The sequence below is a fragment of the Vicugna pacos genome, chromosome 2 (genome assembly GCF_048564905.1).
Source record: "Vicugna pacos chromosome 2, VicPac4, whole genome shotgun sequence".
Classification (NCBI taxonomy): domain Eukaryota; kingdom Metazoa; phylum Chordata; class Mammalia; order Artiodactyla; family Camelidae; genus Vicugna; species Vicugna pacos.
The window spans coordinates 9,102,510-9,174,598 of record NC_132988.1 but is presented as its reverse complement, the minus strand read 5'-3'; positions in this window follow the sequence as shown (position 1 = coordinate 9,174,598).

Below are 72,089 nucleotides of genomic sequence, written 5' to 3'. Positions count from 1 at the left end.
TAGTGTTTGTGGGCTGGATAATTTCATATCTAACAAGTGGGAGGATTATCCCCATTGTTTTGGGGAAGGGGCAGGGATTTCCCAGAATTGGGCCCCTCCCACTTTTTGACCTTTTATGCCAACCTGAGAACTGTCCTGGTGCCTGTGGCTGTGTCAGTTAGCAGCTAATGTGTTACAATGAGCCTATAATGAGGCTCAGGGTGTACTGGAAGTTGAATCTGCCGCCATCTTGGACCTAGTAGGTTCTAACCTGTTTTTGTTGTATCCTCAATGGCTGTGTCATTCTTTTAAAGGTGGTGCCCTGTCCGCTTCCCTCCTGTTTCAATACCCCAGGCATTCAATTTTGTCCTATTTTTCTTTCAAGCCTTCTACCTGAAACCATTTTAAAGTGAGAAATAATAGAGATGGACAGATCTGCGAAGACCAGGAATGTTTTTACGGATTCTCTAGAGACTAATAATGGCTCTTCTCACTCAGCAGGGGGCCAGACGTATGAGAAGTCTTTCTGTCCCCGGAAGTACCTCAAGTGGCCACCTGCCGTGTTAAACAAAGTGCAAAACTTGGGGAAAAACAGATTGTTTTCCCCATCAGATAAAGCGGGTGGCTTTTATCTTGTAAGGTAAAGCCAGTGGGAGGAGAGCCAGGGGCTCTGCGGAATCTCGAAGTCTCCATTGTGATGCTCCTGTGAATGACTACAAGGGACCATTAATGGGTTGGGTTGGGGCAGACGTTGCTGCCATAGGGACCTGGTACCTGCCCGGCATGCTGGTGTGGCTGGTCCTGGGGGCCCTGCTCACACTGGCTGCTAAAATATAACACTTTCTGCAATAATGGCCACGTTTAATTAAAAAAAAAAATCTTTGTCCATGGTGCTCAATTTTGGTGTGAATCATAAGCACCTGGAGAACTGCTCAAGCTCCAGATCTCTGGGCTCTCCTCCCAGGGATTCTGACATTTGGAGTGAGAACCTCCACCATCTGACATTTTCCCAGCAGCCTGTGTCTCCCAGGAAGGTGGACTTACAGGTGGTAGCTACAATGTAAGCGCTTGGCATAGCATCATTTATACTTGTGCAACTATTTTTTTTACAAAAATAGACATTGTTACAGCAAAAAACTCACTATAAGAAGAAAGATGAAGCTCTAGAGGGTGCCTTATTTATTTCATAGCACAGCTAGTATGTTGAAATTGCAGCATAAATAATTTGAATTTTCTGTTGTGGGTGCAGTTGGCTAAACTGTACATTCACTGTGCGTAGAATCCAGACTGTGGGCTTCCGTGATTTATTCACAGTGCACCAGGAATAAGGACTTTGATTAGTCTAATGGGGCATCGTACCCTTTAGAAAATGTTTCTTCTCTACAGAAGCAGCGGCTAGGGGACCTGCCTTGGTGTGTAGCAGAAAGAGTAGCTTGATTGAAGGGTTTTGCTTCAGACCTGCTGAAGTTCGATTAGAGCTTTTAAATGCATCCGGCAAGATTTAAACAGTCAGCAAATGAGGGAAAGAGTGAATTCCTCCCCAGATGTCACTTCTGACTCTGAGAAGCGAGCACACACATCGCTGGAGTTAATAGAATGCTTAAAGGTGGGATGCAGACGACCACGTCTTCCAAACGTTCTGCAGCAGCGGGTGCAAAGGAATGAAATTGTCTTTCTTTTAAATACACCTCTACTGCTCTCACTGTGTTCACTCTGAATCCCCAGAAGAAAACAAAAACCTTTGTTATTTAAGGTTAGCTTTTATAAAGTAGTTAAACTCCTTTCTTAAATGGACTGTGATACCAGCAGACACGAACATATCTTCCTCCAAGTATTTTAAAGAAAAATGCTCTTGCTATGAAAGTACATGGAAGAAGATTAAATGAACTTTGGAGCTTCTTTTTACATTTCTGTTTTTTTTTTAATGTCCAGTTGCTGAATGTCCAACAGTATCAATACTTAGAAAAAGCCAGTTCTTAAAACAACAAATATTACTAAGTATTTTCTATTTCATAATCTATGCTGAACTTTGTTTACTAGCTAGAAAATAGGTTTACTTTTCTCAGGATAATAATAATAATAGTAATCTAATTACAACGTGCTCTAAAACCAGATGATTGTGTTCACTGACTTCCTTCCTTGAAGATATCTGCTGAAATGATAAACTGCTTAAATTAGCCAGGTCTTCCAATCCTCATTCACCACGAGTCCTATCCATGGACACTTCCTTTGCACTCTTTTTATGTCCCCAAAGCAAAAATCATGTTGAAAATGTCGTTTATTTTTGTCACATTAATTTCAGATATTCTGTTTAGTACATCTCATTTTGAAATTCTTGCTGCTCTATTTCCGATCTCAGTTTTTTCTTAAACCAAGCCCAGGTTTATTTTATCTTCTAATTCTTTCTCTAGTGCAAAGGAGTACACATATGTAGTGTTACGTTTCCAGTGACTTTCTTAGCCCCTACGCCTCTCAGTCCCGTTGGCTATCTTGAGGCTATATCCACTTAGGACCTCTGCCTATTTGTAGTCATGCCAGGAGCTCCTGGCACCCATCGAAGCCTCCCCTCCCCACCGGTCTCCCAGTCCCAGGAGCAGATGTTCCCCAGCACAGGATGCTCCACAGTCTGTTCTGAGTCATACCTTGGGCTCTAGTTATAAGCTGTGGACTGACTATTGTCATCTCAGTGTTGTGGTGGAGGAGGTTTTCGAGCCTTCCTGGGGAGTGAGTCCTATTCTATTTATTAGGAAAATACAGCCACAGTGTATCATTTCTGCAGTCTTTCCCTCTCTATCTTGTGAGTCTCACCTTGCCCGTGTCTCCTGAGCACCGGGAATTTACAGAATCTGTGGGAGAACCTGAAACTCTTCCTGAGGCCATAAGCCCTTTCAGAAAAGGGATGTTGCCTTTTTCTTTTGAGATTTTGGGGAAAAAATTGTTTCTCAAGTATCTTTTTTGTACGAACTTAATACATAGCCAGAAGTCTTATTTTGTCAATTTTGGGGAGGACAGAAAAAAATTGAGTCCAGTTTTTATAATCACAAGATATTTGCCAGTTGACCCTCAATACTTAGAAAAAATCATAACTCGACATTCATTTTTACAATGCCTCTTTCACTATAAAATTCAGACTTTCTCCCATATTGAAGGTGAATTGATCTAGAATCAGAATTATTTTCTTACGTGTATTTTATTCCATTATCATTTGCAATTTCTTTTTTCTTTTTTAGGTTTTTTTTTGGGGGGATTTAATTAGGTTTACTTATTTATTTATTTTTAGAGGAGGTACTAGGAATTCAACCCAGGACCTCTTGCATACTAAGCATGCACTCTACCACTTGAGCTATATCCTCCCCTCCATTGTCATTTTTTTTTAAATTGACATTTCTTATGCATCTTACATGGGTGTGGCCATGGAATAATGGCTCCCTGCCCCCAAATCTCCATTTCCTAATTCCTGGAGCCTGTGAGTGTTACTTTATCTGGCAAGAGAAAGTTTGTGGATGTAACTAAGCTAAGGATCTCGAGAAGGAGATATTACCCTGGACTATATGGGTCAGCCAGATGTAATTGCAACAGTCTTATGAGAGGGAGACCAAGGAATCAGAGAAAGAGTTGTGATGACTGACAAGCAGAGAATGGAGCGAGGTGCTCGGAAGATGCAAGAAGAGGCAGCTAGCCAAGGAATAGAGGCGGCCCCTCAAAGCTGAAAAAGGCAAGGAAACGGATTCTGTCCTCAGAGTCTCCAGAATGAGCCAGCCCTGCCTCTATAACCCCTCAGCTATAGCCCCTGGGGAAACTGAGTTTGGATTTCCCACCTCCACGACTGTAAGATAATAAATTTGGGTTATTTTGGGCTGCTAAATTTGTGGTAAATATTTGGAGCAGCAATAGGGAACTAACACAGTCAGCTTAAGTATGTAGGAGGGTATGAGATTTGCCTCTCTCTGATGATGAGAGACAATATCTTACTGTACTTGGGTTTTATATGAAACTAGATTGACTCACGTGACTTTTAAACACAGCCTCTTTGCACATGGGAGGCGGTTTGGATATTTACAGTCTCAGGGTAATACAATAGTAACTTTTTCTTTTCTAGTATTATTGAAAATGTGTGTATATATGTTTGCTTAAATATGTGTGTGCTTATCATGGAACATTAATAGGTTTTAAATGCATTACAAAGATGATAATTTAATCCTCACAGCTCTGTGAAATAGATGCTGTCATCCCAATTTTATAATAAAGAAACCAAGGGTTAGTTGACCCAAGTGATAGACTTGAAATCCCAGCTATGATGTTTCTGGTATTTCAAAAGCCAAATATTCATTTTACCACCATGTTACCTTGTCTTCTGCGTTTTTGACATTTCTTGAAACCTTTTGAGCAATACAAGATGATACATTTGAAATGCATCATTACATGTGACTTTACTGGTTCACTTCAAATGCAAAAGAAATATTTTTTTCCTTCTTCCTCCTTGTTTCTTCCTTTATATTATATTTTATTTTACAGGTAACTACTGTGTACTGATAAAACATCTCTATAAGCATAGTGACTCTGATTATGATATTTGAGTTCCATAAATTATAGAGTATTTGAAGGCTTATGAAAACTCTTACTGTCTTAAAGTGCATTAATCTCAGATGTATTCCTATAAAAAGGATATAAAACCTCTAATATCAGACCAACACTGGAAAATAAATACTGTGCACTAAAAAGGATATACTAGAAAAAAATACCACCAGAATTTCTTATATCAAGATTGGTTGTTTGAATAAGATTGTTAAAGGAAAAAGGGTACTTTAAAATGGGGAGATGTTGAGTGGTTGGTGGTTTGATATTATTAACTTTGTGCTTTATTTTCATAATACTGTCAGAGATGAGAAAGAATGGAAATACAGAGGCATTGTGACTTCCATCAAATTTTACTTCTGTTCAGGAGTTGGACCAGAACATATTCTTACAGGTCATAGTCTATTGCATTTTGAGAAGTACAGATAATTCTTTCAAGTCACCAGTATTGTTTTTAGAGGACATACACGATATGCCGTAAAGTTAAAAATAAACTTGTGAATTGGCGGAGTGCAGATTAGGTTCGTTGGTTAGTTGGTTGGTAACTACGGCTAGTTGGTTAGTAAGTATGACTAGTTGGTAACTAATTGCATATTGATCTCCAGAATGAATGCAAGAACTCTGGCAGGGAGAGGGTTTTCACCTTCTCCGCCAGTGTTCCACCCTGTGCTGTGTGCGTTGGTACTGCCCAGACCGTCAGGAAGAGTTCAATTTCCAGGTCGAAGATCTTCAGGTGTACAAAAGCTTTGCCTACCGTACAAAAGGTTTGTTGGTCATAAACTGACTGTCCTCACTGGAGTGAAAGATGCTCTAAGACAGAGAGCTTGTCTGGCGTATTCTTTGTTGTGATATCTTCATTCAGGATCTGGAAAAGTGCATGGAATATATTAGCATCTCAATAAATAATGTCTGAATGTATGAATGAATTGACCAAACCTCCCCTTCCATGGTCACATATACACCTACAGACCAGGAGATCATATATATATGTTTAGGTAAGAATCATGTCTCATTTAAAAAAAATTTTTGCTTTGTTTCATGATGCTTGCTTGTTATCAGTTCATTCTCTGAGCACAGTCTTGTTTCTGCGTGGCAATAATCTTGCTATTCACCCCCGTGGAGTTTAGAGCTTCGTGGCTCTCAGATCAGGCTCTGTGTTTCTCAGAAGGGTATGTTCTCTACTATTTGGGTTCTTTCATGAGGATCTGAGAACAGCAATGTCTCCTTATAGGCAAGCTGTCATGTATCTGTGTCTTGGGCCCCCCTAGATCATGGAAGCACCATCATACTCAGAAGAAGTTGGAATTAGACAAATCCCAACTTCAACATTGGACGTAGAAGAGTCTTGTTCTTATAAGTAAGTATTTTAATTAAATGAGTAGTATCCCTCTCTTCCTCATTTCTTACTGCAACTGATCAGTGTGGACTCCCCGTTCCTCCCCCTTCCCTCCAAGTAAAGGCAGTTTATGAATCAACGCGGCCTGAAGTGCTGTCTCACTGCTGAGCAAGCTGTATATATGTAAGGCTGATCTTCTACAAAGAACGTCAAACAAATTCTCTTGATGCCAACTATTGGGTAAAATGTCTACATTTTTCTCTCTCCCTCTTCTACCTACTCCTAGAAAATTTCAGGAATATCAGATTACCATTCCTCACGTCCCCTGCCCCCAACACAGGCAAGTGATCGAGTCTCTCTCATTTGATTTAATTTATTAGTTCATCTCAACTGCTCTCCTTTTTAAAAACAAAATTTTAGAGTCTAATAGGATTAGGGATAAGGCTAACTTCTTAAATACTGTGTACTGACAAAACACGTGTATAGAATACATTGTGTGAGATGTCATGAGCAAACATTTTCTATTCATTTTAATTAGCTCTAAAATAGATTCTTTTCATTTTGGTCCTCTGAGCATCTTGATTCTGGCTTCCGGTTTACCCTACTATCTCCAAATTAATGTCCACAAAGTACAGAAACTCCTCGGTGACTGCAGAACTCATAATTAACAATTTTCCTTAGCACTGTTCTCTGTTCAACAGCTGTTAAGACTTTCTTCGTATGTTTCATTTTGGGGACTAAGATTAGGAATATGTTTCCATTCTTCTAAGAAAAAAAAAAAGCAGCCTAGTGCAGACACAAGAACTAAATAATTTACCCACTTTAGGAAATGGGATAAGCTGTCTTTTATCAGTGTGATGAATGAAAAGGAAATAAAAATAGCTAAGAACAGGCCAAGGAAATCAATTCCACATCATTCATTAACATGACACAGGAGGTTCAGGGGGGCCCTGGGAAGAGAGGGGTGATTGAGAGCAACATCTGTCCTCTTTGCTAAAAGAGAGGCTTGTTTCTGGCAAAGAAAAGCACTTCCCCAGTTCTCCACTGCCCCAGTTCTGCAGGCCAGTCCTCAGCTGGGAAGTCACTAGGGGCCGTTCCCGCTCAGCTGCGTTTGGAAGGACACAGAGCAATGAGGTGTGGAATCTCTGCCAATGCCAAGTGAACGATTAAATAAAAATGAGCATATTTGAAAGGGGTTTTCTAGAACCTCTTTTTTTTTTTTGAAGGTCGCGGTTTTTCTTCATATATACAAGACACATTAATCCATTAAATTTGAGGACACGGTACGAAAAAAAAAAACCACTTTAAATAACTCATGTGACAACGCTGTTCATAGTCATGATGCCATTTTGTTGCTGTTTTGTTTCCTAACAATAAAGGAGGAGACTTGGGGCTCCCACCTCCCCCACCAAACCCCGACACCACCAGAATGAACAGTAGGAGGAGCAGGAAGGGAAGGGCCCACAGCAAAGTTCTATAATCTTGAGTGCAAGGGTAGAGGAGGAGAGGAAAGGAAGAAAAGGAAAAGAATATGAATCCTATAACACATCACTTCTTCATTCATCTTTGTGCAAAATCAAGCTGTTTCCCACAATGTATGTGGTTTTCATTTATTCATTCAACAAACTCTGGGCACAGAGGTGGGGCTGGACTCAGTTCGAGGAACCGGGGAAACATCAGTAAATAAACAAAGCTCCCCTGCACCCAGCTCCCCCTCACCCACTCCCTGGGGGGTAATCCCAGCTGTGAATGCCAGGACGAAATGAGCTTAAAAACATCCAGAAATGTGAATGCTGGTCTATGAGCCTAAAACAAAAACAAAAACAAAAATAAAAAACTGGAAATCTCTTTAAAGAATTAAATTATTTTACTTCCATTTACATTATTTACATTATTTTCTTAAGGACACAGAAAGAAGGATGGTCTGGACTCATTTAGGCAGTATGAAAGTCACTAGAATGTACACAGCTCTTTGTAAATCTGCATTCATTCCCTCACTCATTTATTCAACTAGTTATTAACCCTGGTGCCAGGCATTGGCGCTACGTGCTGCATGATTAAAGCATCTTTTAAAACGACGCATCAACACATCTCTGAAGTGAGAAAACTAAGCACTCGGACTCTATATTTAAGTTCACACACATACACAGACAGGTTTGGGGACATCCTCATTTGACAGTCTTGTTCAGTACTGCACATGGTGCCAGAGATGCCGAGAGGGCCTTTGGGTTTAGCCATTAGATGTGGTCTTTAAAGACTAAGTGTGTGTGAACAAGTCAACTTAGATCTATTGTCTCTTCAAAAGACAATGGATTGTAGAGAATCATGAAGTATATTTGCTTTTTAAAAGTATGGGGAATTTTTATTTTATGGTGATGAGTCTACCTGTTCAATACCAATATTCCTTTTGCCTCGTTATTACTTGAGCCCAATACCTAGGGGACTCCTTTTCTATATCCTCATGCTGCCGAGGCCTTGTATGCTTACGTCTGCTTAACTCGTGTTCACAACTAATGAGAACAGAGTCTCAGCTCTAACCTTCCCTGCCTGCTCCTCACACCTGGGGGTGTGAGGTCATGGGCTGTACACTCGCCAGATTAGCTCTTAACCATAATGTGACTTTGTCTCAGCAGCAATAAATCGTTGGCCTGACAGAATTCCTGTTATTGTTAAAAATACTTTTCTAGAAATACCCGATCTTATTTACATAATTACAATTAAGAACATTATGAATGATTTTTATTATTATGAGAATCATGAAAACAGGTTTTTTTATTTCACAATTTTTCATCGATGGCATTTATCTCATGGTTAACATGTTAGTTATACTGTAATAATTATGCTTCAGAGAACTTTCTGCTTTTGCAATGTATTATCAGCTTCTGGAGTTCTGGAATACTGTAGTGTTGGCAAAAGTGAGGAAATAAACAACTTGGAAAGAAATGGCAGCAGATGATAAAAATAACCAAAGTTGCATTTAATAGGGAAGCCAAGTCATAACGTTAATATTTGCAGCTGACCACAGCATGTCATACAGTAGTAAGCTGTCCCATCTGTGGGATGGAACTACAGGAAGAATTTAAAGTTGTGGCCTGTTGATTATAGATTTAGTACCTAGCAGGGTGCTTGGCACCTGAAAACTGTTTAAGTGCTGTTTGCCAAAGGGAGAAGTTAACTAGTGAGTCCATGAATTGCTTTTGGTTATGCAGAGTCGAACTTTTTAAATACAGAGAGCCAAAGATTTCTTTAGTTTAATAAGCTGTTTCCTTAACTTGTAGGCCTAAGTGGTGGGTTCAGGATGGGTGTGTTCCTTTGTTGGAGGTTAACAAACTCAAGTTCAGCTGCTCACCACTCAAAACCCAGTAATTTAGGAGGCAAGTGTCAGTAGAAAGAAAAGGTGCTTTAATCGGAAAAGCCAGCAATATGGGGAGAAGGTGGACTCATGTCCAGAGACCATCTCTGAAGATTCTGCTCAGCTGTGACAGTTTTTATTTTTATTTTTTTTTACTTTTTTTTTTATTGAGTGATAGTCATTTTATAATTTTGTGTCAAAGCCGTGACAGTTTTTAAAGGGAAAAGGTGGGGGGGGGGAAATCTCAGTGAATCATCAAGGCAGGAGGTTGTGTTCTGCATCATCTCTGTTGTGTGCAGACTGGCAGACTCTTTCTTTGGATGTTATCTTGCCCTCGTGATCTGCCTGCAGGATTGCTGAGGGGGCTGTTGTAAGTAAGATCTAATAATTCTTTAACTGCTTAATTCTTCCTTCTTCTTTTCATCTAGGAAAAGAATCAGTGGGTTAGGCAAGGCATGGTTGGCATTCAGGAGAGCCTAAGTCAGGAATTAGTTTCAATTGCTTAGTGATATCGTTCCTATAATAAGGTTAAGGTTAGAGGGTGACAGAAATGGGCGAACAGGAAAGGGCAATGAGCTTTCAGTTCCCCACTGTCAAACATCATTCTGCTTTTATGGATTAGGGGTGAAACTCTGTCTCCTGTGACTTCTTCATGCTGACCTGGGGCACCGTGTTCTCAGAGTAGAGGATGTTGATGTGGGTCCGTAGCACCTCTTTGCTGACAATTACATATATAGGTAGAGCAAGCTACAATTATTTTGATGCCCACAAAGATATAGATTATTATGAACTGAAGCGTCAACCCCATTCTCTCAAGGCCAGTTCTTGGACTTGTGCTAAACATAGACTCAGTGCTGCTCAAGACGGAGCAGCCTGTGCCATGGCTGCAGCCTGGGCTTCATATGGTTGGTTTCTCCTCTAGGAAACTGCTCTGTGAAACAGCTCGGAGCGTGCATCAGACACTGAGTCTGTGACTCCCCTGTCCTAATTGTTAACTGCTCAGTTTTGTACTGAGTGGGGAGGGCTGCACAGTTCTACTCCGTTTCAGTCAGTGAGAGGACATGTCTGCAGACTGATCTGCAAGCTCCAGGCTCCCTGCTTCCCACGCCCACTTCCCCTGTTCTTAGAATGTATGTTCCACACACCATTCCCTCAGTGGGAGCTGTTTGCAAGGATGCAGCCTGGAGAGAGCAGTGTGTTGCTGAGACAGAATATGGGACTGAGCCCTGTTAAGATCTCTGTACAGACTTGTAAGATTCTGGCGGATGAGTGCAGAGATCTGCTGTCTTCTGCACCCAAGACAAGCCTCCTGTGTAAGATTCCTTGCTCATTGAAAGCTGCCATCTGCCAGTCTGGAGTGGTGCCTCTTCTGTCCATCTCTCTTTGCCCTTTGTGGCCAGGGCCAGTTCCAAGTTTCACTCTCTCAAGATTGCAAATAAACACAGTTGCTATGTTTAGACCTATTTTGTAGGTGTGCACATGGATGGATAGAGAAGTTAGGTTTTGCCAGAATTTATAGTTAAGTAGTGGCAACAGGAAAAGAAATGGCTCTTAGGCTCCAAACTTATTTCATTATACTAGCCCATTAAAGCTAGTTGCCTTTCTAGATCTTTTTTTCCTCCTCCCTCCCTCCCTTTCTTCCTTCCTTTTTTAGGAAATTCTTTCATTCTCATTGTGTGGTGAAAAATGGATGGGCAGAATTTTCCTGAGCCATTAAAAAGCCAGTTAATATAAATCATCACTAACTTGCCTGAGAGCAAGTTTTCTGTCTGAAGCCAGCCCAATTTGAACCCCTTTCTGGTGATGAGACACATCCTTTGCTCTTAGTCCCAGCAAAGCAGAAGAACAGAGCAACCTGGGGGTTAGCTTTGAGAGGTCACCTGCCACACCTGCAGGCAGAGGTGGGAAGAGAGTGGACTTCCTACTGACAACACTTGCAGACTTTCTCCGAGGTTCAAATGTAACCTTAATACAAGTATAAGCAACTCTTACTGTGAAAGAAAATGATCTTGCAGTAAGTTGGTTGCAGTTTCCAAGATGTATTATTTTAAAATATGAATGTTTGCTTTAAAAGGAAAGAAAAAATAATTTTTCCTATAACCCCTGCTACATATTACAAAATAAATGGAGTAAGGAAACTGATTTGCATGAAAAAATGATGGTAAGGGGCCTCTGGGACCTTTGAAGCTGCTAGTTTATTTTACAATGGGCATTGTATATTCCGTCTGTAGCCCGGAAAACAAAATCCTTTCTGGTTAATATTTCTGTTCTCTTTGCCTTGAATTAATACCAGTATTACCTCTGTGCTTTAACACCACTCCCTGCTGTTTACTGAACATCCCTACCTGATACCTTCAAGAACACTGGCAATTCTCCTTCAAGAACACTGGCAATTCTCAGAATAGTCAGTTTGGTGGTTTAGTCTCTCATCTGTCAAGAAGACAGCACTTGCTTTCTCTTGGTGGTCTGGGTAGCAAATCCTCCCTTTTCCAGCTGTGAACCTTCTGCCTCAGCGTTTTGTATTCATGAGGTTGATACTAATGCTGTCTCTCAGTACAGCAAATGCAAGTTCATTAACTCCCATTGAACAAGTAACTCTGTTCTTTCCTCAACTACTTGTTTTTAAGTAGAAAAAGGAAGAGGTTGCTGTTGAAAATATTATATAGTATAGTAAGCCTACCAGATTGGTGATTGGAAGAGAGAATGTATACATGTGCATATGTATATATGCATAATTTTATAATACAAGATTTACATTGCATCTTATCTTTCTTATGTAAAATCTGAAGCACATACAATGTCAGAGAGGACAATAGAATGAACACCCACATTTCTACTGCCCAGCCTCAACGATGATCAACTCGTAGCCAGTCTTTTTTGGTCTTCCTTCCACATTCCTCCCATCCCCCCAGATTATACTGAAGCAAATCCCAGACATTTCATTTTGCTTGTATATTTCAGTATATATTTTTAAGACACAAGGACTCTCCCATAAAAATTGGCACCGTTGGAAGCATAGTTAATAGAGACAGCTCCTAACCAACTAATTATATTGAAGTGTTTCCTCTTTCCAAGTCAATTTGCAGAACCTCTCACTCAAAACTACAATCTGATGATGCTGAGTTGGCATCCAGACTGTATCACAGATGCCCAGTTAATCAAGACGCAGTTCAAGTGTGGCACAAATTGCACTGAGTTCTAGGTGCTGAAATCAAGGCTTTTCTTTCCTGTGCTCAAGGCCAGTCCTAAAGTCTAAAGCTCATCTTTTCTGCATCTGGGAAGCCAGCTCTGGTCTGCAGATCACCCGCCCCACCCGCTCTGCTGCCCCCACTCCAGGGCTCCCAGTCTCTTCGACCCTCCACATTGCTGCCTGCTGGCACCGCCTCACTTACTCCCAACCCCAGAGCGATGTCTGCTTCTCTCAGAGTCCCATTTCCAGAGTGAACTTTGCTAGAAAGGCAACCTGCATTCACATACACTAAGATGCATGAATTAGAAATAATAATTTTTCTAAATGCATCCTCTTCCTTGTTATTTTTGATCACAGTCTTTGACAAGTAAGACAGGAATATCAGAGATCGAAGCTGGCACAGCAGACATCTGTGTGTCTGGGTCACAACGTGTGCACTCCGGGCTTCCTGAAAGTGACAAATAGAGAAGGCACAGCAGAGGCACGTTCTGGCCCATTATTCTGTCTTCTCTTCCTGTTTGCACACCTGGAGTTTTTCTTTGTCATAGCTCAGTAGGAATAACCAGAATAAGAGAAAGAATAAGTTGGAAGGAGAAGAATAAAAGGTAGAAAAGCAAGACAGAGGTGAGGGAAATCCAGGAAGGAGATGGGCGCTCTATGGGACGTTGAATTATGTGGGGTCCTGGTAGATTTCTCACAAACGAAAATGCATTCATTAAATGATTTTTTTTCATGATCAGAACACGAGAGTTTATTTTATTTCCTTCTCTGCTATTGTATATGTTTGAAATGTTTCATAATACAGATAAAGATAAGCTAGCATATAAATATAATGTAAAAGAGGTCATGTTGTGGGGAGGGATAGCTCAGTGGTGCTTAGCATGCAGAGGTCCTGGGTTCAATCCCCAGTACTTCCACTTAAAAAAAAGAAAAATGAATTCTCAAAAAAAAGAAAAAAAAAAGAGGTGATGTTGCGATTGAGAAGAGTGAATGAGGTATTGAGATTTTCTCCTTACCAGTGTGCATAAGATTTATCCTGAAAATTATAAATTATAGATGGATGCAAATAGGTAGATATATGCGTGCACGCATTCTCATAACTCTAGATGTGTGTGTGACCAAAAGAGAAGGAACATGGGGTCAATAGGAGTGGTCTTTCAAATCTTTACAAAGTGATCAATTAAGGCCCATGATTTTTAAGAGAACTTGGAAGAGCACTCCTCTGGAATTATAATGGCCTGGTAATAATACCTAAAAATTACATGCATATATGCATGTCAAACAGAAAAGACTGAACAAAAGAGATGGAAGCACTAAAATCCAGGTGTACAAGCAAGGAGTCCAGGATCACAGAGGCGTGCGTTTTCCCTCTTTCTCTTCCACATCTTGTGTTTTAAAAAGTTGTGTGGTGAAGCCTTTGAAAGAAGGCTTTAACTCACCCCATTTTCCTTTTCTCTTTCACAGGCCCTTAATTATTCACCATTGTAATTAAATCTTGTGTTTATACTATTTTTTAATTTTACTTATTTTGAATGGCTTACTATTTACTTTTCTGTTACTTTGCCATCAGTAAAATCTCTAAGATTATAACAAAAGATGAAGTGATTCACTTGGAAACATATATTAAATAAAAAGGGATAAAAGAAATATTAACTAGTGTTATATAAAAAACCAAAAATTATTTGAAAAATGTTTCATCAGAGAAGTGTCAATGATTAAATATCTCAGGCTTTCAAGCAGCCTGATTGTCGACTGACAAAAAATGCAAAGTTTGATTCAGGAATGTATGTACTTCTATGTGTCTGCAGGTAACATGCGAACTTGCTTTTATCATCATCGTTTTATTTGGGCTACTTCTAGTAAAAATGTGAGTTACGTTTTCAGCAAATGTAGGTATAGTTTGAATGCTGGGGAACTGCTTTATTTCTCAAGTTGAGGGAAAACCCTGAGTGCCATTGAATAAGCCTTAAGGCAAGAGCTCTATTGCCAGGTAGGATGGCGGGGTTTTGGCTCCTGGAATCCTACTCTGTATCAGTTAGGGTTGCATCTTTGGAGACCCTCTTAATGCTTCCATGTGAGAAACCAACCATGTGTATGTTTTTCACCCGCATTTTTGTAGTAGTTTTTACTGTATCTTCACATTTGAACAGTCTGTTCCGTGTATTTGTAAGGGAAGCTATCAGCTTCATTTTCTAACTGACAGATTTTATGATTCTGAATTTCACAACTTGCACCGTCTGAAGCCCCCTGGGCTTTCGCTGTGGGACGGGGTAGTGGTTGGGCCCTAGTTTGCGCTGCCCGGCCTAGAGCAAGAGGAGGCGTGGTGGTGGGCGTGGTGGTGGGCGTGGTGGGGGCGGCGCTTGGTGGAGGTCGCAGGACAAGCACCCCCCCCCCCCCCCCCCGCCTCCTTGTGGAGCGGGCTTGTTCCTACGCTGGGGATGAGACAACCACCCAGTCAGCTGTTCTGGAAAGACTCTGTGGACTCTGAGCAGACACACCACTGCTGTGAAGTTCAGGTGACAAGAAAGATGTGCAGGTGAAAAGGCCCTTTCTTCTCACACCTCCCACTGAGCCAGCCAGCCAGGTGGTTTCAGAAGCAGAAGGAGACCGCCCCTGGCTTGGGCTTGGCATTTTCACCAGGAGGCTTTCTCTGTGTTCACCCCAGTGGAGGTGCTGGAGCAAAAGAGGAGAACAGAGCAGGTGCTGTTACTGCAGCTGGCAGACTGCTGTGTGAGCGGACGGTCCTATCAGAACCCCAAGGAACACCGGGGACCCTCGGAGGAGGCGGTGGAGATGTTATGTGAATAGAGGAGGGCTCGGAGACTGGAATTTGGACATTGATATAAATATGACTTCTTTTCCTTCTTCTCTCCCCACCTCCCTGCCTCTCTGCCTCCCTCCCTCACTCCCTCCCTTCCTTCCTTCCCTCTCTCAAGTGGCTAAAACCAGGAGCAGATTTACTACTATTCTTATATTTTAATTGAAATATACACTATGTTCACACTTTTGGCAGGAGAAGCTTATAACTCTGAAAAGATTTGGCAGTCACAATTTCCATAGGTAAAAGATCACCATGGAGGTCAAGAACAGTTTACTTTTGACAAAGCACATTTGATACTGATAAGGATATTATTTGTTTCCAGCAGTTTTTAAGCTTCTTCCAGGAATCCAGTGACAAAGTTCTGTGGAAAGCCTCCTTCCTTCCTTACTGGAGGTAAAGATGCAGAATGTTGAGGGAATCAGGAAAGGATGTTCAAGTTCTAAACATATGATGCATGACATGTGCTTAGGTTGCTAAGGTGTTTGAAATACTTAGTAATCCAGCCAGGAAAAAACAAAAATCTTAATTGGAAGTTTGTTCTGTGTGAGGGATGCTGAAACTAGGGATCTTTTGTGATTTCCTGTGCTCCTCCTGAGGGTTACCATGTGAATGACGTAAATTAACATTTAATTTAAAAAATAGCTATTTGGTTTGTCTAACTACATGGCCCATGAGCTGACACACTGACTCAGCTATACTCTGGCTCTTTGTTCCTCACTTGCCATATTATGGTTAGTATTTGGCTGCTTTAAGAAATGAGTAAAGGCTGATACTGAAATAATTTTTTCACACCTGACTGGGTAAAAACACTCTTTTCTTTAATCATTGTAAAGTTTTAAAATACCTCCTTGCATTTGACATATAGTTGTGGAACGCATACATCTAAATATTACTCTGGAGTTTTATGCATAAATACCTGAGGGTTGTTACCATTTCGTTATCTTTCAGAACACGTCTGATTTGTGGGGTCATTTTTCCTTATTTAAATATGAGAAAATATGCCTTGTGAGTTACTGTAAATTTGTTTCCCCCAAATTCCTCTATCAGATTAGAATCCTGATGTTAAAGATTGGTTTCCTTTGTTGCTGTTTTTTTTTTTTTCCTCTACTGACACTGCTTTAGCATAACGGTTCTCAATTCTCCCTCAGTTACTGATGTGACATTCGAAGTGGCCCCTGCTTCCAGTGTCACCGTCTCCAGCCCATCTTGGACCCTGAACGCACGGGTTTTGGAGCTTGTCACTCTTTGACTTAACAGCCTTTCAAAATGAGGTTCAAATTTCCCAACTTGGCCCTGCTCTTTTCACCCACCGCCTTTAGCCCAAACATTGCCCACCTTCCTCACTCTTGCCCCCATCTTCCCTCCTGCTGTTACAGAAATACTTGAGATCCCCTCTTTAATTCTGTGATGCCTCATTCTGTCTCTGCGTGCACAGACTCTGCCCTCCAGTGTCGCTCCGTTCTTGCGGACTTTAAGAGTCACATCTAGAAAGGAGTTTGTTGACTGTCACTGAGCTCTGCCTCTGTTTTCTCAGACGACCCTGCATGGACCCAACAGAGGATTTATAACTCTGGTTGCTTGTACCTCTCCTCATGAGATCACTCGAGGTTAAGGCTGTATTTCTTATTACTTTTGTATTTCCAGTGCTAACATAGCATCCGGCACGTACTAGACACTCAAATATACTGTGGCCGGCTGAATACGAGATGATGATACTTCATTAGTAACCTATGGTTGTGAAGGATTGTTCTAAGCCCTACACATGTTTTCACATTTACTCCCTCACCACAAACCTGTGCAGTAGATACTGTTATCCACCCTACTTAACTGATGCGGAAACTGAGACACAATGAAGTTAAATAAAATACCCAGGGTATCAGCAAGTCAGCAGAGAATCTGAGATTAAACTACAGGCAATCTATTTCCCAGCTGTTTGGTATGTTTCTTCTTAAATTGGTTTTGTGAGTTTTCTTTAACTCCACAATCTGTGCTCTTATATGTAGAAATAAGTGAACTTTGTGGTTTGGTTCAAAACTTGGAGTTACTTTAGAAAATTTGTAGTTACCTTATAGCCAGATCTAGTTTGTAGAAATAAAACTGTACAAACAGCACTTTGAATTTGTCAGACAGGTATTGCTCTGCTCTGTGTGTCCTCATATACTAGCTTCCTGTAGTCACTTTGCTGTGCTCGCGGTTTCTGTCCTACCAACCAATTCCTGGGCCCTTGTCAGTTCCCGGGCCCTTGCCAGTTTCTCCAGTATAGTTTCCTCTCCAGGAGCCACGATTTTCCTGTCAAATACCTGATAGAGTCACATGTTGTGTTATTTTTATTATTACCTTCATCTCTCCAGGTATCACATTAATCCCTGTTTTTAAAAAAATAGTGTCTTTGCTATAAGAACTTTCCTTTCTTCAACATTTAAGTTCCTTTTGAATGTGATGGAGACCTGCTGGATGTCTGTGTAGGTCAGAAGAGGGTCTGGATGAAAAGATCAGGGCACTTTGCATCTCATTGTGCTGTGACTATAACCACGCCCAGGTTGTTTACATGTTGTGTTTAACCCTGTTAAAGAACTTGCTATTTCCATCATGGTATCCGCAAAGGAAGTCTCTCATCCTAGTGAAGCCAAGAATTAAAATATAGATGTATATAAAAAGAAGAGAGATCTGAGAAGTAAAAAATGTAGTTTAAAACTTAAAATAGTAGCAGCTTTATTTTGCTGCCTGATGAGACAATATAATGGTTTGGGAATTTGGAATGAAAAGCATTGTGGGTTTTCTCACTATTAAGACTAGCACAGGGAACTGTATTCCATATCTTGTAGTAACCTATGGTGAAAGAGACTATGAAAACGAATATATGTATGTTCATGTATGACTGAAGCATTGTGCTGTGCAACAGAAATTGACAGAACATTGTAAACTGACTATACTTCAATAAAAAAATATATTTAAGAGGTAGAAAAAGAAAAATTTTAAAGCACTTATAACTGAGAGTTTTAGAAAAGAAATAAAAATGTAAAATGATGAACTGTGGCTTTACTCACTGTTCCATATAATGTGTTTTTAAATCCTAATGAAAAATGTTTTTATCTTTGCTTTTATTTTTCTCTTGCTACTAGATAGCAGGGACTTTGTGTGTTGTTATCTTTTGCCATATTATAAATTTTTTATAAAGTGAATGTTTCTATCACATTTTTATACATCCTAGGATGCCTATTTTAGTCAAGGTCTGATTTGTACATGTAATCTCTCAGCTATTTGGTACGTTTCTTCTTAAACTGATTTTGCAAGTAAGTTTTCCTTAACTCAAAACTTTTTTTTATTAAAATTAAACTTAAAAATTTTTAATTTAAATTTTAAACCATCTGAAATTAATTTTTGTATATGAAGTCTCGAATTTAACATTTTTAAGTGTGTAGCTAGTTAAGCCAATAATTTATATGCAATCTATCATTTAAAAACCCCTGTAAACAAGATTATACTGTATAGCACAGGGAAATATATACAAGATCTTATGGTAGCTCACAGAGAAAAAAATGTGACAATGAATATATATATGTTCGTGTATAACTGAAAAATTGTGCTCTACGCTGGAATTTGACACAGCATTGTAAAATGATTATAAATCAATAAAAAATGTTAAACAAACAAACAAACAAAACCCTGTATTCAACTACAACTTTTGCCATAAACTTTTGTGTGTATATATATACATACACATATATAAACACATCCATATAATATGAATTTATTTCTATTTATTTCTTTGTCTATTCCTATGCTAGTAACATATCAGTATGATTATCCTGTAATATCTTATAAGGAAAATATCTTCCTTTTTATACATATAGATATATATTGTATATATTATATGTAACAAATATATTTGGTACTCTTCTTGGATATTCTTGAAAATTTATTTTTCCATATTAGCTCCAATATCATTTTATTTAATTACAATGTATTGATTTTTTTACTTTGAGTTGCTGTAAACTTATATATTAATTTTTTGAAAATTTATTTATTGTTATATGTCATCCAAAAAATCACAATACATCTTCATTTCATTGCATCTTTTTTTGAGTCCTTCAAAATGATTTTATATTGTCTTCTTATAGATCCTGTGACTTTCTTGTTAAATTTATTACTAAAGATTTTATACTTTTGTTGCTCTTGTAAATGTTTTTTCTCATTTTCTTTCTAATTATTTATGGCTAAATAGAGAATATTGGTTTTTTCAAGCTATTCATATATGAAGAAATTTATCAAATTATCGTATTAAGTATAACGATTTTTAAGCCTAGAATTTCTTGAGTTTTCAAAGTATAAAATTGTGTCATTCATTTTTTACACAAACTTTCATATATTCTTTTCCATTACTTACACAGGGATTACACAAGAAAATTTCATTTTCTTGTCTAATTATTTACTACACTTCCGAGTTAATGATGAATGATACTGTGATTCCCTATGCAATCTCCAATTATAATTGCAATTGTTTTAATATTCCAATATTTGGGATCATATTAGCTGTTGATTTTTGTTAGATAGTTGTCATTCTGTGTCGGTTGTGTTCTGCTATTTCTGTGTCACTTAGGATTCCTTTCAGGGATATATGAAACGTATCAAATGCCTTTCCTACCTCTAATGATATGATTATATGATTTTCTTTCTCTGTTTATTGGTAAAATTGATGATGTTATCAGATTTCCTGAAGTATTTTTTGCATATGAGTGATTCAACTTAAGGAAATCTGATAACACAATAACTTGTAATAATTTATATTCTTCGCATAAACCCCTACGTGGGGCATGGGATATTAATCCCTTCATACAGGATTGGGTTCTAATTATTAATATTTCATTTAAAATTTTTCATTGAAATCATTTAAAATGCTTTTTTTGTGATCTTTATTAAGTTTTGGCATTAAAGTTTGCTGTCTTAAAATCAACTGAAGAATTTTCCATGTGCTCTCACGTTGTTGAATATTTTAAATAACTGAAAATATTTGTTCTTTAAAGACTAGAGATTAGGTTGAATTTGCTATGAGTTGATCTAATCCAGATTCTTTTATAATAGATTTTTCATTACTTTCCAGTCTTTTTATAGGTAATCCGTATGTTCCAAAATTTCTACTTCTTTTTAGATCCTGCTTGGAAATTTAAACTTTGCTATGAAATGTTTTATTTCCTGTTTAATTGAAAATTTATTGCCATAGTTTCAATTATAATTTTTTTATTCATATAATGTCTTCAGTTGCTGATTATGTCTATTTTTTCATCCTTAATCCTGTATATCTTTGCTGTCCAACCACTCCTTAATCAAAGGTTTTATATGTTTCATTGGTATGTTCATAGAAGTTTTTAATTTATTTATTTTCTCTAATTTTAATTAATTTCTGCTTTGATTTATGTTAATTTCCCTTTCCAACTTTTTTGGTAACTTTTATTAACACTATCTCTGTTTCTTGTAAGTTCTGTGTTTATGTGCTTTCATCTTTAATAATGATAAAGGCACTAAAAGCAGTATGTTTTTCTACACATAGCTTTTGCTATGTTGAGTGTATTCTCAGATAGTGTTTCCTCATTTATATGCTTTCCATATAATTTATATTCAGTTTTGCTTTCCTCTTTTATTCAGGGATTATTTTAGGAGTATGTCTATTAATTTGAAATTATTTAAGATTGTTTAACATTCTCTAATTTTATTAGAATATGGTCAGTATATCTAATCCCTAAGATTTTCATAAGGAAAAACCCCACAAACTTTCCTCGTGGCCAAGTATATGATTTATTTTTGTTAGTTACCCATGAAAACACTAAAAAGCATAAGTTTTCTAATTGAAGAATGTAAGTTTCAATTTATAGCTATTGAATCAATTTTCTCAATGTTTAAAAGTAAATTCTTCTTTGTATGTATGATTTCCATTTACATTTTTTCCTGTTTTTAATATCAGTTGATCTTTTCATTTCTTTTTTTTTTAATGCCTTTTATTTTGGTGATGGCTTTATTGAAATATAATTCACATACCATACAGTTTCACAAATTTAGAGTGTATGACCCAATAGTTTTTAGTGTATTCAGAGAGTTGGTCAATCGGCACATGAAAAGATATCTCTTGTTTTGCATATTTTGCTAGTATGTTTTGGTATCTTCAGGTTTATGGGTGTCATGTCTCCTACAGTTACATAATATTCCCCTTTTTACCCGTGTGGCTATTTGAACCTTGAGTGCCACTGATCTGATAATATTACTGCCATCCTTACATTATTTTCTTTGCATTTATACCTGTTTTATTTTCCCAATTCTTTCATGTTAAGTCTTTGTTTATCACTTTGATTTTAGTGAGTCTTTTACAAATAGCCTGTAGCTGAGTTTTGGCTTATAACTCAATTTCTATCTTTTAAGCGGAGAGTCCAGTATATGAGTAATACATATGATTTTATTTTTTTCGTGGATAACAACTATTTTCCCTGAAAAGAAATTGCCCTTCCCTCAACTGTCTCCCTGCACCACTGCACACATCAGAAGAAAATATAGAACATTTTTCCTTCTCCTCTGCCTACTTCCTCTAGGCTGAGACATTTTACGTCATTTTCCTCCACCCACAACTCCTCGTTTTGAAGTCACTGTAACAAAAGTTATGGGTTGTTGTGAGAATTAAATGAAAAATAAATGCTGAATACATTGCTTTTGATACATAAGCAGTCAGTAAGTGTTGTTTGCTATAATTTAAGACCATTCATTCTGGCATTTTCCACTTGGATTTATCTGTTAATAATCATGTTACAGGGCATTGGTCACCATGATTGACTGTCCTCTTCACTTTCCCATCTTAGGTGCCTTGTGCTGTCTGTTCTTCTTTCACTTGGAGGGTGGGGGTAAGACACTTGCAGATTCCTTGCACGGCCTCAGCAATCCTCCTTTAATGCTAACAGATGAATGGGAGTGATTCTTGGGTCACTGGCCTTGATTTTCAGTCTCATGTTTTTCCAATACCTTCCTGCTTCTGATGCTGCAGGTGAGAAATCAGATGAAAATCTGATCACTTTTTCCTTTGCAGATAACTTAGTCTTTGTGTCTGGGATAGTGGGATATTTTTTCTTTCTATCCTTGGTGTTCAGACATTTTACCAGATTGTAGCATGATTTTTATCCCCTTGTATTTTTTCTCCATTACTAAAATATTCCTTTGATCTGATTTTTCAAGCCACTAAGGCAGGTTGTAACAGGATCTGTGCACTCTTTACATTTGTCTACTGAATTCTTTCCTCTGGAAATCTTAATTTTAAAAATTATTTTGTTAAGTATTGCTTTCTCCAGTGAGACTTTTCTTTGTATTGTATTTGTATCTCCTTGGGTATTCTGATTATAATTTTTGTTGGAGTCATCTGCTGCCTTCTCCAGTAGTTCTCTATCACCAGCATGTGTTTGTTTGTTTTTAGTCTCTCTGTCTTGGTAATTAGGTCCCTTTAAATTTAAATATACTGTTAGGTTACTTTAAAATCAATCATCTTTGTTGAGCATCCCACGGGGTAATTGCCTCCCCTGTATCAGATCCCCAATGTTCACCAGGTCCTCACCCTGGCACTCAGGCTGGTCTTCAGGCTGTCACTCAATCTGAAACTGAGAAAACCCAGATCTGTTCTTTATCTTGAGACTCTAATCGGCACCTCACACTTGACTGGCCTTTGGCTCAGGAGAGGCTGTGAGGCTGGAGCTGGGAATGGAGGAGCAGGAAGCCATGTCTGGAGGCCATCCCCGACCCCCAAACATTGAGCTCCCCACCATTTTTTAATAAATCTTATTCACCTGATCATATTTTAAGGACATGACTATCATTTTACCTATGGGAACCTTTTATCACTCTGGGGTCACCAGTTCCAAGGGCCTGGATTTTTTTTTTAAGGATCTGAATCCCTTAATCTTTACCGTGTCATGGTTAATTTATGCATTTTCAGTTTCCAGTCTTCTCTCTGCTTATGCCTGTAATGTTAATGTATAACTAGGATGGCAAAGGGTGTAGATTTTATAAGTTTCATAAAGGAAACCCATATTAGGCCAGAAACCTGTATTTGCTTACTGGTGGCTCTCAGCTTGTGGGTGGAGAGTGGGGCTTGAGGAAAGCCTTACCCTTTCCTTTCAAAGCTGTGTAACTTCTGTGACTTCACTCTTTGAGAAGGAATTCATCTTGTCCACTCTATCTCATCAGTTTAGCAGGAATTACTTTTTTCTCCTGCTTCTAGTGTTCTCCTAGGCCTTTCCACTCACTGGAGATTTTGGGAAGTATCCTCTGGCAGACACCTCTAGAATTAATCCCTTAATGAGCAAATTCTAGCTCATTAGAAAAATTTCATGATTCCTACACAAACTAAGTAGAACAGAAACTCCATGAAGTTAGGAACATTATTTTTGTCTCCATTTTTTTCCCCAGCATCTAAGTTGATGTCTGGCATAAAGTAGATGCCAATAAATATTTATTGTATATAAAGTTGGATTCAGTAATTCAATAAAAAACAATGCATTTTATTTTGTTATTTTCATCCTGGGATGCAAATATGACCCAGAAAATAAAATGGACAAACTAGAAGAAATGGACAAGTTGTTAGAAAGATACAATCTCTGAAAAATGAACCAGGAAGAAATAGAAAATGTGAACAAACCAACTACCAGTACTGAAATTGAATCATTAATTTAAAAACTCCCAACAAACAAAAGTCCAGGACCAGATGGTTTCATAGGCAAATTCTACCAAACATTTAGAGAAGAGTTAAAACCTGTCCTTAAATTATTCCAGCAAATTTCAGAAGAAAGTATACTTCTGAACTCATTCTTTGAGGCCAGCATTACCCAGATACCAAAACAAGACAAAGATATTACAAGAAAAGAAAATTACAGGCCAATATGAATGATTCAAAAATTCTCAACAAAATACTAGCAAACCAACTCCAGTAATACATCAAAAGGATCACACACCACGATCAAGTGGGATTTATCCCAGGGATGCAAGGATTTTTCAATATCTGCAAATCAGTCGATGTGATACAACACATTAACAAGTTGAAGAATAAAAACAATGAAGAATGATCACCTCAATAGATGCAGAAAAAGCTTTTGATAAAATTCAGCATCCATTTATGATAAAATCTCTCCAGAAAGTGGTTATAGAGGTAATACATCTTAACATAAAAAAGGCCATATATGCAAACCCACAGCTAACATCATACTCAACAGTGAAAATTTGAAATCATTTCCTCCAAGATGAATAACAGGATAAGGATACCCTCTCTCACCACTTCTATTCAACACAGATTTGGAAGTCCAAGCCACAACAATCAGAGAAGAAAAAGAAATAAAAGAAATCCAAATTGGGAAAGAAGTAAAACTGTCACTGTTTGCAGATGATGTAATACTATACATAGAAAATCCTAAAGATGCTACCAGAAAACTACTAGGGCTCATCAGTGAATTTGGCAAGGTTACAGAATACGAAGTTAACATACAGAAATCTGTTGCACTTCTATACATTAACAATGAAATAACAGAAAAAGAAATTATGGAAACAACCCCATTTAACGTTGCATCAGGAAGAATAAAATCCCTAGGAATAAATCTACCTAAGGAGGCAAAAGAGCTGTACTCCAAAAACTATTAAGTTGCTGATGAAGGAAACTGATGATGTCACAAACAGGTAGAAAGACATACCATGTGTACTTAAATTGGAAGAATCAATATTGTTAAAATGATGATGCTCCCTTAGGCAATCTGCAGATTCAGTGAAATCCCTTTCAAGTTACCAATGTTATTTTTCACAGAACCAGAACAAAATAATGTTAGCTTTGTATGGAAACACAAAAGACCCAAAATAGGCAAAATAGTCTTTGAGAAAGAAGACAGATCTGGAGGAATCACGCTCCCTGACTTCAGACTGTGCTGCAAAGCTCCCGCAATCAAACAGCATGATACCAGCACTGAAACAGACACATAGATCAACAGGATAGAAAGCTCAAAAATAAACTCACTCAGTTATAGTCAGTCTTCAATAAAGAAGGCAAGAATGCGCAATAAAGAAAAAAGACAATCTCTTCAGTAAGTGATCCTGGGAAAGTTGGACAGCTACAAGTAAAAGAATGAAACTACAACATTATTTAACACCATATACAAAAGTGAACTCAAAATGGAGTAAAGACCTAAATGTAAGACCAGATACTCTAAAAGTCTTAGAGGAAAACATAGACAGAAAGATCACTCTTTGACATAAATCACTGCAATATTTTTTGGATTTGTTTCGTACAGTAAAGGAAATAAAAACAAAAATAAACAAATGAGACCTAATTGAACTTAAGAGATTTTGCACAGCAAAGAAAGCAATAAAAAATGAAAAGGCAACCTACAGAATGGGAGAAAATATTTGCAAATGATGCCCCTGACAAGGGATTAATTTCCAAAATATACAAACAGGTCATACAGCTCAATGTAAAAAAAAAACTAAATAACCCAATTAGAAATGGCCAGAAGACCTAAATAGACTTTTGTCCAAAGAAGACATACAGATGGCCAGTAGGCACATGAAAAGATGCCCAACATAGCTAATTATCAGAAAAATGGCAATCAAAACTACAATGAGGTATCACCTCACATCAGTCAGAATTGCCATCGTTAAAAAGTCCAACAAATGCTGGAGAGGGTGTGGAGAAAAGGGAACCTTCCTACACTGTTGGTGGGAATGTAAAGTGGTGCAGCCACTATGGAAAACAGTATGGAGGTTTCTTAAAAACTAAAAATATGCACTCCTTTGCATATAAAGCTCTTAACTCAAGAAGACACATGTACTCCAATGTTCATAGCAGCACTGTTTGTAATAATGAAGACATGGATGCAACCTAAATGTCCATCAAGAGATGAATGGATAAAGAAGATGTGGTATATTTATATATACAATGGGGTGTTACCGTGCCATAAAAAAGAATGAAATAATGCTGTTTGTAACAGCATGGATGGACCTAGAGATTATTATATTAAGTGAAGTAAGACAGAGAAAGACAAATACATGATATCACTTATATGTGGAATCTAAAAAAAAAATGGTACAAATGAACTTATTTACAAAACAGAAGAAGACTCACAGACATGAAACAAACTTGTAGTTACCAAAGGGGAAAGGGTGGGGTGAGAGATAAATTAGAAGTTTAGGATTAACAGATACACACTACTATGTATAAAATAGATCAACAGGGACCTATAGTTCCAATAGGGAACTATATTCAGTATCTTGTAATAACCTATAATGGAAAAGAATCTGAAAAAGAATATATATATGTATATATGTGTATATATATGAGTATATACATATGAATGTGTGTGTGTGTGTATATAAAAACTGAATCATTTTGCTGTAGACCTGGAACTAACATGACATTGTAAATCAACTCTACACTAATAAAAAACAAATTAAAAAAGAAATATGACCCAGGCATGGTCCCAATCTGTGTATAAAAATGCCTATTATCTCATTTATGTCTGTTTTCCTCTGCAAATAAATTATCTGAACTAAAAAGTAATTCTTTAAGATACGAAGTCGAACTTCAAGAATAAAACATTTTTTGTGTTCTTTCCTTACATCATGACAATTTAAAAGATATATATACCGCACATGGGTATATTAAAATCAGTCTTTTTTTATTAGAATAATTTTCTCACTTTGTGGAGGAACTATTGCATGTAGCACAGTTGAGGGGCGTCAGCCGGTGGAATGTACCTTCTGTCTGAGATGCTGGCTGTTTTGTTTGCTCCCTGTGGCAAAGAGTAATTGTCTTTGGGAGTCCACTCAATTCAGACCCGGACAACACGTGAAGAGGTGCTTTAACTCCATGCTTTGTAATGACAAGCAAACACAAAGAGTATTATCAGGTCACAGGATGAGCTGAAGATTATATAATCAATGTAAGAAGACAAACGTGTGTTCTTATATGGACATGTATTACAAAGGAAATAGATGAGAGTTCTGGTATTGGATTTCAGTTTCTCCTCTAAAAAGTACTTTGGTGGCCAAGTCAAACGTAAGAGCAGTGCTTTGTAATGCAGGTTCCGCGGGGTCGGCCCACCTCGTGTTTGTCACAGCACACACCTATCCCACCCTGCTTCAGGGCACTCAGTCTCAGCCGCCTAGACTCTGCAGTCAGTGAAAGGACTCAAGGTTCTACTTTGCAGGTCGCCACTCAAATGCGTTCTCCAGACCAACTCTCCTAACTCCTCACTGTTTGCAACTCAAAGCAGTTCCTTCTGTATTTACCATGTTCTTAAGTGCCTGCCACTCCTGTCCTCTGACGTGTTTTCTCTCTTTGTAGGGTGCTGTTCTCTCTGACACCTAGGTCCATGTCCTTCTACATAACATCCAGTCATTTTCACATCACTCTTTCTGAGTCATGGTGCAGCAGTCTGAAGATTTTGTGGTGTCTCCCACTTTAGAAGGGAGAATCAGTTTCAGATGGAGTATGACAAAACCAGAATCTCCTCCACCAACATCAAATACTTCTTCTGGCTGTGGTTTTTACTTTTTAGCCATTACCTGTATGATGGCAGGTTACACTGCCCTGTCTTTTTCCAGAATACAAGCCAGCAGTTGATAAGAGCTAACATTTCTTTTTGAAACAGTCGCCATGTGCAGAGACCTGCTATAAATGCTCTACATCTATAAATTCGTTTAACTCTTACGCCAACTCTATCAAGTAGATTTTATTATTCCCATTTTTGTAGATGAGGAACCTGGGGGTAGAGAGAGATTCCTCATCTGCAAAATTTAGTAACTTGCCCTACTCACACTTTTAGTAATAAGAGGAAGTGAGGTGGAAATTCAAGCAATCAGCCTCCCCAGTTTGCACTTGTAATTGTTACACTATGCTGCCTCTCAAGACCTTGGATTTTCACTCTTCCTGGAGTTAATAGCAAACTGCAGTGTCTGTCCTGTCAATAGCCGCTATATATTTAGACGAAGAACATGGAATCAGGTTGGAGTCCTCAATTCTAAGTGAAAATGATCCCAAATTGCACAGAGCTGGGTCCGAACGTGTTATCACCTTACAAGGAAGGTACAAGTGAGCAGAGAATCAATACACAGTCCACCGAAGCCACATCTCCCACCTACTCAAGCCTGTGCAGAGCTACGCATCCTTTGGTCCCCGGCTGCTGCTAGCCAGTCAGTACAACTGCGCTGCCCTCCTGCAACAGGCTCGTCTCTTCTGCATTGTTTGATTTCCTTCCTGAGGCAGAGTCTCCTGGTTGTCTCCCGTTATCCACTCTCCCTTCCTGAGCAAAAGAGCGACTCAGCCGAGATAGTTTCCAGCTCCATTGTTTCACGGGGGCGACCAGGTGACCAGGTTCCCGTCACTGAGATGCGAACAGATGTGTATGGGGTATGTAAGGAGGCTAGTCTTCTCAGTCATCCTCTCGCCTAGGTGCTGGCTGTTAGGGCTGCAGGTCTGGCAGTCAGCCTGGACTGTGAAAAGGGGCATCCTCCACGAATGGCTGTGAGGTGAGCTGGAGGGAGGCGGGGTCTGAGTACAGCCTTGAGGGACCCCTCTGCTGGCCATGGGCACCATGTGTCCAGGTGTTTTGATATAGAAAAGAAAGAAACTTCTGTCTTGTTTAAGCAACTCTTATTTCGGGCTTCATTGCATCGTACTGCTGAACTGAATGGATACATTCTTTAAGTAGATGCCGTAAGTTTTGAGCAATGGACAAAAAAGGACAATAGAAAATCAGGTAAACAGGATGACAGTAATTTGCACATGAAGTAGTTTAGAGTTAGTTGCTTTTCTTGGAATAGAAATTTATTTATTCTACTGGTACTGCTTTTCACAGAAAATAGTATTCATCAGAAAAATGTCTTCAGGATATTATCCACGAGAAAGAAAATAGAGTGATCAAAGCAATATTAGAATAACTCAGCATAAAAGAAGTGTTTTTTCCAACAAAAAGATATTCTTTGGTAATCTTACAGATGATATCTTTCCCTTTTCTTAACAACTTTTTTTTATTGTTGCAATTATTATTGTGTGTGATTGGAAGTGTAGAACTTGGATATTTTAAAATATTTTAGGCATGTGTTTTATTGTTTTTTTTCCTTTATTTTTAAAAACACAATGTTGGTACTAATATTTAAACAAAGCTTTCCTTCCTTTCTCATCTCTTGCTCCTAAACCCTCTGTGAATTTGTTGTCCCCTAAAAATGAGTCATCTGAGATCTGAATACTAACTAGTGAACAGAAGTCTTTTGTTGCTCTAAAGATTAGTTGCTCCTGTGACCCATTCATCCTCATTTTTACCAACACCCCCGCCCCCAAACACTCAGGTCATTGTCGCCTTTGGCATGACTCGCTAGCTGGGACGCTGGTAGGTCCAGGAGTCTACAGGACTTTCAGTCCTGACTCTACCACTGAGGACTTGAGTGACCTTGAGTCATAATACCTGCTAATATGTTGAGCATCAGTCCATGGCAGGCACTTGTCTGATCTTTCTGCATGTTTTAGCTCATTCAGTCCACACGACAACACACTGAGATGAGCATCATTACTTGAGGATTACGTAGTAGGAACTTGAGACAGAGAGTAAATACTTTGCTCAAACTTTTACAGTTAGGAAGTGAAGGAGCTGGACTTCAACTCAGCCCAGATGGTGATGGATCCTGCATTCATAGCCTCTACCTGGGAAGTTCTATAACCACTACAGAACCCTGTACTCATCTCTTACATAAGGATACCTCTTAGCCAATGGTTTTGATAGCTTCTGTTTCAGAGTTTGTTATTAACATAGTGTCAATAGATTATAATTGGGCATGACCTAGTCATGAGTCACAGAGATCTCATGTAACTGACAGTCTCCCAATACCCTCCAGTGCACCAGCCAGATACCTTGTGAAAAATAAAATTTCCGGAGGCCACCAAAAACCTTTAGTTTTCTGATACAGGTCAGTAGCTGGCCTGGAATAGCTACAGCAAGTTCTAAATCATCTGCAAAATGGACTGTTAATTCAGACACTAGCCAGTTTTGTCCCCATATGCTTTCTTACTTGCTGTAATCTGACAATGACACGTGGGCATGTCTCCCTCGCTTCCTTATGATCCTGTGGTTGGCTGGATCCTGATGGTACGGAACATAGTTTTGTGGAGTGATTTTTACCTGGCAGAATTAGACAGCTTGGATCTAAACATTGCCTACTGGTATGCGAAGTTCTCACGTATCTACCATTATTTCCACAGTGGTTTGCAAACTGCTGTATCAAGAAGTTAATGAGTCTTTTGCATTGCTTCAATATTTTCCACAAGATCGTACTGTAATTGAAAGTTAAAGGTCTGTGGATTTTTTTTTTGGTTGAATTAACCTAAAATAGAAGAAAGCTAAAGTGGCCTTATTGGTCAGTTAAGAGATGTGTTTATTGGCATTGTTCACTTGGTTTTAATGAGGCCTGCAGTGTTTTATGGAGCGTGGACAGTCTTGGTGCTTAGCGCATAAAATGTTGCTTGGCCAACTCCTTCAACATCCTGCCATACTTCAGTAAACTCCACAGGAGTTTTCTTCATGTGCCCCATTTGATATTTACTTGGCAAGTGACTTCTAAAACCATTTCTGCAAGTTGTTGTATTGGCACTGTTACAGAAAAGGGTGTTTGGTGAAAGTAATCAAAACATATAAATGTTCCAACATTCCCTTGCTTAAGCCAAGAGAAAAGGACCCGGGAGACTTCATTTTACTTAGCACAGTAGAATAAAAGCCATTACATGATAAATGTAGTGAAGATCGCGTTTGTCATACTGTAACGATTCAAGATATGTTAAATATGTGAATAAGACGTAACAGGAGATGGTAAGTAACACATGATGGCAAGGACCACATTCATAAATTACTAAGAAAAACTAACAAATTTTTACATAAAATTTTTTCATGACTTAAAAATTGCATAACACCATGTAGCACTATGTCTCGAGAACATGGTAAATTTTCTAACACATATTCTTATTAATTGTATTTTAGTTTGGTTGGATTTCTCCACGGTTAAAATCTCATCTATCCCAGTGGATGCGTATCTAAGTATTGATTGTCAGAACTTCTGTTGCCTGCAGTAAAAAGATGCTTCTAAGAATAGCAAAGGGGATTCTTTAGAGTCAATGACTTACATACAGTTGAAAAAAATTTTTAGGTCAAATAAACAGTGAAGTCCTTCACTGTAGCCCTTGGGTGATGTGGAGAGAACACTTATTTCCAGGTCGCTTTCCCTAGAGAAGTGTGATGCACAAGTTGGTCCAGTGGGTTCTGTCATTGTAGGTCAAATAAAGGTCAAAGCTGATTAACCCAATGACAAGTTGTGATGAATATTCCATCTTAACACCTGAATTTGACAGAAAGTGTATTTTTTTCTCTAGTCTTTACCGAAGTCATGATGAAAGAAATTATCCATTCTGATACAGACCAGAGAATGCCAGGGAGCAATCTGGGAAAGACGACAGTCACAGAGCAGGCTGACTGAGAGTAAGTGAAGGAGCCTCTATAGAAGTAGAAGGGTATTAACTTTATCTCCGAAGCACTGAAGGATTTTAAGCAGAAGCCTGTTGGGATTTGATTGGTTGGTTGAAGCCCTTCCTCTGGCATCTAAAAAGAGAATGGATTCAAATGGATGCAGTTGAAACTGAGGAAGATGTTTTCTTCCAGGCGGAAGATCATGCAGATGGGAGCTAGGGCAGATTAGTAGGTATATGGGAGAGGTAGTAAATTTGAGAATCATTTATAAGAAAAAAAGTGTGTCAGGGCTTGATAATTGATTGAATGTGAGAGGGAGGGGGCTGATTCTGACTCTCAGGTTGCTGGAATGGGGAACTGGGTAGGCTTAATTTTCAGTCACTGAGTTAGGCAATCTAGGGATAGGGATGTTTTTGGGAAGATGATGCGTTCAGTTATTCATGGCTTTTGTTCGCTTTGAAATATGGATGATTTTGGAGATGAAACTCATTAAGTGGAGGAGCTATTTAAAGCTGGTGATATTGTCATTCTGGATCTTAGTTGAAACTTGGGGATCAAAGGGAAGCAAGATGGAAAATAATTAGTCCAGAATAAAAGACAAGAGAATCATTATTCAGAACATTAATGAGGAAGCCATAAAGCTCTTCTCCATCCCAGGAAGAACTTCAGGACACATTTCATCATATTATTCAGCGTCTTTATTATTTGATGCATAAACATTGTTACAATCTAATTCCTAGTCTCTGGTGTAAATATATATTTCTGATATGAAACACATCTGCACCACAAATTCTTTAGAAGTAGATGTAATCCAGATGGGATTGCAAATTCTTGACAAATTTCATCTAATCAGATTATGAAAAAAAATGTTCAGACACGCACAAAATCACCAAGACTAATGTGACTCAAAATGATATTTGGAACCATAGTTTTTTCCCCCTTAGTTCCATAGCAACTGGGAGCTAACAACACTGATCTCTTTTTAAATGTTTCAGAATTTAAACACATGGTTTGGACAGATGGTCAGTGGAAAGGTTTCTTGAAAAATTGCTCAATGAATAGTAATCTTTAAGAAAATGTTATTTTTCCTTAAAATATGCAGAGTAGAGGCATCAGTAAATTCTATGTATCCTGTTCCAAAATGTTCCAAAACATTTAACTTTGGTTACTTTCATATTGAGTCATAAAGCTAAAGAAGCTGTTTCTGTAACTGAGATTCATAGTCCCCCCCCCTTTTTTTCTGCCCTAGGATTACCTTTAGAGAGTGACTGAGAGCTTATTTAGAGAATCTTGGGTGTTAGGAATAGTAATCCTCATGATAACTTCGTACATGTCTGTCTGCAATACAGTATAGAGCACAGTCAACTAAAAAGGGTAACTCTTTCAAGAACACTCACCTTTTAGCATGATAAATATATGATAAATAGTAACTCTTTTTGTCTCTGGAGGCAAATGCAGCATGTACAATGCTTTTGGAGTGGTTCCAATTTTTCCTTTCTCTGGAATTCTTTAAAATGAATTCTAAGGCACAGCCTTGTAAGAAAGAAAACGTTCACAGGGGAAAGTTTGGACACACAATCTTAGAACTAGGTTTTTAAAACTGAAATCTATTTCAGGTTTTAATGTAGACCCATACATTGCTAAATGAAGAAAAGAATCAATATTTATCTTCCACTGTCATTATTAGAAAAATTTCTAAACTCTGTGTGATAAATATATTTTTATATTTTTTCAGTGATCTCATTTGCTTTGTTCTCTAAGTTTCCTTATGAAATTATATTTCTACCGTTTTATTTAATGATTTAAAATTAAGGAGCTATGACTAGTAGCTTTAAGCAATGAAGTAATTTCTTTCAGAACCAATTGCTACACATGGTAAAGAATTAAACACCACGAGATAATAATAATATGTTGTCTACCATTGTAAATAAATTTTAAGTTTCTAATAAAGATAAAAACACATTTTCGTAAACAGAATGGTTTTAATGGTTTCTTAAATCAACATGTTCTTTATAAAAATGCTTTCTTCCCCTAGTAGTTCAATAAAACTCCAATTCTATTTTTCCTAATGGCTTGGAAAATAATTTAAAAGGAACATCATTTTATGTGTTCGTTTTTTTGAATAAGAACAAAAACAGGATTTGGTGTTTTTGCAGAGAATTCCTGCATCACATGAGTTTGGTTTTACACATCTTCTTGATGAGGGAGTTGTCAGGCATCAGAAAAAGAGTAAGTGATGTAATTGCTGTCTGTGATTGACCATTCAGTTATTAAACAAAGCACAGGGTTACCACTGCCTGGCTTGCCCAGAAGTCCCTCCTACATATCCAATTTCTGGTTTAGTTCTTTTTCCCCTTTGTATCTTTGGGAATGCCATAAAATGGATCTTATTCTGTTGAACTTTGATTCAATTCCACAACTAGTTATTGGTTGCTTACTATGTCCTTGAACTATGCTAAGCCTAGAAAATAGAAATAGGAAAGAACGGGAAGACGTGAATTGCTTCTGTCCTCAAGGTGCTTATAATTATGTTAAGAAGGCAAGTCATAGTTTATCAATTTGTAACGGTTGTGACGTCTACCACCATAGCCGCTTCTTCCAAATTATACTGCCTTGCCCCAGCCCCCTGCCTTAGGAATCCCAGGCTACACGTTCTTGACCCAGAGGTGAGTGTTTGACCCATCTGTGTACCATCTGTGGACTTGCCAGCAACTCTCGGGTCCACTGGAAGGGTTCTGCCAACAAGGTGTCATTATCATTGACTTTTTAGGAAATGCAGAGCATAAAACAGGGCAGACACACAGAGAGAGCAGAATGATACAGACACACACATACACACAAAGTGCTATATTTATATTCACATACATAGTAGTATGTGCATATATAGAGATTATATATGTATATATACTATGTGTATATGTATGTGTGTGTGTGTAAATATAAATATGGGCTATGAATTAACCAGCACTTGGCAGCTTCCCAGAATTATAGAGCTGAATAGGATTAAAAATGTTTTTGCCACATACACCAATGATAAAGTAGACTGTTAGGAATATCCAGGGCAGGTGATTCTATAATTACATTTCTATCCTCTTTTCAAGTTTATGTATTTTCCCTGCTTAAATTTTCTTAATGCCTAGGTTGATACTCTCTTGGTACAATATAGATTTTTATTATCTACCTATCTGTCCATCTATTTTTACTAATATGACATTTTATATAACACCGAGATAACCCTCTTTTTCTGTTTCTTATTCTATGAGATCATTTTATGACTTCATACACCTTTAAAAAATTGCACTTTATTTTTCTTAAATAATAGCATTTGTGATCATCTTGCATAATGAGTTGGTCTCTTCCGGAGCTTGGGTAAACTGAGAAGTATGAGGAGGGCAAAGTGAGTTGATTTTCTAAGAAGATGGTCATGCTCACCGATCTGTGTCTTTAGAGAGTGACTTGAAATCAATAAATTCCAGCAGTGATATCATTACAATTTTCTACTGATTTCTTTGTCCTGGAATCCAGACAGGAAAATAGCAGAGAATTTATTCCCCACATCTGCTCTGTAGCTCAGTGTAAGTATAAGCTTGAAGTTAATGTTCACTGATGTATCTTATAGTCAATGTCACGATACTCTGTGGATACGTCAAGTCATAGCATCATGGTGATTCTATTCTATTTAGAATTAACTATATCATGTTAAGCCTTGTGATCTTTGAAAGGATGCTTGGTTTAAGTTCTCTAGGTAGAGAGACACATTTTCAAGTCCTGTCACTCCAGCTTTGCTTATACATTACTCTGTATTCATTAGTGTAAGTTACTCCATCTGGCAGATGTAAAAGAGACAGCGTAGCTGTGAGACAACTTGAAAATTTGGCATGTTTTAGTAGGCTCAAGGGGCCAATAATGTGAATGAAGACACATGATTTGAAAGCATTTACAGCACAATAGTTTTGAAGACTTGCATGTGAAGCTCACATATTCTTCCTGAAAAGAGGCAGATTAGGAAGTTGCAACCATCTTAGTGCTTCTTGGTCTTGTTACATTGCACTAGTTTCTTTACATTTTTGTTTACTTTTGATCTGCCTATACTCTGTCTCCTAACTGTAGCATCAATTTAAGGGCATCAACTGTTTTTAAAAATTAATCTGTATCTTCAGCATTTAGCAGAGTCCCATGTAGAAGGTGACCGTCCCAATCCATAAACAATATTTCTGTGATTGTTGTTGAATTCAGTTTCGAGTTGGGGGTCTTCATTCTTTGAAGTAGCAGAAAGGAATTGGCATTGGATTCAAGCTTTCCCTTCCTTTTGCCCAGGGGGTTGGGGGTCGGAGATAGGAGACAGTGAGACAGGACCAGGGTGACACAAGGTTGGGACTGGATACATAATCCACTCAACTACTAACACTTTCACCATTTATCTCAGAGTTAGAGGAGTGAACTGGTTGCTGCTAAATTTCCCTTCCATGGCTGTGCTCAAAGCCCCTTCAGATCCATCCCCTTTAGATGTTTCAGAGTTAATTTGGTTACACCCTTAACATGCTGGGCTGTAAGGAACTCTGTGAGGCTTTGTCGACCTAAATACTGTTTTTTTCTTTTCCTTCTTCTTCTTCAAATCTTTGTTTTTCCCTGTTCCATAGATTCATAAATTCATTCAAGGGTTCTGTCCTCAGTTCAGAAAATCTAGAAAAGCTATATCCTGCTGGGCAGGAGATGAGTTGTCCATTGTGAGGGAGTCTGGTTTCTATTCCTTTTGTGTTCACCAAAATTTTTTAGATCTTTTTGTTTTAGCAAGAGATTTTCCTATTCCTCCAGACCTAAGGGCTTAAAATTTAAAAGTCAGAAAGAAATAATTTGATTAGCGGGCCACAGTGTAAGAAAACATAGAAAATGAACATGCAACGTCTCTAAATATTAGCCCTCGATCCCCCAACATTGAAAATTTCTCATTGAGTAAATGTTATCACTGATGATGATTTGTTTATGGCACACTGACTGCCTAACTTAACATCTTTTGTATAAATGGCTAAACTAATATTTTCTCTTTTTATTTTATTAAATATGGTCCCTCTTTTCCAGATGGGTGATAGCTGGGCACAAAAGGACTAATTGTTTTGTTTTAACTTGCACATTTTCTGGATGTGCACTGGATTATATTATGATACTCATTTCTCTTTTAACCATTATTTTTCCCACCTTGGTTTTAGGAGGAGTGTCTTTACCTTTGTCACAGTAAAGATTATAATCTAAGTTTAAGGAATAGTAGAGAAAGGCCTAGGAGATAACTTGAAATCAAGTGACTATTACTGATTTCCTGAAACAAAATAATGTTGCTGCCCTGAGGAGACAATTGTGGAAAGTTGGACGATGTGCAGGGAGGGGATGCGACCAAGGAGGTGAGGGAACAGGGGAGTGAGTTGAGCAACAATGGCAAAGCAAGGCTTGATTTCTGACTTGGACTGTGACCTTGGACTAGTTACCTTTTCTGTCTGGAACACAGGTTCTTCTCTAAAAAGTGAGATTCGTTGCTTGAGAAATGAGCTGATTTCTCAAGATTCTGTAGACTTCTATAATTCGAATAAAAAGTAAAGAATTTCATCTGAATAAAAATGCTACTGATACTGTCGAGATTAATTGACCTATTTTTTTCTTTGATGATTACAATCTTCTTAACATGTTAAGGAAAGGTGAACAAATCTGGAGACTACAATCTTTGAGAATGAACTTTTCTGGGGGAGAGTATGGTGCAGTGGTAGAGTGCCTGCCTAGCATGTGCAAGTTCCTGGGTTCAATTCCCAGTACCTCCATTAAAAGTAAATAAATAAACCTAATTAACCCCCTAAACAAATAAAAATTAAAAAAATATCATAAAGAGAATGAAGTCTGCTGACAGTGATACATTACAAGAAATGTTACAATTAAATGTATTAAAATTATTTAAATTAAAATTCCTGGCTACGTTTAGTTTTCTCTTCTAATTGCATTTTTATTTCACATACCATGACAGTAACATGGTTTCACCTTAATCTAATTGTTTGTGAATGAGACATATGTTCATTAATAACAGTTGGGAACATCTCAAAGGTTCAAAGCATTATTAAATATTTGAAGTCAATCTGTTATTTATCATGCTGTAATATATTCTTTTGTATGTAATTTTAAAATTGCTACATGAAAAATATACAGAAGTTTCCATTGTTAGTTCTTGGTTAATATTAAATGTGGTTATACAAAATAAATACTTTAGATAAATAAGATAATTTCATTTTCTGTGATACATCAATTTACCAATCTTTGGGGTAAAGACTAGTCATGAAAGCTTGGGGTTTAAGAGTTGGGAGAAACGTGCCTTTTTCTCAGCCTCCACATTTGCTCATGCTCTTAAATTATTGGAGCCACTGGAATGGGATCCCAGTGCTCTGATTTCATTGCAGTGCTGTCTTGATCATATACTAATTCATATAACTATTCACATAACTAAGGCCTTCTACTTCTTTCTGACATCTGGTCTATTCCCCATCTGAGTGTTCTCTCCTTGCTTTGGACCCTTGCTCCTACTTAACTAAATGCCTGTCATCCTGAACCTGCCACTCAACACTAACTAGTCATTCTCAAAATAGTCTGTCCTTTCCCTTCATAGTAGTTACTCGTAATTTGTAATTTTTATATCTGTGTATATATATTTATTTGGTTAGTATCTATCCTCCCAACTAGAGTGCAGTCCACTTAAGGGTAAGGAATCTGCTTTTTTTGGACAACAGTTGTTTGCCATTTCCTAAGACAGTGTCTGGCGTGTATAGCGAACATTAAATTTGCAATGAGTAAACCAACATGTGAATTGATGAATGAAGGGGGTTGATCAAAGCAATGTATTTGGGGATTTTACAAATGATGTTGGAAACTCAGACTATGTTTACATTCATAAATCTGTTTGATGAAAACATTTGGATTCATCAAACATCTAAAAATCTAAACATACCTTTTCTTAAAAAAGAAAGTGGTTTATGTGTTAAATTTAACTTTCTTCTTCCCACAAGCAAAATGAAGCAAACAAAAGTCCTCCTGTGGCTGCAGCAGCCACAGACGCAGTCTTGCTGTTCGAGGACTTTTATAAAGATCTAACACGTAAGCATAATGGATGCATCAGGAACATAACATTTTGAAGTATTTATGTTATTAAGAAGCATTCATAAGTTCTAGAGTCACAGGTGTTTCACTGGACTTTGAGGAAATTCACTTATCTTGTTATGTGCCTTGCCACAACCCATTTCAATATAAGGTATTTCCATCAGAGTTACTTAACACTTGAAATCCAGAACAGACGACACTTTAAGAATTCATATAAATTCTCAGAAATTATCCTTAAAGAACTCTGAGCCGTGTTTGACCACTGCTGCTCCAAACAGTTCAAAAATGAGTAAAGACATGAAGAAGTGGCGGAGGACACACTGGAAGTTGCACATGACTTCCCATTTATTCCCTAATGCACTTGCAGCATGTGTAGAGGCTCTTAGCTTACACGTAGTAACACGTACTCTACATTTCTGGGCTTTATTTGCCTCTGGGGAATGTAATCTACCGAGTGTGTGTTCTTCCCCTTGTAACTTGCTCTGAGTTCAGGGATTATCTTGAGGGATGTCTCCTACGTATGATCCTCATTGCAAGCTTCTGTACTACTGTGTGGCTTGCATTCTTCCAGTCTTTAGGGATTAACTTATAATTTGATTGTCTTTAAGAATGGGTTTTAGGATGAAGTAGCTCGCAGTAGTCCATTTGGAAGGGCTTCAGTAACACGTCTGCTGGACATCTTAGATGCCAGCGGTGGTTAGGGGTGGGGGGGCTTTACTAAGACTCATGACTCACTCAGGGTGTTGATTGTCCCAGTAATGCCCGGCGGGGGGGGGGGGGGCTGCAACTTTCTTCTTTCCTAATAGCAACTAAGAAAATAAAATTCCCTTTGCTTGTCTCATGGTTTCCCTTAACATCCCAGACTTGAAATGTGTGCACGTCTGTGTTGGTGGTGTGGTTCGGAAGAATGGGGCGTGGGTACTTGGTGAAGTGAAGTCAAACTCCACCAGCCATGTATTTAATTAACATTACTCGTGGGGTACAAGAGCACGTGAAAGGGCATGACAATTCCAAATAGGGATGAAGGATGGTGATTTGTGGAGTGCCTGCTCTCTGCCAGGCATGCTGGCAGGTGGTCCATACACGATCCCATTGATCCCTCATTTAATCCTGTGAGGTACCAAAGATGAGGAGGAGGATGCCAAGTTACATCACCTGCCCAAGCTGGCCCCTTTCCTCTTGGTGTTTCCAGAAATTGTTCTTTCTCACCACAAAGACATTCTTCATTTCTTGGAAGAGAAATATGTGCTTTTAGTAGAAGATTGTATTTTTTAGGAATATCGTACAGAAACAAATCATAAAGTCTGGTTGCAAATCATAAAGCAGAGAGGGGCCTGCCAAGTTCCGGGGGCCCTTTGTTGAAAGAAGGAAAGATAGATGAACTGGACAGCAGACACCATGCACGTCCACAGGTGAATGTCCTGGATTCCAAGCCAGAGAGAGAACGCGGCTCAGCTCACATGGCAGAGATAAAATGACAGACCCCAGCGTGGAATGAATCATGTCCAACCACCCCTCCTCCAGAAAGATAAACACCCATTAAGTGATTTTAAAGTTCTCTTTTGGAAGTCTTCTATTTGTAAACATGAAGATATACTTGTAATTATGTCTACCTGAACTGCATTTTGCAGATAGATTCTTTTTCCTGGCCTTAATTGAATATTCTTAAAGAATATTCTTAAAAGAATATTGAGGCCTAATTAGAATATTCTCTATAATAGAACTCATGCACATAAAAAGTGTTACTAGACTTTCTCCCAGCCTTATCTTTTGTAACTGAAATTCTCAATTTTTTAGGAGTTGCAGTTTTGTCTTTCATACTTCGTTTTCACTCCTCTGTCAAAATCAGCCAAATTCATGACCCCTGTCAACCTTCAACGCTTCTGCAATGTTTTCCCATCCACTTGGGGACGTTTTCATTCTTTTTGCCATCTATGATATTGAACATTTGGCACTCTTCCTTTGTTTCATTGATTTTTTTTTCTGTTGGCTTTCTTCTTTGATTCTTTGTGTACTCACTCACTAAATATATGTTCCTTAACTTTCTGACACTGGCCTTCTCTATTGGCCCAGTGTTTTCTCTTTGCGTGATGCACCGACTACCAGGGCTGAGCTATCGGCATTGTGCTTGTAAGTTCCTGATGCAAATCCAGTCCTGCCCACTTTCCTCAGCTCCAGAGGGAATGTTCTTTCTGTCGCATGGACTTATCCCCTCTTTGTTCTATAGAATTCAGCACGGTTAGATCTAAATCTAATTTAAGACAGCCTTACAGTTATTCTGTGTCTTGTAGCTATTTTTCACCCAAGCTAGAAAATAAATACGTAGTGTTCCACTTTCTTTTCCTCATTTGTCGTGTCCTGGCAATTACAGCTTCAAAATGCTTCTCTTTTCCATCCCATCTTTCATTTCCATCGCCATTGCCATCAGTCAGCATATCCAGTTCTCCAGTCTCTAATGCCTTTTCCCCTCTAACATTTTCTCATAGTCCTGTTCCTCTGTGAAACTTATGTCTCCATTGTCAACACATTAAATGCTGAATTATGTGATTGGCCATTTTAAGATCTGGTCTCGTCTTAATTTTTAGTGTCTTTGTTATTTATATCTCTCCAAATTAGGTAAATCAGGTAGGCTCGTATGCACATTTGTGTGGATTAGCTTTTTCTTTTGTTTTCCCATCTTCTCTTTCCCTTCCTACTCATACCTTCCTTATCCTTTAATGTACAGTTTAAATGCCACCTCTTTTTTTGTCAAAAAATGAGTAAATCTCCATCTTTTATCATTTTGCATGCAGGTATGTGATCACTGGTGCATTTATTACATTGAAACTATCATCACTGTTAATTTCATGCATATTGTCCTCTACCAATTTCATAAAAATATTAGTTCAAGAAGTGGAAACTATCAGCAGCTGGGAAGTCTCCAGAGAGAAGATTTGGAGCCTTGGGGAAAAATGCCATTTTTGGAATTTCAAGTTATATTGAGACCTCCATGGACAGAGAGAAGGCTAGACATGGGTTTTAGGATTTGTAGGTATCTCAAAAGCTCATTATGGACAGCAATAAATTCCCATAAGGGTATACCAGTTGGTTCTAATCAGCCAGCTGAATAATTCATTGCTGGAAATATTTCTTTTCAGCCAGAGAATTTTGAAGAGCTAAGAGCCATGAAGGCAGACTCTTGGCAATACTGAAAGTGACACTAATGATAATGATATTCTGTGGCGGGGAAGGAGGCAGCAGGGGAAGAAGAGACATTTGGAACTGAATTGAATGCCTAGTCCTTTATAAGTGTTCTGGTCCTGGAGAGTAGGCTTAGGTATCTGAAGTTTTGATTTTTATTTCTGATATTTATAAGTTCCAAGGCTACAAGTGTGTGCCATATTTGTTTGATTTTTAGGTATTTTTCTTCCACTGAACACATTCACTCAGAGAATTTTGGTAGCTAATATGAGAATTCTGTTACAAATTGAGGCATTTTACTTTGAATAAGACATCTGTTGAAAATCGGCCCAGTAGCCAAACAACTCAACTGCTGTCCAACCTCAGAAAATCATGAAAGATGGACTGGAAGAGTGTTTGGGGTATAGACGCTTTTCACCAGTTGTACCAAATAGGAAATCTCTCCTTTGTACACCTAGGGCCCGTGCAGCCGTGGCTGGAATGCCTAGACGGAAGGCCAACAAATTGCGCCTTATATACTTTTGGTTACTTGACTTGTTTGCCTTCAGCTAATACTGCATTTCAATAATAAAGGCAATTTCTAAATTTCCCTTTTATTACCTAAGACTTGCTGCTTTCAGATGCAGTGATTTCTTTCCATTACATTATTTCTAAGATTTCCATTTAACTTGTCAAAGATGTCAGGACTTTTAGTGCTAGTTTTTTTTTCCCTTCATTAAAATGTAGATTTGTGAACTATAAATTATTACGGACAGTGAAGGGATTTGGTTTAGGAAGCTCTGGAAGGAACACAGCTCTAATGGAAAGAAAATAATGCTCCCTTCTTGTGCAAAGCTTAGCACATAGTGTACACCCAATACATAGTTGTTGGATGAGTGCGTGCTTAATACATATTTTTTAACTGGTAATGTTGGAGCAGGTATGTGATTAATATGTCTGTGTCAGGAGGAATATCTATGGGATAGGATGAGTGCCTCCTTTAAGATGTATTTTGTTTAACATGTGAAGATGTTAAAATCCACCTGAAACCCATGTTTTCTATGCCTTACTTTACTTTGAACTTTTTTATCCTGAAACAAAATCTATCATTTTCCTCTGTAGAGTACACCTGAAAGGAAAGCAGATTTTCTCTTCTCACTTAACTCCCTCTGACCACAGCAGAGTACCTCACTTTGCTTCAATCTTGGTGTCAGTTTAACTTGGGAAAGAATAAAGTATAACCTCTTTCTAGAGATGCTCTCAGAAGATCAAGTCTTTCCAGTAACAAGAGCATCATTTGTCCACAGAGACAATAGTATATTACCCATTACCTTAGCGAGGTAATGTCTTTGTAAGCATCCTGAAAGAAAAAGCCTCTTTTAAGCTCTGGTGGGAGTTGAGCGTAACTTTGTAGAAAAGAAACCTGAAAGGCCTTTAGAGAAACACACTCATAATGTTTCAGGGATAACTGTAAATCCATGCAAAGGTATTGTATCACATCCTGTTATGTGAAACAAAATATAAAAATGGTTTAAAATTTACAGAAGGGAATCGTCCGTATTCTGGGCTGTAAATCAGGTGGTAATGGGTTACTTCCTGTGGGTATTCACTGCTCAAACTTTGAAGAAAGTTATCTGTTATGGAAAGATTTCAGGGTACTAGGGTTTCTGTTTTTGTTTTCTCTTGTACTTAGAGAAGTGCTACTTCATTAATCTGTTCAATATATTCATCCTCTCTTTGCAATGTGAAACAATGTTGGAGGGGCCTTTATTTTATTTTCCTCCCATTTTTAATTGAAATATAGTTGATTTACAATATTGTATTAGTTTCTAGTATACAGCGTAGTGATTCATATATATATATATATATATTATATATATATATATTCTTTTTCATTACAGGTTATTACAAGCCATCGAATATAGATCCTTGTGCTATATATTAGGACCTTGTTTATCTATTCTGTACATGGTAGTGTGTATCTGCTAATGCCAAACTCCCAATTTATCCCTCCCTTCCCACTTCCACCTCTGGTAACAGTAAGTTTATTTTATATGTCTGTGGGGGCTTTTATTTTTAATCTATTTCTATTTAGCATTTTAACTTCTTTTTGTGTACTTCTTCCATATTTGAATTTTCTAGAAAAATACTACTTGGTAGTGGGCAGTTTATATAAAAAAATGCGTTTATGCTGAAACCTGAAACATCCAAGTTCTTTCACTTATAAGAGTAAAAATTGTTAATATGTTTGGAGTCTTTTTAAACTCTATTTGGGTCTTGTGTTTTAACCCCTATCACTTGGCATTGTATTAAGATGTTTTCCTAGATCAGATAGGTGTGGATTAAGACCTGACTTGTGAAGTTATCAGAATTCAAAATTATAAGGTCTCAAATTGAGGAGATTCATGGTGTCTATTTAATATTTAAGTAAGCATGCTTCAGGTAAATTGAGTCATGTGGTTTCCATATTTTATGGCTTCTCCACCACTGCCTTTTAATTTAAATTTTTGTTTGTTTGTTTTTTGAGGGGAAGGTTTATTTGTGTATTTATTTTAAGGGAGGCACAGGGGATTGAACCCAGGACCTTATGCATGCTAAGTGCACACTCTACCATTGAGCTATACCTCCCCACTGCCTTTTTAATAGATTTTTTATTTTGAAATAATGTAAAATTTAGATTTACAGAGAAGTTGCCAAGATATTATAGACAATTCCTATACACTTCTCCTCCATTTCTCCAGCTTTTAACATCTTTACATCACCATGGCCCATTTATCAAAACTAAGAAATCATTAGCTTCTACTGCAGGACTATTAACTAAACTCCAGGCTTTATTGGGACTTTACTGGCTTTTCCACTAACCTCCACTTTCTAGTCCACAGTCCCAGTCAGGACACGACATTGTGTTTAGTCATCGTGTCTCCTCAGCCTCCTCTGGTTTGTTACAGTTTCTCAATCTTTCCTCATTTTCATAAACTTAGCAGTTTTGAGGACAACTAACCAGCTCTCTCTAGGATGCCTCTCAATTTAGGTCTGACGATTTTCTCACGAAAGACGCGGTAGAACACTGCAGAGGTGAGGTGCTCTTCCCGCCCCGTCCCCTCAGGGGTGCATGCGATCTATATGATGCATCACTGCTCATGTGCATCCTGGTCACCTGGAAAGGGACATGATCACCAGATCTCTCCACCCTCCAGCTGCCTTCCCTGCCCTTCCTGTACTCTGTTCTTTGGAAGTAAGTGTTAAATTTCAACTGGCACTCAAGGCTCCAGACCCATTTTTAATGACTCAGGGAATCTGCAGAGGAAGTTTCCTTATTGCTTGCATGGCAGAAAATTTTAATAATACCTGCCTTTTCTTTTGTGCTTTCTATATTCAATCCACTGTGCTAAACACGATCTATCAATTGCTTCTCTTAGTACTACAAACCTATAAGATAGAGGTTATTATTTCATTTTACAAATGTGGAAACTAGAGTGAGAGAAAAGCAATTGGACAACGTCACATAGAGTAAGGGCATGAACCCAGGTCTGCTGGAGCTACAGCACTTATGTTAACCACTGGGCTATACTGCCTCCCGGGTGGACATCCCAAACCTTACCAAATCTGGCCATGAGAAATTGCACACACAGTCTTTGGCTTCTTGGGTCCCTCTACATTAAAAGAGTCATATTTGGGGCAAGTATATGTGTATTAAAAAGTTTACATAACTTGAAATTTCACCTCTTCTAGATACTGTATTTCTGTGACAACTGCTGTGCAATCATATGTACAACTTACGTGTGGGATCTGGGTATGCAGAGTGTCTGCATTCAAGTGTATGGATATTTAATTATAGAAGTTGAAGCTCTTCCATCAGTTAAAACTTCTGTAACCAACAATGGAATATTTGTGTTATTGGTTAGAAAAGTCAACAACTATGACAGACATGGAAGAAATGTGACTCATCTTCACAAAGAAATGTGAGGTGGGGTGGGGCTTAAGCATCAGTGATTGATTTTGCGACACTGGTCTTGAGTCATAAATCGATAGCAACTACATCAAAACTAGTGTTATGGCTAATTACTTTTTAAATTAAGACGTATTTTTTTTAATTTGAGAACTTCAAAATGCTTCTTGAGATGATTATAGTCTAATTATTTATTTTTTATTTTTTAAACTTTTTTATTGAGTTATAGTCATTTTACAATGTTGTGTCAAATTCTAGTGTAGAGCACAATTTTTCAGTTATACATGAACATACATACATTCATTGTCACATTCTCTTTCACTGTGAACCACCACAAGATCCTGTATATATTTCCCTGGGCTACACAGTACAATCTTGTTTATCTATTCTACATTTTGAAATCCCAAGAAACAGGGCTGGAAATTTCTGTTTAAGGGATTTCTACTTTGTATTAAAGTGTCTGATTTCTCTCCTTTAATTGATGGGGGAAGTGTGTGTATGAGAGAGAGAGAGATAGTTGTTTTGCTTTCTGATTCATCCTTAATTATTCTTCATTCCACACATTGTATTGAAAATCAGTTATCAAGTGTAATTGATTGTAACTCTCAAAAATACTCTCCCTCCTTCACCTCTGTTGCATTAATTTAGGTTCTCTTCTTCCATTTCCTCAGCAAAGGTTGAAGCTCACCACCTGGTCTTCCTACTACTACTCTTTCTCTTTCTTATGAGAACTATCTCGATCATAGAACACTTCTTCTTACAAATTCCAGTGCCTCTATTTTATGTGAAATCAATATTCAAAGGTATCTGCACAAGCTTAAAAACTTGAAACCTATCCAGTGGTTCTGCATTAATTGCACCAATTGCTCTGTTGGAATCTTATACTCCTACCATATTGAATCCAGTTTAGTTCAAATAAAATCTTGTTTTATTCTTCTGTGACTTTTCAGATACTGTTTTCTTGTATGAAATGTCCTTTAGTTTTCTCTATGACTTAATCGGTATTTAAGTTGTGTGTTTAAATTGTCACGTCTTTAACTATTCCGATTATTTGTATGTATACATGCCTCCCCTTTCAGTCTGTCAATTTCTTGAGACCAGGAGTAATGAAATATTTTATTTGTGTCCACAATTTCTGTGACAGTGCTGGGGGTGTCATGTAGATGTTTGATAAATATTAAATTGAGTTGAAATGTATAATATGTGCAATGGATATATTTTAATTATGTGAACCTGCTTCATAGAGAAGGCAGAAGAAGAGGATTCTAAAGGAAAGGAAAAAAGAAATGAAGAAAACCTTAGAAACTAGGTGGTTTGTGTAGCATATGAAAAATACATAGTCTAAAGTTGGGACGGCTAATAGATTCTCCCTGTAGTATTGACTCAGGTGAATCCATTGTGGCTGAGTCATGTGTGAGAAGCATGGCAAGTCTATGGCAGGATTCAGGAGGAGAGGGAGATACAGCTGATCTGTAATGCTGCCAGGGGTGCAGGAGGAAGGATGGGGAGGACCTGAGCTTTGAATTTGTTGAGTTGCATCTGGAGCAATAATGCTCAGACTATTTTGTTGTCAAATTGATATTAACAAGGGAAATTTACATGTTTGGATCGAGGCAAAAGTAAGATTCTTTTCAAGCTACCTGTCCCTTAGATTCTCATAATTTTTCATGACACCACAATAAGATGACAAACATTATGAGAACTGCTGGTCTTCAGCAGTGATTCCAAACCATGGGCCTTAGATTCCTGAAGGGCCCTGCAAGGCTCCTTCATGTCTGTAGCACAAGAGACATTCTCTTAATTTTTAAAAAATGTTATTCGATGATAATGTACTGTAATTTTAAAGTGTATATATCAGCTATTGTGATTCATAATATAAATAAAATTTATCTAAACAGTTTGTTAAATGTATAGTAGCTTCTTGTCATGATAGGTTTTTTTAATTAGTGGCCACTAAAAGGAACACATGGTATATTTTCCATGTTCAGAGGGTTTTTTATTCTCAAAAGAAAATGGAAATTATTGGTTATGAAAAGATACTGAACCAAATTTGACTTTCATGGGTATCGTTAAAGGAAAGGGACAGGATGCTTGAATGAATGGTTAGAAGAAAGAATTAGTATATAGTATTCTGAATCTTAGAAATTGTTGAAGGTTTTAAGAGGGGTGACATTGCAATGTATATGAAAGACTGTTTGCCAGTTGAAGTTGAACTGATTACAAAATACGTGAACTCCTAATTTTATTATCATAAAAACATACATTGAAAAAAGTCTGTTATTCTAATATTAACATAAATATGTGGCCACTGTTTTATATTGATTCTAAGATGCACATATATTACACATTTTATCATTTCTGAAATTGATATGCAACCTCACAGTTCCTATTGGCCAGGTAGAAGTTGAGAGTTTTTTAAAATCTTTTTTTTACTGAACTATAGTTAATTTAGAATGTAATGTTAGTTTCAGGTATATAGCAGAAGTATCCAGTTTATATATATATATATATATATATATATATATATATACACACACACACACACACACATATATACACACATATATATATATACATACACACATGCACGTATATATTCTTTTTCAAAATTTTTTCTGTTATAGGTTATTACAAGATATTGAATATAGTTCCCTATGCTATACAGTAGGTTCTTGTTGTTTTTTTCTGTTTTATATATAGTAATGTGTATATATTCATCCTGAACTCCTAATTTTTCCCTCCCCACAACCTCTTTCCCCTTTGGTAACCATCGTTTGTTTTCTATGTCTGTGAATCTATTTCTGTTTGTAAATAAGTTCATTTGTATCTTTTTTTTTTTTTAGATTCCACATATAAATGATATGATATTTATCTTTCTTTGTCTGGCATATTTCATTTAATATGAGGATTTCTAGATTCACCTATGTTGCTGCAAATGGCATTATTTGATGCTTTTTATGACTGAGTAATATTCCATTGTACATATATACCCCATCTTCTTTATCCATTCATCTGTCAGTGGACACTTAGGTTACTTCTGTGTCTTGGCTATTGTAAATAGTGCTGCTGTCAACATTGAGGTACATGTATCTTTTCCAGTTAGAGTTTTCTCCAATATAAGCCCAGGAGTGAGATTGAAGAATCATGTGGTAATGCTATTTTTAATTTTTTAAGGAAACTCCATACAGTTCTCCATAGTGACTGATCCAATTTACATTCAACCAGTGGTGTAGGAGGGTTCCTTTTTCTCCACACCCTCTCCACCATTTATTATTTGTAGACTTTTAAAATGATGGCCATTCTGAATGGTGTGAGGTGATACCATATTATAGTTTTGATTTGCATTTCTCTAATAGTTATCAATATTGAGCATTTTTTTGTGTGCTTGTTGACCATCTGCATATCTTCTTTGGAGAATTTGGAGAAATGTCTATTTAGGTCTTCTACCCATTTTTTACTCAGTTATTATTATTATTACTTTGCTATGTTAAGCTGTGTGAGCTGTGTGCATATTTTGGAAATTAATCTCTTGTCAGTCACATCATTTGCAAATATGTTCTCCCAGTATATAGGTTATCTTTTCATTTTGTTTACTTTCCTATGTAATAGCCTTTAAGTTTAATCAGATCCCATTTAAAAATTTTTGCTTTTATTTCCATTATTCTGGGAGATAGACAGATCCAAAAAAAAATTGCTGTGATTTATGTCAGAGTGTTCTGCCTATGTTTTCCTCTAGGAATTTTAGAATATTCAGCCTTACATTTAAGTCTTTAATCCATTTTGAGTTTATCTTTTCATATGATATAAGAGAATGTTCTAATTTCATTGATTTACATGTAGCTGTCCAGTTTGCCTAGCACTGTTTATTGAAGAGGCTGTCTTTTCTCCTTTGCATATTCCTGCCTTCTTTATTGTAGATTAATTGATCAGAAGTACATAAGTTTATTTCTAGATTCTCTATCCTATTACATTGATCTATATATCTGTGCCAGTACCATACTGTTTTGATTCCTGTAGCTTTATAGTATAGTCTGGAACCAGACAGCATGATTCCCCCAGCTCTGTTCTTATTTCTTAAGATTGTTTTGGCTATTCAGGGTCTTTTGTATTTCCATACAAATTTTAGAATTATTTGTTCCAGTTCTGTGAAAAATGCCATTGATAATGATAGGAATTGCATTGAATTTTTAGATTTTCTTGGACGGTATAGTCATTTTAACAATATTGATTCTTCCAATTCAAGAACATATTATGTCTTTCCATCTATTTGTATCATCTTCAATTTCTTTCATCATCTTATTTTTTCAGATCACAGGTCTTTTTCCTCCTTAGGTAGGCTTATTCCTAGGTATTTTATTCTCTTTGATGTGGTGGTAAATGAGATTGTTTCCTCAATTTCTCTTCTTGATATTTCATTGTTAGTGTGTAGAAATGCAACAGATTTCTGCATACTAATTTTGTATCCTGCAATTTTACTGAATTCATTGATGAGCCCTAGTAGTTTTCTGGTAGCATATTTAGGATTTTCTATATATAGTATCATGACATCTGCAAACATTGACAGTTTTACTTCTTTTCCGATTTGGGTACCTTTTATTTCTTTTTCTTCTCTGATTGCTGTGGCTAGGACTTCCAAAACTATGTTGACTAAAAATGGCAAAAGTAGCATCCTTGTCTTGTTTCTGGATAAAAGTTTATCAATGTTGTTTATTTTTCAAAGACCCAGCTTTTAGTTTCATTGATCTTCTCTCTCTCTCTTTTTTTTGTCTTTATTTCATTTATTTCTGGTCTGATCTTTGTGATTTCTTTCCCTCTAGTAACTTTGCATATTGTTTGTTCTTTTTGCTTTAGTTGCTTTCGGTGTAAGGTTAGGTTGGCTATTTGAGATTTTTCTTCTTTCCTGAGGTAAACTTGTATTGTTATATGTATCCTTCTTACAACTGCTTTTGCTGCATCCCATAGGTTTTGGATCATCACATTTTTGTTTTCATTTCTCTAGGTATTTTTTGATTTCCTCTTTGATTTTTTAGGTGATCCATTGGTTTGTCTAGTAGCATATTGTTTAGCCTCCATTTATTTGCAGTTTTTGCAGTTTTTTTCTTGTAGTTGATTTGTAACGTCGTATTGTTGTGGTAGGAAAAGATGCTTGATATGATTTCGGTTTTCTTAAATTTACCAAGGCTTGCTTTGTGGCCCAGCATGTGATCTTTCCTGGAGAATGTTTCACCTGCACTTGAAAAGAATATTTATTCTGCTTCTTTCAGATGGAATGCTTTATAAATATCAATTAAGTCCATCTGGTGTAATGTTTCATTTAGGGCCTGTGTTTCTTTATTGATTTTCTGTCTGGATGATGTGGCCATTGATGTAAGTGGGATAGTAAAGACCTCCACTCTTATTGTGTTACTATCAACTTCTCCTTTAATGTCTGTTAACATTTGCCTTATATATTGAGTGTGCCTATGTTGGGTGCATATATATTTACATTTGTTATATCTTCTTGGATTGATCATTTAGTCAATATGTAGTGTCTTTATTTGTTTCTTGTAACAGTCTTTTATTTTTTTATTTTTTAAAAAATTTTAAAATATATTTTTATTGAAGTATGTTGTGTCTATTTCTGGTGTTCAGTCACATAGGAACATATATACATTCACTCTTACATTCTTCATCATAGGCTATAAGATATTTAACATGGTTCCTTGTGCTATACAGTATAAATTTGTTGTTTATCTATCATATATATATATATATATATATATATATATATATATATATATGTTAGTATCTGCAAATCTTGAACTCCCAATTTATCCCTTCCCATCCCTTTCCACCCCTGGTAACCATAAGTTTATTTTCTATGTCTGTGAGCCTGTTTCTGTTTTGTAAATACGTTTATTTGTCATTTTTTTTAGATTCCACATATAAGTGATATCACGTGGTATTTTTCTTTCTCTTTCTGGCTTACTTCACTTAGAATGACATTCTCCAGGTCCATTCATGTTGCTGCAAACGGCATTATTTTTTTTTATGGGTGAGTCGTATTCCGTTGTATAAATATACCACAGCTTCTTTATCCAGTCATCTGTTGATGGATATTTCCATGTCCTAGCTATTGTAAATAACGCTGCTATGAACATTGGGGTGCATGTGTCTTTTTGAATTAAGTTTCCCTCTGGATATATGCCCAGGAGTGGGATTGCTGGATCATATGGTAAATCTATTTTTAGTTTTTTGTGGAATCTCCATACTGTTTTCAATAATGGCTGCACCAAACTACATTCCCACCAACAGTGTAGAAAGGTTCCCTTTTCTCCACACCCTCTCCAGCATTTGTCATTTATGGACTTTTGAATGATGGCCATTCTGACTGGTGTGAGGCGTTACTCATTGTAGGTTTGATTTGCATTTCTCTGGAGTCTTTATTTTAAAGTCTGCTTTGTCTGATGTAAGTATTGCTATTTGAGCTTTCTTTTGATTTCCATTTGCATGGACTACCTCATCTATCCTCTCACTTTCAGTCTGTATGTGTACCTAGATCTGAAGTAGGTCTTTTATAGGCAGCATATACATGGGTCCTGTTTTTGTATCCATTCAGCCAGTCTTTGTCTTTCGTTTGGAGCATTTAGTCCATTCACATTTAAAGTAATTATCAATATGTATGCTCCTATTGCCATTTTGTTAATTGTTTTGGATTTGTTTTTGTAGGTCTTTCCCCTACTCTTGTTTTGTTTTTTTTTCTCTTGTGAGTTAATGACTATCTTTAGTGTTATGGTTAGATTCCTTTTCCTTTTTTGATGTGTATAACCATTATAGATTTTTGTCTTGTGATTATCATGAGGTTTTTGTGTAGCATTTGATGTATATACATCCTTTTTTCAAGTCATTAATCTCAATTTCAAGTGCATTTTAAATATTCTACATTTGTACTCTCCTTCCCTCACAATTACTGATTTTGATATTATATTTTACACTTAATTGTCTGTGCATCACTTAACTGCTTATTGTGGATACAGATGATTTTTACTGGTTTGTCTTTTAACTTCCCTACTATCTTTGTGTGTGGATGATTTCCTACCTTTACTGTATATTTGGCTTTGCAGCGGACTTTTCCATTTTGTTTTTTTCTTATTTCTAGTTGTGGTCTTTTCAGTTTCACCTAGAGAAGTTCCTTTAGCATTTGTTATAAAGCTGGCTTAGTGGTGCTGAATTATTTTAGCTTTAGTTTGTCTCTAAAGCTTTTGACTTCTCCATCAAATCTGAATGAGGGCCTTGCTGGAAAGTGTATCCTAAGTTTCAGGTTTTGTCCCTTTCAGCACTTTGATTGTATCATTCCTCTCCCTTCTTGCCAGTAGAGTTTCTGCTGAAAACTCAGCTGATAGACTTATTGGAGTTCCCTTGTATGTTATTTGTTGCTTTTCCCTTGTTGCTTTTTAACATTATCTCTTTATATTTAATTTTTGTCACTTTGATTACAGTGTGTCTTGGTCTATTCCTCTTTGGGTTAATCTAGTATGGGACTCTTCATGCTTCCTGGACTTGACTGTTTCCTCTCCCAGATAAGGGAAGTTTTCAGTTATTATCTCTTCAAATATTTTCTCAGGCCCTTTCTCTCTCCCTTCTCCTTCTGGGATCCCTATAATGTGAGCATTGTTGCACTTGATGTTGTTGTGGAGGTCTTTGAAACTGTCCTAAATTCTTTTTATTCTTTATTCTTTTTTCTGTTTAGCAGCAGTGATTTGCACTACTCTGCCTTCCAGTTCACTGATCTGTTCCTCTGCCGCATTTAGTCTACTGTTGATTCCTTCCAGTGTACTTCGGTTATTGTATTTTTTAGTTCTGTCAGTTGTTTATATTTTCTGACTCTTTGTTAAAATCTTTGAACTTTTCACTCTGTGTATCCATTCTCCTCTTGAGTTCTTTGATCATCTTTACAGTCCTTTCTCTGAATTCTTTCTTAGATGTATTGCCTATCTCCACATCACTTAATTTCTCTTCTGGGGTTTTATCTTGTTCCTTTGTCTGAAACACATTCCTCTGTCACCTCATTTTGTCCAAATTGCTATTTTTTATTTTTATATATGTGGTAGGTTAGTTATGTTTCTTGACCTTGGAGAAATGACCCTCCGAAGGAGACATCCTATGAGTCCCAGCAGTGCACTCTCCTCTCATCACCCAAGGGACCAGGGACCAGCTGATTCCTGCGTAGTGTCTGGCCTGCGTTTGCAGTTTGTATTTTTCTTGCTTCTGGTGTCTGCCCCCTTGGTGGGTGAGGCTGGTCCAGAGGCTTGTGGAGGTGTCCTGGTAGGAGGGGCTGGGTCCTGCCCACCAAAATGGGTGGAGCTGGGTCTTGGCCCTCTGGTGGGCAGGGCTATGTCTGTAGGCAGCCTGTCTGCTGATGGGTGGTGGTGTTTTCCTGCCTAGTTTGTTGTTTGACCTGAGGCATCTCAGCATCAGAGCCCACAGGCTGTTGGGTGGGGCCATGTCTTGATGCCAAGATGTCAGTGTCCAGGAGAGTTCATACAGATGAAGGACCCTCAGTATGTGCACCACCAGTGTTGATGTCCCCAGGGTGAGCCACAGCTGCCCACTGCCTCACCAGGCAAAAAAGCCTAGCAGGTAGGTCTTGCCCGCAGTCCAGTGAAATTACTGCTTTTGCCCATGGTCCCAGCATACATGAGATTTTGTGTGTCCTTTAAGAGTGAAGTCTGTTTCCCCCAGTTCTGTGGAGATCCTGCAGTCAACCTCTGCTGGCCTTCAAAGCCAAATGCTCTGGGGGCTCCTCTTTCTGGTGCTGGACCACTGGGATGGGGAGCCTGACACGGGGCTCAGAATCCTCATTCCTGTGGAAAAACCTCTGTAATATAATTATTCTCTAGTTTGTGGTTTGCCCACCCAAGGGGTATGGGATTTGATTATGTCACAATCAGCAACACTCCCCCCACATCTGTCATGTTGTGATTCCTTCTTAATGTCTTTATTTCTAGATCTTTTCTGGAATGTTCTAGTCTTTTTCATCAATGATTGTTCTGCAGTTAGTTGTGATTTTGGTGTGCCCATGAGGAATTGAATTTAAGGTCCTTCTCTGCCATCTTAGCTGCTTCAAGAGAGTTTTTATTGCCTTCGCATGGGTAGACTTAGTTATGGCCTGTGTCATTCCTGTTGGCAGTACAACTGGCTATATATATATATATATATATATATATATATATATATATAGTCTTGGCAAATTATAACAAACCACATGAAAAGCATTTGAGAAGGAAAGTGATTGCTATATGTTACCTGAGAACTGTTCATTGACATCTTCTGGTAAGATCAAGAAAGAACCAGCATCACAACCTGTAGTGTGGGTGTAAGAAGCCTGGGAGAGTACTCGAACTCTCTTTAAGAACTGTTGCTTCACTAATCTCCTTGGTGGCACAGAGGATCATTTTGTATGGGGGAGAAAAAAACAACATTGATCACATTGAATTGTAAAGTGTTTCAGAGGATTTAGACTCTGAATGAAAAAATTTTAGAAATACTCTTGAACAATTTATTTTGCATATATTTTCAACAGGGGTTAGTAGAAATCTATGTATAAGTAAATCTAAATTAGCCTTTTCAATAGGATACAATAAATATTCTACATGACAACAAATTACAAGGTCAAAGTTTTAAATAGCAGATGTGGCTTTTTCCTCCTTAGTGGCAAATAAAATAACAAGAAATTCATAATTTATGGCATCTTAAATTTAATCAAATATGATAAATTTCTAGTAGCTGGATCTATGTAAACCAGAATCATTCTTAAAGTTAGTACTTTGGCAAAATTTATAAGACAGCATCAATAATATATTTGGGATGAATGAATGAATGGATTATAGTACCTATAAATAATATTAAAGTACCTGAGAAAATCAAATATATTTAAAGAATCTCTGAATTATCAAGGAAATACGGAATTAAGTTCAAATAAATAATTGTATTATATTGCATTTAAAATAGTAATCCGGACATCACTCTTTACAAGTCAGATTTTGTTTTTACTAAAACAGTGATTCGGCAAACCAGTAGTTTAAACAAAATTTATTGAGTTTAAATTCATAATACTACAAATAACATGAAATCAATGATTTTACTTATGTGTACAGATCTTCCTCGATTTTCCATGAGGTTACATCCCAATAAAACCGTTGTAAATTGAGAATATAGTCAAAAACGCATTGAGTACATGTAACCTACTGAACATCACCCCTAACCTAGCCTACTTTAAACATGCTCAGAACGCTTACATTAGCCTGTAGTTGGCCAAAAGCATTTAACAGAAAGCCTGTTTTATAATAAAGTGTTGAATGTCTCATGTAATTGATTGAATACCATTCAGAAAGTGAAAAAACAGAACGGATGTCAGGGTCTAGAATGGTGGTAAGTGTGTCAGTTTTTTCCCCTTGTATCCATGATTGGCTGGGAGCTGCATCTCACTGCCACTGCCCAGCATCACTAGAGAGGATGGAAATACACATCACCAGCCCAGGAAAAGATGGAAATTTAAAGCTCGGCATTCAAAGTGAGGTTTCTACTGAGTGTGTCTAGCTTTCTCACCATCATAAAGTTGAACCATTGTTAAGTTGAGGACCGTCTGTAAGTGAAAATCTATTACTTTAGATCTTTCCTGAAACAGACTTCCTCTTGTATTACTTCAATGTAGATTTATCTCAGGGATCAAGACATTTGTTTGATCTGTTGAATTATAAAAATCAGAATGGAAAAGCTATAAGCAATCTTTCACAAATTCTTAAGGATTTAAAAATTATAATCTGAGGATGTGCTTTATTGTCAGCAGAGTTTTGAGTCCTCTGATCCTTAATCGTATTTTCGGAGCTACTGAGTATTTTTTTTTTTAAGTTTCAGTGTAAAAACTAAGATAAATAATTGTAATACTATAGATCATCGTATTAAAAAACATGTCTACTTAAAAAGATTAACACATTTAAAGGCTTGAAATAAGATTCTGGTGGCATATTTGTAACTAAAGTTATTTTGATATATCTTCTTTGTCCTTGTTGAAAAATGCATATATTTCTAGAGGTGAAATAAAAATAGATTTTAAGGATAATTTTTCATGATCTTTCCTTCATGGGCTATTACATGACAATTTGAGATACTGAGTACAAAACCAGTTCTTAGCTTGCACAGAAATAAAGAATGAATCCTTTTCAAGTTATTTTCATTATTTGACAGCATTTTCCTCTTTGAATTATATGATTAAATATTCATCAATGCATTTTATCTTTAAGCTACATAATTGAAATTTTAATTTATAGATTATTAGCAAAAATTAGGCAAGAAAATAAGAATATACATCTGGAGAAGGGAAATTCTTGAGTTCTTAACTTCTGAAGCAGTCTTTTTTCCTCCCAATTGTGATTTTAATTTAATGACATCGCGAGAGTTTAGAACGGAGAGAATCAGTTTTTGAACTTGGGAATGATTATGAATATAAATGCCTGACTTGAAAAGCAGCTTTAGTAAGCCTCAAAAGTTTATATAACATTTTTGTAATGCAGTATCTTCTTTTTGTTTCAATTGATGAAACTTCAAAGATGTAGGAAATAATAGGTAGGTCTCCTTGATTTTTTAATCTTGGAGACATCATTATTCATCCATTCGACAGACTTGTACTGCGAGACTGGCTAGCCCCAGGGACAAGTGAAGATGCTAGGAATGCCCCTGACTTGAAAGAGTACATCTGTTAGTGGGGAAGACATATATGCAGATAAATAGCTCCAATCCCCCGTGTGTGAATGCTGCTATAGAGACGAAGCAATGTGCTTCAGGACACAGGGAAAGACATCGTCGTGTGTGATGAAGGATTTCAGAACAATTACAGAGAGAGGGGTAAAGCAAGAGAAGACATAAGAAAATTCTGCGAAGGCATAGACTTATTAGGAGATAGCAGGTCATTTGTTATGGCAGAAGTATTCACCCTAGTGGTAGGCAAGGCCAGAAAGACAGACTGTGATTAGAGGATAAAGAGCTAAGTATTTTGATCTTTATGTTTATAGTGATGATAAACCACTGAAATGTTTAATGTATGGTACGATATGTCAGATTTTTGAAAGGTCTTTATAAGAACAGGATTGAGGGTGGAGTGGTGGAGAGTGATCAGAGACATGAAGACTTGTAGCCTATGAAAGTCTGATCAACTGTGATGTAAGGGAGGTGGACGGCCAAAGTTGATTCTGTTATTGCTTCAGTCAGGGGAATGATGGCCTGAAAAGAAAGTCTGTTTTTTCTAATCAGTCCCCAAAGCTCACTGACTTCCCTCCTGCAACCCGTTACTTCCTTCCATTCACACAAAACTGGCTACATCAATGAAAATATGTTTGCAAGTCAAATCCTACTATAAAAAATGTTTCATAATGAGTATAAAACCCCAGGTAATGATCAGTATATTTCATGTTCATTTCAAAAACACCTTCAAAATCCAACTTAACAAAAAATCTAAAACCACCTATAAAACCAGAGTATCAAGCTGCACAGAAATCCTTCCTAAGGCTGAGGCCACACTTGGAAGTTCCCAGACCTCCTGGGACTGATACCAAATAGCACCAGGAGTGGGAGTCACTTACTGTTCATCATTGTTTGGCTCCAGTGCAGAAAGCCCAGTTACCAGTGTTTGTTTTATATAAATGAGCTTTGATACACATGCAGCCAGAAAAATATCTATAGAAAATAAATGAGGACATCAACTTAATTAGGATAAATTTTCACATAATTTATTTACCAAAAAAACCCCAAATAAACCAACAAAAAACAGTATAGCAAATACCAAAACAAACAAAACAAACAAAAAAAGCAAAACAAAAACAAACAAAAAAACAAACCCCAAATCCATTAAGTATTTTATCTGGAACATTCAAGATTTAAGTAGTTTTTATCTAACTAATTCTAGCAAGTGCAATGAAACACTTTGGATAGTCAAGAAATGAGAGAGTGTTGGAAGTAATAGCAAGTAATAGGATTAGTTCCTAAGTCTTCTCTATTGATTGAGAGCTAAATTGATATATACTTCAATGGCAGTGAGTTACAAATGTTAAGTGATTTTTGAGAACTTCATGGTGAAACTCTGCACATTTACCCTGAGTCTGTCCCAACGATTTCAAAAGGACTCCACTCATGAATAGAGCAGGTCTCTAGAAAGTGGTCAGAGATGACAATTTCACTGGTGCTTACATTATAATATGACTATGAGGAGAGAATCATGATTATTGGATGGGAGGGAAATCTCTCTTGTATTTGTTATCTTTTATGATATTTCATCTGGCTTGATGACTTTTTTATCTTCATTCACAATTGGTTTTGATCCATTTTGTGTTCATACCTAGCAATTTGTCATTCTGTTTATTTCCTTTTCAATTTCTTGTTCATACAGATAATTCTTTCATAATGCTGAACTCCACCACAGTCTTATCTCCACCCTTAGGAGGAACTCTGAGCCACATGGCTGTTGCTAAAAGCCCTTGGCAACATTTGCCTTCCTGTTTCACTTCATTTCTTGGAATTAATTCCCATAGGTTAGCTTTTCTAACCCCTACTGAAAATACTCATTTTAAAAATTAAAAATTTGCAGGGAGAGGGTATATCTCAGGAGTAGAGTGCGTGCTTAGCATGCACAAGGTCCTGGGTTCAATCCCCAGTGCCTCCATTGAGAAGTAAAGAAAGAAAGAAAGAAAGGAAGAAATAAACCAAATTATCTTCCTCTGAAAATTAAAAAAAAATTCTTTGAATTTTAATCTATTTTAAAGTATTCTTAGTAGTTCTGGCTCTTGTGGTAAGATTTTTTTTATGTCTGCCTGTCTTTATCCTTTGCACAGTGACATTGGCTGCTTCTGAAGTTCATGAAAACTCAGACCTCAACACTGAGTCTCTTACCTTGAGAATTTGCAAGCCAGAATTTCCAACGATACGGATTCATGGATTTAATCTTTGCCTGTGACATTTCTGTTTCCTTCTCACACCCACACAACATTTCTTTTTTAGGTACTCATAATCTTCCCATAGCAGCCCAAGTTAAAATTATATCTTTTTTTTTCTGGACCAGTTTATATTAACAGTTGTAGAATTCGTTTTAGTGTGCTCTGATTTTTAGCTTCTCTGGGAAATATATCACTGCAATCTAATGGTTTAGTAACAAATTTCTAAGAACTTTTTTCCACATGCAACGCCTTAAATAATACAGTTAACAAGGAACTATTCTCAAGTGACCTTCAGGAATTCTTATGAAGACAAAGACGATAGGTTAGTTTTTATGCTGTGCCAGCACCGCTTACACCACAAGGGCGAAAAAGATGTGTTTCTTTTGCACATCCTGAAGTGAGAGATATTGTGAAGATCTCGAAATCTGAATAAAGGATTACTTCTCATTTAAGTCCTGTTAAAGCTGCACATAACACAGCCAGGGAGAGTGGGGTAGTCTCAGTGATTTACTAATTTGACTGACTGATTGTAAGGACTGCTTTAGAGAATATTCTCTTAATCAAGACAGCCAGTGCCAAGTCCACTGTTTTGAAACTGAGGCTCTGTTATCACATGACTACTCCGTCTTAATCTGTGTTGTCAGTTAGCTTCTACTGGAGGCTGTCCTTTGGAGTGACAGGCAAGGAACCTGACAGGGAAAATGATGTCAGATAGTCCTTGACTATTTGCCCTTAAAGTGAGTTCATTTTCTATAAAGATGGGTTATTTGTACCTTGTTTCCACTCTGATGAAATATTTGGCACATACTTAACTATTGATAACAGTGACTTTGCATAACCTTTGACCTGAGCTATTAAAGACCTTTAATGCAGACTTACACCATTTTGCATTTTATACAATGTAATTTTATACACACACATGCACACCTATGACGTAACATGTATCATAGCATAATATAACATCTGCACATATAAATAATACATAAAATCATCTAACAAATGTTTTCATGATCTTTAAGGAGGGATTAACATTCATAATACCAAGGAATTGAGTCAATTTTTCTGGGTGCCTCTAAAGCTTTGTATATTTTCTAAAGAAATTTGTTATTCTGGGAAAATAGTTGGAACAACTGATGCAGTAATTGTAAGTTAATTGACATTAAACATTACCAAAATGTGAATAAATTTCTAGGTAGTAGCTAGTTTCAAGGATGTTGAGGGATTGATAAAAGAAAACAAAAGATACAGTTCACTGACTGTTGGATTCACATTTTTAATACAGTAATGGTCATATGGAGAGGGAAAAATTTAACTTTAAAAAAAATGTAATGCTGTATATTGATTTCTGTGTATGGTTGCCAGGTAAAATTCAAGAGGTCCAGTGAATTTAACTTTCAGATAAATAAGTAATAATTCTTTGTGTGGACGTATGCGATATTTGGTTACATTATACTAAAAAAAAATTCCTGGTTAATCTGAAATTCAGATGTAACTGGGTGTTCTGTATTTTTGTTTGCTAAATCTGTGCATAATGTTTATTCACTGGTTAAGAAAATAATTATCTTTGATCCCTTGCTGGAAAGTGGCTTCTCTGCGAGATGTGTTTCCAAACATGCCGATTGTAAGAGTCACGTATGGGACTTGGGAAGTATTTCCAAATCCTGTTTTATTTACCCAAAGCATGGGGTCTCTGGAACTGTATGCCATTCACAAGCAAAGAAGGTGCAGTCTGACTTCTTCCTGCCTCTGAATCTTTTTACCGAAATGTAGGCAGGCTTTTGTCTTCACAGTCAGTTCCACGTTGTTTATTATTGTTATTGTCATCACTATTGTTTTGTTTCTAGTATTTGTCAGTGTGTCTACTCCACTGAATCCAAAGTTTAACCACAGCCCACTTAACTCTATTTGATGGCCCTGTTGCTCATTGCTCCTTATGAGAATGTTACAAGGATTATGATGAAATCCCATATTGGGAAGGGGAGGAAAGAATAAAAATATAAAATCACAAATAAGAGTTTGCGCATTTTGTATAAAAGCTTTTGAACTTTGTATTTTCCCGATAGTCAATGCTTTAATTTTATTATATATTAGCTCTTTTCTAAACATATGAATTAAACCAACAAGGTGGCTAAATCCATACATGTTAACTCACAAAGCTGTAATTTTCTGCTCACTTTATTGGATAAATATTTATTTTTAACCTCAATGGTGTCAGGATATATAAAGAGCACTATTCCAAGTTAGCCTTCCTTAAAAATGAATGTGGTTTGGGTGCACAAATTATTCTTCTAGGAGAATCAAGGAAGAAATTTGTATATGTTTTCACAGAGATAAGGCAAAAATTTAAATTATGTTGGTTAACAGAAGGAGAGTGAGAATGCAAATTCAATTGTGTTTGAAATAAAAATGAGCTGTTATCTGTGAGACTCGATGACATGTGTCAAGAGACCCTGTCTCTGTGTGTGCCAGCTTTTCCTTTTTAAAATTCTTTTCCATTATGGTTTATTATAAGATATTGAATATAGTTCCCTGTGCTATACAGTAGGAACTTGTTTATTTTATATATAGCAGTTTATATCTGCTAATCCCAAACTCTTAATTTATCCTTTCAAGACAGATATCGTATGATAGCACTCATATGAAGAATCTAAAATATGATATAAATGAACTTATTTACAAAAGAGAAACACACTTACAGACACAGCTCTTCCTTTTAACTCTGTGGTTCTCCACAGGAAAACAGACAAAAATAATCATTAAAGAACAAGTCCTGTCAGGTTATTAGTTTACTAACTTAGATAAAATGTTTTATGTTTGTTTTTTAAAAATTCCTTATGGAATTATTTTTTAATCATGTAAACTAACTTGCAATAGGTAAGCCCTTAGGAATAACAAAATATGTGAAAAATAAAGTTTTATTTTAAGGCTAAAACTTAAGCAAATTACATACATCTTATTTTTGTTCTCAATAAAATATCTTAACCTATATAGAACAAGTGAGATAATATATGTAAAATACTCGGGGTAAATGATTGACAAATATTAAGAACTGAGATGTCAGATACTGTGGTGGTGGTGGTTTATTACTCACATGATGAACTTTCTAATGTAAGTTTCATTAAAAACCATATAGCCAGGGCTTATGGCTAAAATTTTCCTTGATCTTTTGGGATGTTGAACACAAGTAGTAGACTGATGTGCTGAATACTGGGGGAAAAAACTTCTGTAGCCATTTTGTTGGAGTGATTTCAATTTATGAAATATTTCCCTTGTTCTTCCTATCAGTTAAATTTAGGTTTTTATATTAGTATTTCATTGTTTTACTTGCATGTTTACTTCTCCCCAGGAGGGCTATTAGGGCTAAGATGAGACAGAAGTAGTCTGGTTTGCTACTTTCTATCAGAAATTCTGTTGAGAGAATGTTATCATTAAATTTTCACTTTATATAATCTGTGGCTTCTGTTTAGCCTCTTTTAAAAAAATATAGTGAAGATGATAAAATTATTAGGATATTCAATTAAAAAATAAAGTAAAATAGCTTGATTAAGTAAATAGTTCCATTTTTGGCTCTTTTTTGGTTATAAGGAAATAATAGTTCTAGTGACATGCCTTATAATTGTCTTTGTTCTGAAGCTCTCACAGTTCTTAAATTTTTTAATCATAGGTATGTTACTGTTCAGCAGGGTCAGGTAATTATTTTTTGTTATAAATAACATTTTATACTCCCCACTGCTGTAGTAAAACTAATTTTGTTAAATGCTAAAGAGACTGCCATTTTATCTATTATGTGATCAGTTGATGAAAGAGAAACTAAATCAGCCACTGGAGATGCATATGTATTTTAGCTAAGGTCACTGAGAGAAGTTTCATTTTTGTTTTCTAAGTTAAAAACCCCGACATACTTGGATTACTTTATATCTGATTTTCCCATGTTGCATTTGGAAAAGATGTGCCAATATATATAGATATGTTATTGAACTACTTTTGTTACTGAGTCCAAACTCATTCTGCTCGCCACATGACAGGTCAGTAAACTGGGAGATGAGGTGTTGGGGCAAGGAATAGTGACTTTATTTGGAAAGCCAGCAGACCGAGAAATTGGGGGACTAATGTTCTGGAGAATCATCTACCGCAAGTCACAATTCAGGCTCCTTTTATACTAAAAAGGGGAGGGGGTGTGCTTGGTTGTTGCAAACTTCTTGGTGTAGGAATTCTTTGTTCTAGGAATCCTTTGTTCTTGCCCTGTCCACCTGGGTCAGATCATGGTGTCCCTGTAAACCTCCAACAAAACAAACGTTATTTTCTATTCTGCAACTTGTTATCTTTATATGAATGGAAAAGTGTTAACATTCTTAAAGGTCAGAGTCTTGAGAATAGGCTCCTCTGTGTATTTCAGACTCTAGGCAACATTCTTTTTACAAAAGGCACAGAACCAGCAATATTAAGTGTGAGAAACAGAGCACAGGGTTAAAGTCAAAGGAGCAGATCTAATATTGAGTCAGATTTGTTGTTTTCCATTACAAATTGAGCCAGACCATCTATCTTTTATCTTTTTTTTTTTTTTGTCTTCTTTAGCTGAAGGACTGGAGTAAAGGGAAGTTGAGTGGCCTCCTACATGTCTTTCCATTTGGTCTACACTTCCATCTGCATCAGAATACTCAAGTGAATGAATTTTCAAAAGCATTTCATCTTACCTCCCATCCCAGCTAAGAATGTGTTTTGTTTTTTTAAATTAAATCCACTAGGTGATTTTAAGAGCCATCTATCCAAAACCTTATTATCTCCTTCCTCATTTCAGTATCTTTTATTTCCAATCCATTGCTAAGTCTCTCCAATGGAAATATTTCAAACATATCACAAAGCAATTTTAATTGTTGAATCAACCTGTCTTTTAAAAATCAGTCATTCTCAATAACCCCACTGACATTTAATAATTCTGTTTGAACCAGAAATAATCACCGATTCCTCTGTTTATAACAAAATAGATCCTTGCTGAGCAAGGATCAAATGCAAAATCTTATTCATTTTTGGAAATCCCGTTTTCCTTGGTTGCTGTAATTATCCCCTGACTCCATCACCCTCCATACACTCTCCTACCCCAGATTTTCTCCTATCTTCTCCTTCTTCTATTTTTCTTATCTTGATCTTTGTTAGTGTGTCTGGACTCTATTCTGCTTTTTGCTTATTGTATAAATCTCTACGGGTGGTCTAACTCCTACAGAGTCTTCTTTGAGTACATATGTACTGAGTCATTCCCAAGACTTGCCTGAGCCACTGGCACTACTGAAAATGATGCTCTTGCTGCTCTGAGCACCCTCTCTTCTTGTCCTGTGCTCTGTCTCTTAGTGCGTAGCATCATCTTTCCTCCTTCCCCAGGCATCTTCCTTGAGGGCAAGGGTGGAAACAGATAGACTTTGTGAAGACCGTGAGCAATTTCCTCTAAAGTGGTGTATATATGATGTGAATGTGGCTGGGAAGGTATGTCTGATACTGAGGAGAGAGGAAAAGCATGACATAATAAATGCAGAGTGGAGATGAAATGAACAAATAAAGGAACTACGTTTGGGGGACAGTATGGCTAATTTTTTCCCCAACACAAGAATAGAAAGATCAATGGACTAGCATAGAAAGAGTAGCAATAAACCTAATTAAATAAACTACTGCAGTATAGCATCAAGGTGGCATTTCAAATTAGTAAAAAGAAATGAATTATTCAAGAAAAGGTGTTGGAACAACTAGCTAGCCATTTGGAGAAAAGAATAACATTGGTTCTTTCCTTGTGACATAAACCAAAATACACTCCAGATGGATTATAGATTTATGTTCAAATATTGAAACCAAATTTATTACACTTGTCAACTTAGTCCAGAAAAATAGAAGGCTGGAATTTTTTTTTAACAAATTGAGGTACATTTCAGAACCAAGTAAGAGATCCTTTAAAGTGTGTTTTCAGATTTCTGTTTTCCATTTGAAATTTATTAAAATTAATTTTTCTAATATTATCAGACTCATGATACTAAGTGATTAGATAGTGCAGAAGTCAGTGGGTAAAAATTTTCCTGGTTCTATTAGAACAAAACTGGTGACTACTAAGAGAATCATTGAGCAATTATACAATACTTCGGGGAATGAAAAGAGGACTGAATGGGATGTCTTCTAAAAGAGCATTTATGTCTCAAGACAATACAGAAAAAAATACATTGCTTGTAATCAGCCTGGATACTCAGAAGCAATCTGGATTCAGACAGCTCTCAATGGCTCTGTTATATTCGTGTACCTATTGTGGTGCATAATCTTCAGAAACATAAGCATCCTTTATTGTGTAGCAAAAATACAAAGTGACTAGATTAGTGAGATCAATTACCTAAAATATGCAAGCAGAAGCCTGATTGTGTTGTGATTGTTTTTAATTTGTGCTGTTCATTCATGCCACAAATAAGTACTGAACAACTAACAACCACATGGCTTTCTTCATAAGTGTCGGGTGTACAAGTCACAATACTTTCCATCAGAGTGGGTATGTTAAAAGTCAAGGATGATGCAGTGTAGTAAGTACTCTAGTAGGAATAAAAGATGGTGTGGGAGCACTAATCCAGTACTGGTGAGTAAAAGAAGGCTTCCCCGAGGAAGTGATGTCATGAATGATGATGACTCCAATTGTCAGCCAATAACGGAGGTAGGTGGAGTGAGTGGGAAAGGCATTTTCAGGCAAGAAAAAAAATTATATAAATCTGAGGCAAGAGCTAATATGGAGGACTTAGGAGAACTCAGAGTGGTTCAGTATGGTTGGACTATAATATGCAATGCTGAGAGGTGACCAGAGAGGAGGTTAAAGCATCTGGATCATAAAGTACCCATACTTGAAGCTAAACTTGGAACTTTATCAGCAGGGCACTGTGAAGTATCACTGTGTGGTCCCCTTCCATCAAGGGGTGAACAGTGTGTACCACTCGGCTGCACATGACATTCACATCACAGTGGGCTACGGGGCAGTTGGTCCATCCATCTTCTTCTAAGAGATTATCTGAACTAATTGCAAAATGTGTCACACTTCTTCAAATTTTAGTGACACCCATATGTACAATAGATCTCTCTGGCTTTCAATTACTGTAAGATTATCATCCTGACATGAGTTCCAGATCCCTCATCCTCCCTCCACCTGTTCACTCTACCCTCTGGGCCTCCCACCTTCTAATTTATAAACTTTCTCCTAAATAACTCTCTTGCATGAACTCAGTTTCATTTACATGAAATTTGTTTCTTCTCCCTCACATCATCCATCTCATGGAAGGATCCTCCTTGCTCTCAGTTAAGGACCACTTTCAAATCATTTTGACTCTTTGGTCCCACAACCCCTGTCACTGTCAGGGCTCAAACCATCTGACAGTATCACTTTGCTCACTCACATCCTCCCTAGCTCTCTAATTCACCCAGAGTTTTGACTCTTTGCTTAAATCTTTTTCAGCTTTTTCATCCTATATCCTGGCTTCCTAGGTCCTTGAAGTCCTCACTTTATCCACCTTGGTCGCCCATTGGCATCATGACCCCTGCACCCTTATCGTCACCAATTGTGGTACCATGTCCAGAATCTCTGTCTCAGTGATCTGCCCTCAGACCACTGCCTCCCCCCTCCCTTTACGTAGGAGCAGTATGTCCACCTTGCTATCTCCCAGTATATTTACCCACACGACCTCTCACCATCTGGCACCACTGTATCCCTTCACTGCCTTGTGGTTCTCACTTTCAACCCTCTTGTCCCTCTTTCCCTCAAAACACCCAACTGGTCTTTTGGTCAGAATGCTTTTTTGTTGCAAGTGTCAGAAACACAAGTTAACTCATCTGAACAAAAAGGGAAATGTTGTTTCTCACAATTTGGAAGTCTGAGAGTCCACAACAGCTGGATCCAGAGGTTCTAGAATGATCACCAGGCTCTGTCTCTCTGCTCTCTGTTCCTCTGTGAGAGTGCTATTCCTAGGAAGGGAGAATGACTCCCCAATAACACTAGACCTAAATAATCCTTAAAATCCTTGGCCTTAGAAGAAATTTACTTTTTATCTATTTTTATATAGTAGTTAATATTTGCAAATCTCAAACTCCCAAATTTATCCCTTCCCACCCCCTTTTCCCTGGTGACCATAAAATTGTTTGCTGTATCTGTGAGTCTGTTTCTGTTTTGTAGATGAGTTCATTAGTGTCGTCTTCTTCTCCTTCTCTTCCTTCTTTTATTTATTTTTAATTTATTTTTTGTTTTTTTATATATAAACATTTTTATTGAGTTATAGTCATTTTACGTTGTGTCAAATTCCAGTGTAGAGCACAATTTTTCAGTTATACATGAACATACATTCATTGTCACATTCTCTTTTGCTGTGAGCCACCACAAGATGCTGTATATATTTCCCTGTGCCATACAGTACAGTCTTGTTTATCTATTCTACATTTTGAAATCCCAGTCCCTTCCCACCCTCTCTCCTTCTTCTTTTAGATTCCACATATGAGTGATATCATCTGGTATTTCTTTTTCTCTTTCTGCCTTAACTTCACTTGGAATGATGATCTCCAGGTCAATCCATGTTGCTGCAAATGGCATTATTTTATTCTTTTTTTCTGGCAAAGTAGTATTCCATTATATAAATATACCACAGCTTCTTTATCCAGTCATCATCTGTCAGTGGACATTTAGGTTGTTTCTATGTCTTGGCTATTGTAATGCTGCTATGAACACTGGGGTGCATGTGTCTTTTCAAATTAGAGTTCCCCCTGGATATATGCCCAGGAGTGGGATCGCTGGATCATATGGTTAAGTTTATTTTTAGTCTTTTGAGGAATCTCCATACTGTTTTCCAGAATGGCTGCACCATAATGCATTCCCACCAGCAGTGTAAGAGGGTTCCCTTTTCTCCACATCTTCTCCAGCATTTATCATTTGTGAACTTTTTAATGATGGCCTTTCTGATTAAATTATTTTTAAATTTCTAGAATAATACATACTTAGTTAGATATTTGCTTCATGCTATACAAAGCTGGTTTTAATTTGATAATATTCTATTTAGGATTTTTAATTTGTATTCAAAACTAAGATTGGTCTGTGGAATTGTGATTTTGTTTCTTTCATTGTACTTACTATAAAGGTAATTTTAATTACATACAGTGATTAGAGAGGTACTCTATAGTCTTCTGCATTCTGGAGTAGTTAAAAAATACAGGAGTTACTTCATTGATAGTTTGATAAGACAAAGCAACTCTTAGTGTCAAAGAACATTTTTGGTGGCAATTTTTTGACAAAATTTTAAATTGCTTTTTGCATATTTTATCCATTTCAGTTTTCATTTTTTCCTAATTAAATTTGGTGTATTTACCCAAAACTGTTCAATTTATGCATGTATACTTTTATTATTATAGAATTTTAAATGTAATTTTTCTCATTTTGAAAAATGTTCATTTATATTTTTAACACCTTTTATTTATTTATTTTTAGTAGTTTTGACAGAGATGCCATGTTTTATTGTTCTTTCAAAAGAACTCTTACTTTATTTATCAATTCTATTGTTTTTCTATTTCTTATAATGTATTTATTCACTTATCTTTTTAAAAATCTTTATATTCTGTTTTGTTTTCTTTCTATAATTTCTTCAATGATTATTTTTTTCCTGCTAAAATATTTAAAATCTTGTGTAAATTTTTATCAGGGTAGAAATTTGACTGCATACCTTAATTTTTATATATTCTAACTTTTGGCTTCTTTTCCTAATCTAAGAGATTATATAAATAACATTTTAAGTTGTATACAGGTTTTATACAGGTTTTAGTTAACCATGTAAAAACATATGTAAATTTTCAGGTTGACATAGAAAACTGACCGATAGTGACAGAAACTGTGAGTGGATGTAACTAGTATACTACTAGCTGTGTATATATGCAAAAGTATATGCAAATTTTGATAAATCTGTGTATGGTTTATCTTGGATTTATTTTTACTCTTCCTAACTTATTGCTTAGTCTAGACCCTGAGAAGTGGGTGGGAACACAGCTATTAGATGATGTGAAAAAGAAATTACTCTAAGTGTGTGTGTAGAGTCAAGCAATTATTTTGTTTTCACTCTCCACCTCCCTCCACATTTCTTTAGTTTAAAGGATTGACTCCCCAAAGGAATTAATCCATGTTGGGTTTTGTCATACATGTTAGGATTTCAGAAGCTCTGGCTAACAAAATAGGGATCCAGAATAAGTTTATCTGCTACTACTCAGATACGTTTTATTTCAAAAACATACACTGAAGCATTGCTGATAGATCCTTAGGAAAACATATTCATGTGTAACTTCCAATCACACTGAACAATCTTTGAAAGATTTTTCAAGGTCAACTTTAGCTAGTGTAAGTTAACGTTATACCATTTAATTCAGGAATTATTTTAGCATTTGATTAATAGCATATACCTGGTACATAATATAATTTTGTGATTGATAAATCAAATTGTAACTTTATTAGGTTAATTTAGTGGCTTAGGAGAAAGCTTTAAAAATCTTTTCTCCTAATTTGTTGCTTAGTTTTCTGTTTTGCATTTTAAAAAATTCTCTTACTCATTAATTTGAAGCCTTCCTTGTAATAACGATTCCCCTTAATTGGAAAGTAACGTGAAAGCATTACAATAATTTGGCCAGTTTTCTGTATATGAGTCCTGCTGTCCTAATTTGAAGATACATCAATTCCTTTTTCCTGTATTCATTCCATCACTCCTTATTGAGTACACCTAAGTGTATTCAAGTGCAATTCTAAGTTCTAAGTCCTGCACTTAACATTGGACAAATCAGTGGTGAGCAAAAGTGGAGTCCCTGCTTTCAGGAGACTTACAGTCCAATGTAGGAAGTATAAATTGCCACAACGTGAAAGTGCAGTTGAGGTGCACACAGTGTGCAGTACATGCTGATACGTGCACACACGACAGATGAGTGGGATGCCAGGGCGTTGCAAAGAGAATGGATCTTCTGCTGAGATGGAAAGTTGAGTGGGGATTCACTAGGCAAAGTGGAGAGAAGATCGTTTTTCTTTTGTTCTTCCCTTCTTACTTTTTTAATGTGGCTAGGAGATTTAAAATAATATATTTGGCTTGTATTATATTTCTATTGGATTGTGCAGTATTATTTATTTTTATTTTTAATTGAAGTATAGTTGATTTACAGTGTTGTGTTAATCTCAGGTGTACAGCATACTGATTCAGTTATACATATATTTTTTTTTTCAGATTCTTTATCATTGTAGGTTTTACAAGATATTGAATATAGTTCCTTGTGTTAAATAGTAGGACCTTGTTGTTTATCTATTTGAGATACAGTACTTAGTATCTGCAAATCCCGAACTCTTAATTTATCCCTCCTCCCTTTTACCCCTCTGGTAACCATTAGTTTGTTCTCTATGTCTGTGAGTCTCTTTCTGTTTTGTAAATAAGTTCATTTGTGCCATTTTTTCAATTCTATGTATAAGTGATATCATATGATATTTGTCTTTCTCTGCTTGACTTATTTCACTTAGAATGATCATCTCTAGGTCCATCCTTGTTGCTACAAATGGCATTATTTCATTCTTTTTTATGCCCGAGTAGTGTTCCATTGCATATATACCATATCTTTATCTAGTCATCTGTTGATGGACATTTAGGCTGTTTCCATGTTTTGGCTATTGTAAATAGTGCTGCTGTGATCACTGGGGTGCATGTATCTTTTCAAATTAGTGTTTTCTCCAGATACCTGCCCAGGAGTGGGATTGCTGGATCATTCAATAACTCTATTTTTAGTTTTTTAAGGAGAGAAGATCCTTCTTGGCAGGGAGAGGAGCTTCTGCAGGGCCCTGCAGCGGGAGGAAACAAGGTCTATATAAAGAACTGAGGAAAGATCTAATGTGGCCTGGATACTGAAAGCCAGTAGAAAGGGCATTAAAAAGAGTCCTGAAAGAGAGAAGCCTCCTGCGTTCTACAGGGCATTATATTAAGTGGAAGATTTGTTCTGTACTGTCAGTGCAATGTGAGGCCAAAGAAGTGCTTTACAGGGGTGATATGATGGGATTTAAATTGATCTCTTCACTTAACTAGTATTCATGGAGTAGCTACTGTTTGTCAGACTTTACT